The 51,811-nt window shown below is 40.6% G+C and overlaps 2 protein-coding genes and 2 long non-coding RNA genes across 4 annotated transcripts; all 4 read right to left on the minus strand.

The window, feature by feature from the left end:
- Window positions 1-4,744: 4,744 nt before the first annotated feature.
- Window positions 4,745-5,837, minus strand: LOC140997877 (uncharacterized). Its single transcript, XR_012179401.1, has 2 exons — window positions 5,776-5,837; window positions 4,745-5,594 (listed from the first exon to the last, which is right to left on the minus strand). It is a non-coding gene; the product is annotated as an uncharacterized lncRNA (long non-coding RNA).
- Window positions 5,838-10,851: 5,014 nt separating this feature from the next.
- LOC140997573 (CD276 antigen homolog) lies at window positions 10,852-18,215 on the minus strand. Its single transcript, XM_073467519.1, has 5 exons — window positions 17,894-18,215; window positions 15,289-15,618; window positions 14,947-14,985; window positions 13,735-14,010; window positions 10,852-10,856 (listed from the first exon to the last, which is right to left on the minus strand). The coding sequence occupies exons 1-5, from the start codon at window positions 17,961-17,963 to the stop codon at window positions 10,852-10,854; spliced, it is 720 nt and encodes a 239-aa protein (XP_073323620.1). The 5' UTR covers window positions 17,964-18,215.
- Window positions 18,216-22,722: 4,507 nt separating this feature from the next.
- On the minus strand, window positions 22,723-24,809 carry LOC140997870 (uncharacterized). The gene is made up of 2 exons (XR_012179395.1): window positions 24,340-24,809; window positions 22,723-24,126 (listed from the first exon to the last, which is right to left on the minus strand). It is a non-coding gene; the product is annotated as an uncharacterized lncRNA (long non-coding RNA).
- Window positions 24,810-45,961: 21,152 nt separating this feature from the next.
- On the minus strand, window positions 45,962-50,118 carry LOC140997866 (V-set domain-containing T-cell activation inhibitor 1-like). The gene is made up of 3 exons (XM_073467929.1): window positions 49,927-50,118; window positions 46,828-47,154; window positions 45,962-46,524 (listed from the first exon to the last, which is right to left on the minus strand). The coding sequence occupies exons 1-3, from the start codon at window positions 49,994-49,996 to the stop codon at window positions 46,493-46,495; spliced, it is 429 nt and encodes a 142-aa protein (XP_073324030.1). The 5' UTR covers window positions 49,997-50,118; the 3' UTR covers window positions 45,962-46,492.
- Window positions 50,119-51,811: the final 1,693 nt, after the last annotated feature.

Consider the following 51,811-nt stretch of genomic DNA (forward strand, 5'->3'; position numbering starts at 1 on the left):
TGATGAGCAGCTGGATTGTAGAAATCCAGACCTTGTATAGTTTCCTCCACCAAGGACGTTATGATGTCACCTGTGTCTGTTTGTGTGTCTGTTTGTGTGTCGGCTGGTTTGTCAGCAGACTTACACAAAAACAGATCTCCATGAAACTCAGATGGAGGATGTGTCTCGGCCCAGAATAGACCCCATTAACTTTTGGTGTGGATCCATGAAGGGATGGAGTCAAGAAGTTTTTCTCACTTTCTTAAATATCGTACGTTTTTTGACATTTTTTTAATTTCTCAGGGAACAATGTGCGGATCTTGGTGAAAACAAATCAGGCGTATTTAGGCGGCTGGTATCTACGAGTGAGGACAAAACTAGAATTGAGAAGAAAGAAAGAAATTTCACTTTCCATGATTTCAGGACTACAAAGGATTTTGAGTGGATTTATATAGATTAACTTGCCTCTAAGTGTTTGGACGTGTGGGTGGATTGTAGAAATCCAGGCCTTGTTTAGTCGCCCAGTTGATTTTATTCGGATCAATAATTGATTTTCTGACTTGTTCGATGCACCTTTTGGAGATAAACAAGGTGAAAACCTTTCTCCAGCTCGTTTTGTATTATTATATCTGTCTACCAGAGTTGTTACAGTCCAACACAAATGATTGCTGTTTGTAGATTTGTGTATATATTTGTGTATTCATACAGGAATAATGCGTCGCTGCAGTTGAGACTCGGCCTTATTGTTACATTATGTTCATTTATTCAGAAGCCAAAGATCTTCAGTTGCACACAGAGCTGGTATTTGTGCTGTGACCATCGACGTCGGTGAGGTCAGAAATATTCAGGAGCACAAACGTTTGTGTGAGGATGTGATTTGGGGGAAGTGAGTCTGATTCAAACGTTGGTCCTCGCCCCCCCTCTGTTGGGTTTATGGCAGTTATCCAGATGTGCTGCCATACGCTCACCTGTCTCTATTCCTGCACTGAGGTGCAACGTGAAGATGTTCCTGAATGTAGCTGCATGTGTGTGAACAGTGAAAATCACTGGTGGTGCCTTAAAAGACATTCAGTCATTTACTGTCTGTACAGGAGGCTTCTGGATTATTTAATACAGAAGGTTTTTTTATTATTTGTGTTGGTTTTGTCGTCATTGATGGTCTGAAGGTTTGATTGTTAGCGGTTCTTAAGTCGCTTCACTGTTTCTTTATTAAATGTAAATGCTGCACTTTGTTCCTGCCTTGTATGAATTTACGGTGTCTGGATGTTATTACTGTTTTTGAAATGCTAAAGTGTTACGAAAGAGTCTTTGAAGACAAACTTGCATCTTTTCAGTTCAGCTGGTTTAAACTAAATACATAAAACAAGTTATAGAAAGTAGTTTTGTGTTCATTTTATGAGTAAAAGTTAAACAATCAACAATCATGTTGTTGGGGCATTGAGCAGCTCTTTCAGCAGCAGACTCTGACACCTACTGTCTAAGAAGAGGCGCTACCGCAGATCATTTATCCCCACAGCCATCAGACTGTTCAACTCAAGCACTACATGAACAATCACTTTCCAATCACTTGTTTGCTTTTGTAAATGTCTTGTGTTTTTCTATTCATTTTCTATTTAATATTTCTATGCATATTTTTCTGATTCTTACTGGTACTGTTGCATCTCGAGCTGTTGTAACGTGAATTTCCCCGTTGTGGGAATCACTCTGAATATGAAGCTGTGTCAGCGCTCGTCACTCGCTTTAATAAACTGAATTAAGCCAAAAGGTTGAGACTGTGGTTGATAATCATTTCCTGTTCATTCTCATTGAAACTGCATCAGTTACTTTACACTGGACTCTTTGGTCAGTGGTGCAGGAAATACTCAGATCTTACAACACAACACAAAGAAACTCCTTCATGATTAAAGTCCTGCATTCAGAGTCACTAAAGGAAAAGTACAGAAGTAGTAGTTTAGTTTCAAAAGTAAAATGTCCCTTAGGACCAGTAAATGTTATGTTATGTACACGCACGTTCACACCCACACCTACATGCATGGGCACGCATACACACATCCATGTGCGCGCACACACACACACACACAGTGCATTCCAGTCCACATATGGGACCTGTTGTACAATCTAAGGTTGAATATACAGTAACTTTTATGTTTGGGCTGGTAAATACAGTAACACAACAATCCTCAGCAAAGTCCACTAACACACTTCATAGAAGAGAATAAAGGTTTTACATAATAAGTGGTGCCAAGGTTACAGCTGTACATAAACAGTCATGTAGAATATCAACTGCCTCATTGGCACATATGTTTTATGTGCAGCCTACAATATAACCTAATAAACAAAGACAACTAAGTCCAAATCAAACAGTGCGTCTCACGCTCTGCCACAGCTGACCGACCTCCCGCTGAGTTCGGGCTGGATATCAACAGACTCTGCAGACTGTTTCACCAGCAGGCTGAATGACAGAGTACAGTGTTCACATCGACTTGGCGCCAGCTTAACTGCGATGTATACAGCTGGGACCGATGACTTTCAGTGACCATTTGAACGGAGTGTGGAATGAAGGAAATACTCGATAACAAGTGTCACAAGTTGGGATCCTCTAACCGCTCCTCCAGCACATCTGGACCCTCGCCAGTTGAAATGAACACCAGTTAAGCTGTCACACCGGTCGGGGCGCAGACTTCCTCGGGTCACAACACACGACATATGGCGAGTGGCTACAGGAGGCAACCAGCCCCCCCTCCTCACACCTGAGCTGCTGACTCCCCCTGGCTACCTGACGCCCTCCCCTCCTAACACCTGAGCTGCTGACTCCCCCTGGCTACCTGACGCCCTCCCCTCCTAACACCTGAGCTGCTGACTCCCCCTGGCTACCTGACGCCCTCCCCTCCTAACACCTGAGCTGCTGACTCCCCCTGGCTACCTGACGCCCTCCCCTCCTCACACCTGAGCTGCTGACTCCCCCTGGCTACCTGACGCCCTCCCCTCCTAACACCTGAGCTGCTGACTCCCCCTGGCTACCTGACGCCCTCCCCTCCTCACACCTGAGCTGCTGACTCCCCCTGGCTACCTGACGCCCTCCCCTCCTAACACCTGAGCTGCTGACTCCCCCTGGCTACCTGACGCCCTCCCCTCCTCACACCTGAGCTGCTGACTCCCCCTGGCCACCTGATGCCCTCCCCTCCTCACACCTGAGCTGCTGACTCCCCCTGGCTACCTGACGCCCTCCCCTCCTCACACCTGAGCTGCTGACTCCCCCTGGCTACCTGACGCCCTCCCCTCCTCACACCTGAGCTGCTGACTCCCCCTGGCTACCTGACGCCCTCCCCGCCCACAGAGCGGTGCAGCCGGACGCGCTGCTCCTCTCTCCGCCATCAGTCACAGCTGCACCCGATCAGCCATTAAGGAGCCCCGCTGCTGACGTCACACACCAGGTGTCTCCCCTCATCTCACCACACTATGACACCACATTATACTGTGATCTCAAACCAAATCTGAGATCCTAACACACTACAAGACACCATTTTACAAGATCTTACTAACCATCTTCCCCGGGTGAGTCTGTCACAACGTTTAATCGGAAAAGCACCCGTTGAAACAGTCTCCCTCTTTTTTTTATAAATCCGGGGTCCTGACTGTTTATGATGTAGCCTATATATTTAATTGCATATTATTAATTTTAATTTCTATATCCACAATTATCCCTATTGATTTAAATCAGTTTAAACTAAGTTTAAATTCAGTTAAACTGAGTTTTACCAAACTGAGATTAATTTTAAATGATGCAACGGAGCTCTGCTTAATTTTAAACCTGGATTAACTCATTTTAAACCTAGTTTTACTAATCTCTGATTAGAGCTAATCTTAGATTATTGATATATATATATGATATTTAATTAGTTTAATGACAAACTGAAACTTTATTGACTTGGAAAATTATCTTTTAAACTGAAAAACATATGTGAGATTCATGACACAATTCAAACAGGATCAATGAATTATTTGTCAAATTTATCTGTTGAAATCTTCTGAAATTAAAATCACTTTTATTTCTTTGATCACAGTTTGAACACAGAAACATCAGAAACAGTCACAACACACAGTTTTGACATTTTTCATGTTTTATTCAAACGTTTGTACAGAAATGATGAAGCGCTGCCTGAAGTGACATGAAACACTACAAGTGCATCATCAGTGAACAACAGAAACATCAGTGTGTAACTGGACCTGACAGACTGCCTGAGCACCTGGAAACATAATAAAGAACCAACACAGGCTCGTCCCAAATAATGGCAACACATATAAAAGTCACATTATATTTACTTGTAGCTACAAAGTGTTCACACTGACTGACAGTGTTAACAGCAGCTTTAGTTCAGTGAAGTCTGATGGTTTTAAAGCACATGTGGAGCTCAGTCAGGAGCTTTAAGCGCTACAAGCAGTCTGATAATATTTGGTCAATAGACGGCATTTATACAGCACTGCTGCCCTCATTCATCCATTCACTCACTCACTCACTCACTCACTCACTCACTCACTCACTCACACCGATGGCAGTGAGCTACCATACAAGGTGCTGGTCTGACCAACTAGAGACGCATCAGATAATCAGAGTATAAAAATAAAAGAATAAAAGCAACATAGAACAGAGTGAAAGAGCTCGTCTTTGTCCTCAACAACATTAATAACAGAGTCAAAGTTTGTTTGGTCATTTTTTCTCTTAAAGCTTCACAAGAGTGGAACTGAATCTCACCAAATATCAGAATTCAACACAAACTTTTCATTTAATTCTCACTGAACAGAACGATTCATTAATAATCAGCTCTGTCAGCATTAAAGGCCACCTGCTCTCTCCTGTTACAGGTACACGTCACTGTGCTGCATGAGGACCAGCTCTTATTGTGGAGGGCTGATAGTGATGTATATTAAGGTGCATGTTAAATAAAACAATAAACAAAACAAAATTAAACTACTTTAACAACTCCTGAGACAAAACCGACAGGTTTTTTAATGTGGTCAGTCAGTGGAGGTGAATCAAACGTATCAGGTAAGTGTTACTGCTGAACACTGTTCTTTACAAATATACTCAACACAATAATAACATAATAAAAATGAAATAAAAATATGTTCTGAATGTGTTAATTTTCATTCATAATTATCACAGAATTGTGGAAAGTACATTTTTACATAATTACTCTCATATGGACCCTCCCCGATGTTGTTACCATGGTTACGCCCTTGTGTCTGACTGACACGCCCAAAACTCGTTAAAAGAAATGCAAAGTAATGATCACCTCAGTCCAAATCTCTGTCTTCTGCATGAAAGTGCAAACAACCTTCATTTTCACTTTGCTGCATCTCAACCCTTTAAACTGACTTTAAAACAGGTCTTAACCCTCAAACTGCCTGAAACAACCAGTCAGAACATCCTCACCATCATCCAGCATCGTCTGAAACTCAAACTGGTTCTTATAATGTTTAACTGTTACAACTCACACATACAGCAGCAGCAAACTTCACAGCACATGCAAAGAGAGTTACATTTCTGGATCAGCTGGATTCTTTCAACGAGGTCGATGAGTTGGGTTCAGATTGAGGCTCTCGCTTCTCCTCGTCTGCAGGAAGGAAAACAAAGTTACATTCAAGAAAATCCCAAATGTCTTGAGTGTAAATATCAACAGAACGATTCATGTCAGAGATAAAACAACTGTCAAGACTCTGAACATGAGATACAGATAAAGAATGAGTTGTGTTGTCTGTTTATAATTAACATGTCGATTCAATGTTTAATCTTACCTTCTGCACGATTTAGCTTGTTGCGAATCTTGCGGTAAAGCACAACAGCAACTACAGCAACAACACCAACAACAACTAAAAGGAGGCTGACAGCTACAAGAGCAATAACCAATCCAGCAGACGACCCTGAAACAGATAGAAAGTGAGTGCATCAGTCAGAACGTCAGTGCAGATGATAAACAGCAGACTGGACCTCACAGCTCACACAGAACAACTAAAGGTGAGTCTGCTCCTGAAATCTGAACTTGTTTCACATGAAAACTCCACTGGGATGAATGTGAGCAGGAACAGTGATGTGAGCTCTGATCTCAGGTCCAGTTTCCTCCTGCTGGGCTCCACAGCTCAGAGGCTGCTTCTGGTTCTGGTCCCAGCAGTGAAGAAATAAATGGACTTAGTTACAGTCCATCACTTTGATCTGACAGTAAAAACACAGGATCATCTGATAAAATATAAAACTTCTTCACAATACTTTTACTGATACTTTTACACTTTTACTCAAGTGGACTTTTACTTGTAACAGAGTATTTTTACTTTGTGTTTCTGCTACTTTCACTGCAGTAAAGTATCCGAGTACTTCTTCCACCACTGACTACTGTCCAGAAACATGAAGGTTAAAATCACTGTGAGCTTCTTGGTGCTGGTCGGCTCCACAGTTATTGGGCCTGATGGGAGCAGATCAACACACAGTCTGTAGATTATTGAAGTTGAGTCTCAGTAGAAGACTGAAGTTTTCACTCAGTTTGAAACATTTTTAACATTTTTAAAATCTGATGAGGATCCTTTAGATCTGATTAATAAAAAGTGTGACTATATGTAATGAGAGGGACTTTTTACAGTGTAAAATGAGCCTGGTGCTGCCCTCTAGTGGACAAACTGTGTCATGAAGACTCTGATTCTCAGTCACAGTCAAACATCAGTAAATGTTGGAGGTGCTGAACATTTCTTCACTCCTGGTTTCAGGCTCAGACAGAAGAGGAAGACTCCTGCTCAGATGTATAAACCACAGTGTTACAGTTCATCTCATGTTTTCATCTTATTTTCACTTTAAGTCAAAACTTAATGCTGGATTTTAAGTTAATTCATCTTGTAATTAACCAACTCTGCTGCAGTTAATGAATAAAGTACCAGGAAGCTGTTTGTCATGTTGGACCTTCACTGCAGCACAACGGTTATAATTACAAGTTTACATCGTCCAGTAAAAACTGCAGCTCCACAGCCTTTATGTTCAGTGTCATGAAGAAGTATCTGACTCCTTCCTGATTTATTCCATGTTTGTATATTTGTCACATTTAATTGTTTCAGATGTTCAAACAGAATCAAATATGAGGCAGAGACAACCTGAGTTAACACAAAATACAGTTTCTAAATGATCAATTTAATTATTGAAGGTAAAAACCAGGACGACAAAGTCTTTTTTAAATCATTGAACACTAAGAATGATGTCACCATTAAGAGGCACATGGGTTTCAGCATGAATGAAGGTGTTCAGGCCCTAAATCACACCCTGCTTCTTCATCTATTTTACTGTCACTGGGACCATAACTGACTAAATGAACATCATGTTGAGTTGAAGAAGACTTGAAACTAGAGACTGAGGCCATGAACTCATCAGGAGACTGTTTACTGAGGGAATAAATCAGGTGAGAAGCAGCTTCCACACAATCACACCTCTTTCTGAGCCCAGTGGAGTCGCCCCCTGCTGGTCGGTAGAAAGACTGCAGGTTTAAGGCACTTTCACACCTGAAGGCTTCGACTATATTTTATACAGTCGATGATCGGGACTGTTTTAAGTTTAAAAAGCTTTAAGTTGATAAAAAAAAGATCACAACTCACTAAAAAATTATCTTGAATTGACATCACATGAGATTTGTTGTCTGATATATTTTTTATTTCACTAAAGTCAGAGAAAAAATGTGTTTTAAAATATGAAACATTAAGTGTTTAAAAGCTTTTGTTTGAGTCTCTGACAACAACTCAGATTAACAAACATTCAGAGACAGACGGGTACAAGTACTCAAGTACTGAGCTTATAATTGTACTCTAATTTATGCAACTTTATACTTCTACTTCACTATATTTCAGAGGTAATATTGTACTTTTTACTCCACTACATTAATCAGACAGATAAAGTTACTAGTTACTTTGATCTAAACTCATAAAATATAATTTATGTAGAGTTAAAGTTTGCTCCTAGTTTTCAGTCTGAGTTCAGTTTGTAGTTGAGAAATAAAATAATAAAGTCATCAGTGAGTAAACTCTTCTCTTCCTGTCTGAGTGTCTTCATGGTGTTTGTTGTGTGATTCATGTGTAACTCGGCTGCTGTAACGCTGCAGTTTGTCATTGGGATTAATAAAGTCTCTCTCTAATCTCTCTAATCTGAACAGAGCTCACAGTGACGCCTCTCTGACGGCTTCACTCTGCTGTTGCTGTGCTTTCTGTCTCCAGGGCTGCAGACCTGTTGGGAGCTTCATCAGCAGCAGGGGACACACCTGGGCCTGATGTGCTCCATGTATAGAAATCCTTCAGAACATCTGCTCACACATCTTTGTGTCGGGGCTTTTGGTTTCCTTTGGTTTGTTTTTACAGCTCAACATCCACACAGCACATCTTCACTCATCCACTGCTGCACTACTGACTGCACTCACTCCTCCAGCTGTTTGTGTCTTTGTTGTAAATAAGTCACTGTGTTGTTTAGTTCACTGTGTGTCTCCTGGTTTGTCCCAGTCTGAGAGCTGCACTGTTGTAACGTGGAACTATCATTTTTTCAATTACATGATTATTTTTCTTTTCACACTTTCACTTAATTTTTGAAAACTAATATTATATGAAAGATTAAAATGCCACTGACCACTCATGTGCACATAAATGTAAGCATCAGTTCGATGGTTGATTGCCTCCTGAGTGACGACACAGCTGAAGTTGTCGGTCTTGGTCACAGTAGTTTGGAGGACGATGTCGTAGCTGTCTCCTCTTTCCCTGACTTTTGGTTTCACAGCAGGAAGGATGTTTCCAGAACTGTCCCTCCACTCAACTTTAGGATTTGGAGAAGCACCAACAACTTCACACTGCAGCAGAGACCAGTCCTTTGTTTGGTCAAGTATTGTGACAGACGGCTTTGATGCTGCACCTGTGAACATGATAGAAAGAAAAGATGACATTAGATTTAATTTCAGCATCAGAAATGTAATATTGGGATGTGTTTTGTTCATCACATCTCTGCTTGTTGATTAGAGCTTAAGAGAGTTTAAGATTAAAGAAAAACACAAGAAACCAAAAAGTAATAAAAAGCATGATGAGGCTCAGTTACAGCTCCCAGCATTATTCAACAGAGGATCATATTTCAGACACGTTTAACTTCTACAAAGAGTTTGTAACTATTTACAACTAAAACACTTTTTCTGACTCACATCATGACAGAAACACATCAACAGTGAAGACTTTACAGCAGCTCCTGAACTTTTACACATTTGTTGGGCTTAAAAAAAACATTAAAGGACATCATGTGAACTTTGTTGTCTATTTACATTAAAGTAATAAAGAAAATGTGCTTTGAAATGTGAAACACAGGGTCATTAAAAGCTTGTCCCCTTCTGTTAACAGGGCTCGGGTGTGGCCACTTTAATAGGAACACCTGTACAATCTAAAGCAGGGCTGAGCAACATATACAATATATACTGTTGTCATGATGTGAGACTATATATTGTCTTAGATATTTGATATTCTCACATGGTGATATATCATAACTGTTGTCTGTTCCAACACAACTGTTCTGACTTTAACTTCACTTTTATGATGAATTAATGTTCAGTTTGTGTCGACACTGTCATCGAGGTGTTAATGAAATAAAATCTTTATCACTGAGCTCGTAGTTAGTGACGTGTTGAACTGGACTGTATTATATTCAGACGTGTTTCTAATATTCTGACCCATCATGTTTGTAAACAGGGAGGACAAAAAAACAGAAACACCTCTCAGTGTGATGTAGTTCAGTACAACACCACCTTTAATAATCCGTTTAACCAACGTTCTTTCGTTTTTTCGTTTCAAAACCAAATTTAAAAAACGGAAAAACAAGTTTGTGTCACAGTTCAGCTCTGCCTCACCACTCTGCACCTGCCTGCTTCAATCTGCCAATCAGACACACCCCTCTCATCAAGCCAACTCCACTCACCTGTGCTCCCTGCTCTGCTCTGGCTGCATTTAAGCTCCAGCTCCACTCTCACTCATTGCCAGATTGTTCTAGATGCCTGCACCAGACTCTCCAGCGATTTTCTGCCTGATCTCCCGGTTCCGACCCTGCTTGCCTCTGACTATCCTGCCTGCCCGATCTCCTGGATATTACCTCAGCCTTCTGTCTTCGACCACGAGTTTCGCCTATCCCCTCCTGGTTACACACCTGCTCGGCTCTGCGGCTACACAGCCCACCACTGGACCTGTCTGCCTGCTAGGTAATCCACCTGTTGCCAGCTTTGCTTTCAGTCAGCGACGCCAGACTCACTCCTTCACTGATCTCGCAGATCACTGTGAGCCAAGACTTTTCTCCCCATCACTGTATAAACTGTTTAAGACTCCGGTGATAAATAAAAGTTATTACCGACTGATATCCTGTCTGCCTGTGCTGCTTTTGGGTCCTCACCATACCCGTGACAGTTTGTTTTTCTCTTTTAAACCCAGAACGAAAAAACAGGACAAACAGAACAACACAAAACCACATTTTGTGCCTGTTATTCTGTTTTAAAACAAAAACAGAATAACATGAAAATTAAGTTTTTGATTTTTATTGTTTTGTTATTTTGATGTTCTGATAATTCGGGGAATGTTGGGAGATGTTTGGGAGTCAGAGGCGCAGGAAGTGAAGGGAACTGGTCTGGAGATGAAGCGTCTCTGCAATGACAAACTGTGTCTTTGTCCGGGGAGTCGCGGCTCAGCCTGAAGCCTGAATGTGATCATTACTGATTAAAACACGTGATACTGAACAGCTACAAGGAGGAAAACAACAGAGGCGAAATAAAAGAGACGAGGAGGTCCGATCCGTTACCAGGCAACCAGAAGATCCTTTGTAGCACTTAACGTCCGCTACACTACCGGAAGACAACACAACACATTTCTATTTCAAAATAAAAGCATTTGTTATTGTAACCTATTACTATAATTATTAATCTGTTGTCAGAGAAAAATATTTACAACAATATGTAGGCTAATGTTTTCATACTATCACATTTATTTTTACCTGTATAGGCCTCAGGTAGCGATGAGGAAAATATATATGGCTGCACATCTGTCAGCTGCACTGTCAGCAGCTGTAGCTGCACCATGCAGACATGTCTCACACTTTATTTTGGAGGCTCAGGACGGACTAGGTCATGACTGTATTCAGGCCCGGTTCTAGACTGTCTTGATTGGGGTCAGTAAGAAATGTTGATGGTCACCAGATGCTACTGTGTTGATGCCATAGGGATTAGTGTTGTTAGTGTCTGATGTGTGTAGTCTGTCCACCAGCCTGTGGTACCGACCCAAACGTAAACATCGCCGGTCAGCTGTGATTTCATCGATAAAGCGATATTGACTAATTTTTTTTTTAGATTGACGGAAATAGCAAAGACTAATAAATGTCTGATTTCAACGTAATAAAAGGTCGTGACAAGCATAATATAAAGACGATGTCACCAAAGAGGCAGATCACCACCACACGGGTTTGTCAAACATTAGACAGGGACTTTACACATGAACATTTGATGAATGTCATTACCCGCTATATCCTGTTCGGCCATGGTGGCGCAATGTAAAACTTATATTTATGTTAATTTAACACACACATCCTTAGAACACAACAGGACACAACCACAACACTCAGAACATGTACAGAAAGTAATAAAACGACACATATCTGAACAATAACAGCCTCATGAGTGTCTGACATCACACTCCCATGAGTCATTGCGCCACCTCGCCCTCACTGACTGTAGCTGGTGCTGCTCCAGTCACTACAATGTTTTCTGTTTAAATGTGAAGCTACAATGTTATTGGCATTGTACATTTTAAATTTTAAATCACTAACGTGTGTTGTTTAAAGGGTTGAGAGTTGAAACCCGCTTCAGAGCCGGTCCGGAGCCTGCAGCTGTGAGTGTTGTATCCTTTGTTCATTATTATTTATTTAGAAATCATTATTTATTTATGGATTCTATTTCATGATTTACATTCAGATAGCTTAAATATATCAGATAGATAATATTAAAATACAGAGTAAAAGTAAAGTTATTTCCACACATGATTTCAGTTGAGTTCAGTATGAGATGTTACACATTTAGACCACAAGGGGGCGCTCGGTCTGTTTAACGTCAGCTGAGAGGAGGTTAAAGTTCGAACCGTAGAAGAAGAAACAGTCGGTTGGAAAACGTTGGAAGTCAGAGATTGTTTTACTGTTAGTCGTCGTTTTTATTGAACTGTGATCGTCTTTTTCATCAGTAAACACCCGAAAAGACATCGAGAAGTCCTGCTTCGTTTTTTTCATAGAAGCTGCAACTAGTTCCCACAGTGAGGTCCCATGCGGCGGAGCGGGACAGAGACAAACTGCAGCAGCTGCCGGTGGGACGATGCTACTACTAGCAGCTGCTAGCAGGCAGGCTAACAGCTGCTAGCAGGCAGGCTAACAGCTGCTAGCAGGCAGCTAACAGCTAACTAGCCTGTGGCTAACAGCTAACTAGCCTGTGGCTAACAGCTGCTAGCAGGCAGGCTAACAGCTGCTAGCAGGCAGCTAACAGCTAACTAGCCTGTGGCTAACAGCTAACTAGCCTGTGGCTAACAGCTAACTAGCCTGTGGCTAACAGCTAACTAGCCTGTGGCTAAAGCTGTGTGCAGGTCCCGTGGTATCTGATGTGATGCTAACAGAGAGAAGCTGCTACTGACTGTGTGCAGGGCGCAAGAGAGAGAGAGACCCCGGCTCTGATGGCAGAAGAGCCTGTGATTACTCTGAGCAGCGTTTATGGGAATAAATTACAATATAATATATTTGAATATACTTTTCTCTTTCTTCTATTCTTCTCTGCATAAGGCTGAAGTGCAGTCATTCATTCTGCCTGGAGAGTCTGCGATCTCAACTTTCCCGCTCACTTCCGGCGCCTCTGACTCCGCAAACATCTCCCAACATTCCCCGAAATTTCAGAATATCAAAATAACAAAACAATAAAAATCAAAAACTTAATTTTCATGTTATTCTGTTTTTGTTTTAAAACAGAATAACAGGCACAAAATGTGGTTTTGTGTTATTCTGTTTTTCCTGTTTTTTCGTTCTGGGTTTAAAAGAGAAAAACAGAAAAACAAACTTGTTTTTCCGTTTTTTTAATTTGGTTTTGAAACGAAAAAACGAAGGGTTCACGGATTTTTAACTGTGACCTCAGTAATAAACACACTTTCATTTACACATTTCAGACAAAGTCGACACAAACTGAACATTATAAAGTTCATAAAAACAGAGTTAGTGGCAGAGCTGCTGTATTAAATTACAATATATGTTTCAGGACTAAGAGTTTCTCTCTCAGTGGACACAGTTTCTCTGATTAATGAACTAAATGAACACATGAATCAAGTGTATGTGCTCATATTGTAGTCATGTATCATCACAGTTGTACGTCGTCATATCCAACATGAAGAAAATAATGAATGATGTAAATGATCCTTAAAGGTGAATTCAGACTGAACACAAAAGTTGATTTTATTCCAGTTAATTTAACAGCTGGAGAGTTTTTACAGTGAATGTTTCAGCAGCACAAACATGAACTCCACTTCTTCTTCTTATTTCCATCCAGAACACTTTTATCTGCTTTTTCTATTTTAAGTCTCAGAGTTTCTTCAGTTTGAAACAATTTCAACATGAACAGACTTTGACCTGATTACCTGTGTGTTCAGTCTGAACTCATTATAGGACAATTCAAATTCTTTGAAGACTAAAACGCCACTGACCTGTCAAGCGCACAGCGGTCACAGTAGCAATCTGATGGCTGATCGTCTCCTGCGTAGCTACACAGCGATAGTTGTCAGTCTTGGTCACAGTAATGTTGACAGTGATGTATGAACGACCTCCTCTTTCTGAGATTTGAGGCTTCTCAGCATTAAGATCGTTATTATCACTGTCCTTCCACTCTACTGTAGGAAGTGGATCACCATGAGCTTCACACTGCAGCAGCGCCCAGTCATTTGTTACATCAAGTGTCTTGATATTTGGCTCTGGAGCTGCACCTGTGAACATCATAGAAACAACATATTTAAAAGGATAATTGTATTATAAAAATTATTGGGATTATCTGTACAGTGTGCAGAGAAAAACAAGGAACAGAACAATAGAAAAGCACAATATCAGCCTCATTAACATAGTTCAGCACTTTTCAAATATTTTCAACTTCCTTCAGTTTGAGCTACAATTAAAAAACTGTATTATAAAAAAATTAAAGACTGAATGGTCAAAGGTAAACACACCTGATGTGTCAATGGGTCTCAATCATGTCAGTAAGAAATATTTTAATTAAGATGCCTGAATGGAAATTAGCCATAGAATTTATTGAAATTCTGCTTGAAAGCCAACAGAAGGTTGTGACACATTAAACTTGTGTGTTTTTATATATTTTCATAGTTTAATTCTGTCAAACGAGGCTGGACTAAATATTAGAAACACCTCTCAGTATCTCAACACACTACACAGACAATGCAGTTTAACAGAAACACAAACTACAGTCTCCAAACTGACAATAAGACTGAATCAACATCTCTGAACAGTTTCAACACAATCTGATCATTAAAACCTTCATGAAGATTAATTCCTGGTCTGTTTAATGAGACTGGTGAGTTTTATCTGTGTTACCTGATAAACTGGAATATTGAGTGTTTATAACTTTGAATGTGTTTTTGTCACTGAGATGATCAAAGCACAATATTTACAGTTTCTATTGACTGTCATTATAAATATAATATAAAGGCAGTTTTTAGTGTAAATCTTTAACACTGACACAAACTGAACAGATGTTGTTGTCTCCAGATGTGTAACACAGCAGAATGACACACAGAGGTTCAGCTCAACAGATGTGAGTGTGTTGAATGATACTGAGGCCTGTGGAGCTGATGACAGCCATTTTCTATCAATGAGAGCTGGAGAGTGACGTCATCAGAATCAGGACTCACCTGGGATGTTTTCACCTGTTCTGTCTCTTAAGACTTGATCTGAAAGGAAAAACAAACACATGTTAGATTGTTTTGAAACAGACAGGTAATACTGTGTAAAAGTCATGTTTCATCTACTATAGACGGCTGAAATTTCATTGTACAGAGACATAATCTGCAGCGTGTCTCTGATATCTGCATGTTTGATACAGAGGTCATCTCTCCAGATGTGGCTGCAGCTCTGTGGGCTCGAGGCCCTGCCAGATGTGTATTCTGACCACAACAAAAGTCCATCTGGGACTCTTGAACCAGTCGCAGCAGTAAATGAGCGGACATCTTTAACTGTTTAATGAAAGCACTCACCAACAACAAGCTCAATGATGAATGTTTGTCTCGGCTGAAGATTTGGAAAAATGCAGCTGTAGATCCCGCTGTCCGCCATCTTTGTTTTTATTATCTTTATGGAGGCGTCGCCGTTCTTCAGTTGATCTTGAAAATGTGAGACTCGACCTTTGAACTGCTCATCTTGACCTATGTTGCTGTTATCGGAATGAATGCCTGAATTATAAAAGAACACATCCTTCTGACTTTCATCTTTCCTCCAGTCAAAGGTCTGTCTTGTGATGTCCTCCTTGGTGCTGAGCGAACAGGGTAAAACAGCATCATCATCTTCTTTCACGACCACTTTGACACCTGGAAGATAAAAACATGTGTTACTCAGTATGTTAACATGCAGAGTCATCAGGAAACAAAGTCAGATAACAACTTTACACACCACAACAATAACTCAACACCTGTTTCCTCTAACATAATAGTTTTGGTTGTGTCGTGCTTGTACTGACATATTTTAAGTATATTTAAAGATGTGGTCTACGATTTGATAGATTGATCATTATTATTAACATTATTTAGATGGTGGTTATGGCCCAATAGTGCGACCTACACAATGTGAAGAGTAAAAGGAACCAAATAAATCCATTTTCTCTAGCGACTGCAAAACTGAAAAGAAATTGACCAATAGGAGCCATCTGGTCCAAATGGCTCCTATTGGTCAATTTTCCCATCCAATCCCCTCGCTCACTCTCCTGCTCCTGGTCACGACTCGTCCCGACCCACTTCCGCATTTGAAACTATGAGGGAAAGTAGAGCGACAGTAGCAAGTGGCCTCTGCTTGCTCCACCGGCAAAGGCTGAAAGAAAACGCAAGTCTGTCACTGAAAAGGCAGACACAAAGCGGAGATGTGACATAAAGAAGGCTCAAACCCGAGTAAACATCGGGTCATCGTTTGAACGGTGGCGAAAGCTCTGTGAAGATCTGGACCTGAAAAGCGATGCTGATACAGCGGCGTTTCTGTTGAACAGGTAATCTTTCGTCTTTATTGTGGATGTTGTGACACAGATAACGTTCATGCTGATGCTCATGACTGTGAAAGCTGCCGTTAGTTTGTTTCTGTTATTAGACGCCACCGAAACAATTTCTGTCTCTGCAGTATTGTCAACACTTGTTTACTTGTTCGACGGAGACGTTAGCTTCTATGTTAGCATTGCAAGCTAACATTGCTATCACACCAAATCAGCCTATTTATTTGCTCGTGGCAGCTAAATGAAGCAGCAAGTGAAAAGTAAATGAAACCCTCCGCTTCACGTTGGGGTTTCATTCATCCTGTCTGGATTTATTTCTCCATAAAAACCTCCTCCCGGTCACTACTCAGCTGTTCTGCTGACCCTCCTCCCGGTCTTGTCCGTTTGTTTTCAACGAAGCCTTTGCTAAATCAGGATGATGGATTATCATACAGGCATTACGATGAGTGATTACGGTTTAAGGGCACGTTTGTGTTGCGGTCATGGTGCTAATGATGCTAATGACGTTATGCTAGCTTGGCTGTGGAGCTGAGCTGTGGACATTGTAATGACTTACAAGATTTATGTTAGTTTCAACGTGCATTGTTGTAATTTTCCCTATGAATCCGACATCATTACTCTGCATTCAAAGCTGACGCTATATTTGGTTTCTGCCGGCTTGTTGCTGGAGGGTGTGTGTGTGTGGGGGGGGGATAGTTTTTCAAATATTTCTCAGACAGTAGCTTTAAGCTGTACAGTATAGTTTATTAGGTTTTTGTTATTGAGCCTTGTGTTTGAATGTTACAAAATGTATTGAGCTGGAAACTCTTCAGCTTTAAAACACCAGGAGAAGTTGTAGTTTTATTCATGTCAGATCTTGATTTATTGGACTGGATTCAAAGACACAACTAACCACCAAACTATCCTGTTCCTCAGCTGCAACACACAGGTTGTTTTTAACTTTGTAATTCAAATATGTTCACTGTACTTTCTAAAGGACATCAGATTAAAGCTTCACATGACGCACACACACACACACACGTACACGTACACAAAATACACGCACGCACGCACGCACACTGCTCCACCCACCACATCCGCCCGACCACACACTAACTGAATAAACTCGAGCTGCTACGCTTCATCGATTACTTCTATAACTATTATATTAATCATCAATTATTTTTATAATCGACTCGAGTTCAGACAGAAAGTCAGAATTCACACACACACACACACACACACACACACACACATTAGTGATGACGCAACATCACCTCAACAGAAACCTGTGAGTGTCTGCTGCAGGATGGAGACGACGCACACGCACACGCACACACACACGCGCGCACACACAGCAGTGATGACGACATCATTACAGAGCATTTCGAGATTAAAACTCAGCATCATCCAGCTGTAATTCTCCTGTAAACGATCCGATCAATACTACCAATGTGTGCTGATGATCAGGGTACATGTGACGTCACAGCGCGCTGAGCAGGTGTCTTGTACGCACTAAAGCAGGAAGCAGCTGATGAACATCCCGCATGTTTCCGCATTGTTCCGCTGCTCAGATGAAACAAAGTGAGAATTAAAGACTGTCAGTGAGTGATGATCAGTTTTCTTACCGTCTCCAGCAGCAGACGTTTCTCCAGAGCAGCTCAGCAGACAGAGACACACGAGAGGAAGAAGCTCCATAGTTGTGATGTCCTCTGAGGACTTCACCACACTGATGGTGTCTCTATATGACGGAGCTTCACACACTCCTCAACACCCTGACTGGTTCATCACAACCTGTTTCTGTTTCTCAGCCTGCAGGCAGTGAGAGCTGCAACACTTCCGGTACAATCCTTCACAATAAAACGGCAAAAGCGTCATCACCATATATTTACACTATGACTCATGCATACCAGCAAATTATGTGTGAATTTGTTGGAAATACAGTTAAAGGACCAGTTCACTTAAACAAAACAGAAACTCAGTCATCATCTCCTCCCTCATGCTGATGTAAAGTCAGGCGAAGTTTCATAGTCCACAAAACATTTCTGGAGCTTCACTGATGTATTTTATGTTGTGGAACAAAACATACAAATCTCTTGAGCTCATGTGTTAACCACAGACGATGTTTCAGGTATTTAACCAAAAGCCCACTGACTTTGAGAAGAGGGGACGAAACATGCAAAAATGCATCATTATGATTAATAACAAAACTTATTTCTGGGTTTAAAGACTCATTCCTGCAGCACTATGTGGAGGCTGTTCAACAGGGAAGACAACAACTCCCAAGTTCCCACGCTGCTTCACAACACCGTCAAACTAAGTCTTTATCTCACTGGTTAGATTGAGAGATTCCTCGCGGCAGAAGTTAATACTGTGTGTTTAAACTCAGTTCAGTTGAACATATTGACACAAAATGTTGATACATTTGCATTTACATTTACATTTAGGGCATTTAGCAGACGCGTACATTTGTCACAAGAAAGAAAACACAACATATCACCGTTGATAAAGTAGAAAAGATAGAAAGAATATTTAAGCCCTCTTCTGAGCAAAGTAGCTGCTATTTATCAAGGATACCTTTCATAAGTGCTACGATGTAAGTGCTAGAGTTAGGAACATACAAGTGCATATGATGTTTGGGTTTTTTTTGCTTTTTTTTGGGGGGGGATTGGGGGGTGGGGAGGGAGTCATGTCATGCTATGCGGTGTCGAGGTGAAGTCTGAACAAGTGAGTCTTGAGTCTTTTGCGAAAGATGGCTGTCCTGACATTGGTCGGGAGTTCGTTCCACCACTGAGGTGCCAGAACAGAGAAGAGTCGGGATTTCGCTGGGCGGTCTTTGTTTGCTCTTGGCGATGGCGGTACCAGCCAGCCAGCTGTTGTAGTAGAGTGAAGTGCTCGCGCAGGGGCGTGTGGTCTGATCAGTGTTTGGAAGTAGATGGGTGCAGTTCGGTTGACGGCCTTGAAGGCCAGCACCATGGTCTTGAATCTGATGCGGGCCACAACAGGAAGCCAGTGGAGGTCACAGCGGAGGAGGGGGGTCACATGGTAGAGTTTGGGTAGATTGAAAACAAGTCGCGCTGCAGCATTCTGGATACGTTGCAACGGTTTAGTCGCAGAGCCTGGGAGTCCAGACAAGAGCGGGTTGCAGTAGTCGAGGCGGGAGATGACCAGCCATTGAACCAGGAGTTGCGTCGCTTCCTTTGTGAGGAAAGACTGGATCCTGCAGATGTTGTAGAGGGCAAATCTGCAGGATCGGGCCACCGTGGTGATGTTGGGGGTGCAGGATAGTCCATCGTCGAGGATTACACCCAGGTTCCTCGCAGTCAATGAAGGCGATACCGTGACGTCCTCAACAGTGACTGACAGGTCCAAGTAAGGGCAGTCTTTCCCCCGGGATGAAGAGGGGTTCAGTTTTACTAAGGTTGAGCTTGAGATGATGGGCAGTTGTCCAAGCGGAGATGTCTGCCAGACATTCTGAGATGCGCGTGGCAACGTGGGTGTTGGAGGATGGGGGAAAGGAGAGGAACAGCTGGGTGTCGTCAGCATAACAGTGGTAAGAGAATCCATGTGATGCGATTGCAAAGCCGAGTGATCTAGTGTATAGTGAAAACAGAAGCGGTCCTAGTACTGAGCCTTGAGGGACACCAGTTTCCAGGGAGCAGGGTTTGGACAAGGAGCCATTCCACATGACCTGAAAGGTTCGTTCTGTCGGGTATGATGCGAGCCAGGTTGAAGCAGAGTCAGCGATGCCAAGTTTGGCCAAAGTGGAGAGGAGGATTTGGTGGTTGACTTTGTCAAACGCAGAGGATAAGTCGAGGAGGATGAGGACTGACGAGTGGGACAAGGCTCTGGCGGCCCGGAGCAACTCAGTCACTGTGAGGAGGGCCGTCTCAGTGGAGTGAGCAGTCCTGAAGCCTGACTGATTGGGGTCAAGGAGGTCGTTTTGCGAAAGGTAGGAGGACAGTAGGTTGTAGACGGCACGTTCCAGGGTTTTAGAGAGAAATGAGAGAAGAGATACAGGTCTGTAGTTTCGGATGTCAGCCGAGTCTAGAGCGGATTTCTTTAGGAGTGGCTTTACTGTAGTTGTTTTGAAAGGAGCTGGAAAGGAGAGGTGGTAAAACCAACAGTGAGACTCCAAAGGGCAAAACTGCTCTTTACCTCTGCCCACACTGCCCTCAGTTAACACACACCTTCCCACAGTGGGCAGGCATGAGCATGTTGGAACCACTGAGCAGCATTTATGAGAACCATTACAATAAAATAGATACTTTTTTATTGGTTTACTTTCAATCCTTATCTTCTTACAGTGAAACCACGAGGTAATGTTTGCAGGAGACGAGTTTCTGGGAATATAGCAGCCTTCTCAAACAGGAACTGACTCACACTCACCCACACACACACGGCCTATTGGGACGAGTGACAAGTAGAACAATGGGAGGTAAATCCAGCAAAAACCAGGAAGCTGGCGTAGGAAACCTATTCTATTTTAGCCTACTTTCCTATTTCTTAACTTGTTTTAATGTTTTGTTTTAATGTTTTTTAATTGCTTTTTAGGTTTTGAACAGCACTGTAACTTTTATTTTATTTTAGCCTACTTTCCTATCTCTTAACTTGTTTTAATGTTTTTTTAAAATGCTTTTACTGTAACTGCCTGTAAAGCACTTTGAGTTGCCTTGTGTCTGAATTGTGCTATACAAATAAACTTGCCTTGCCTTTCAGCTTTTCATTGAAAAATACAAACAAACACATTCAGACACCTCACCCACATTTTCCTCGGAAATATGAGTCACGTAATCGCTGATGTGTTGCAACAGTCAGGTCTGATTAGAAAGAAAACAGTGACTTCAGGTGCAGGTTAGAGCTGGAGCCTCTCACCATCACAACCCCTCCTCTGCAGCCTGAATGCAGCCAAATCTTACCACCTCCAGGTAAACGAGCCAAATCTTATCACCTCCAGGTAAACAAGCCAAATCTTAACACCTCCAGGTAAATGAGCCAAATCTTATCACCTCCAGGTACACGAGGTGTGACAGTTCAGGTAAAGAGGGAACAGCTGACACACCGTACAAGACATAACAATTACAATTATGTACACACATGGAAGCATAAAGGTAAAACTCAAAACAGTCAAATAAATGAAATCATTTTCAAAATGTAGAACCACAACAATAAACTTTTGTTAACTCTGGTTAACATAACAATGTCATACAGAAAGTTCACCCTTTTCTACCAACAGACACAGTTTTGTCACTGGTCTCTCAATAATATTCGTCTTTATTTGAATTTGAACAGATCTGATGATGCCTGTTTTGTCAGGGAAAGTTTTGATTACTTTCCCAATCATCCAGGAATTTCTGGTGGCATCTGAGATCAAAATAATGTTCCCTGTTGCAAGATTACATTTTGGTTCGCTCCACTTTTTTTTCCACTTTTGTTTTCTTGTTTTGTTTTTCTCCACTTCTTGGTTTCTGAATGGCAGCTACAAACCGTAATGTCCATCTTGCAACTTCACAGATTGCTCCATAATTTCAATGAATTTTGCCTCCTCTCTTCATATTTCTTCTTGGTCCTCATCAACTCTCTCATTGAAATCATGTTCCTACTGCTTCTTCAACAGCTGCTCAAGTGACTTGACAGTTGTTCTGTTTAAAGTGGCAAAATGACAGCAGTCATCATCAAGGTCGCCTTTCCAGTCCTCACATGTGCCACTAACAACCCACCCCAACAGGGTTTTAACAGCAAAGGGTCCCTCGCCTTGGCTGTTGACTTCCCACAGTTCCAGCCACTTTGAAGCATTCGTACCAATTATGCTCTCGTAAATCTCTATATGACGGAGCTTCACACACTCCTCAACACCCTGACTGGTTCATCACAACCTGTTTCTGCTCCTCAGCCTGAAGCTGTGGCACTTCCGGTACTAATATTTCAGAATAAAAGCGCCATCACCAGGCCTGCAGCTGCCATCGCATTTTGTCTGGGTGTTGGCCACTGAGAGGAGGGAAGTAACGAAGTACAAATACTTTGTTACTGTACTTGAGTAGATTTTTCAGGTGTCTGTACTTCACTAGAGTTTTTATTGTTCTGACAACTTCTGACTTTGACTCCATTAATAACAAATATCTGCAGGTGAATTTTGTTAATCTGGGACATTATTTGAGCTTCAGCCGTCAGCAGGTCTGGATCATGTTGTCTCCTCACAGACTCAGGCCTCATTACACAGACATGAGGATTTCTTTACATTCAGCTGTAATCTCCATTCATGAAGCTGTCAGTGAGGTAAACTGTCTCTAGAAACCTTGTTTTAAAGAGGATTTATCTGCTCTGTTGTCTCTTTGGTGTCCTGACAGCTGCTGTAAAACACAGATCATCTCAGAATCACACCCATAAATTAAAATCACTTTTATTCCTTTGATCACAGTTTGAACACAGAAACATCAGAAACAGTCACAACACACAGTTTTGACATTTTTCATGTTTTATTCAAACGTTTGTATAGAAATGATGAAGCGCTGCCTGAAGTGACATGAAACACTACAAGTGCATCATCAGTGAACAACAGAAACATCAGTGTGTAACTGGACCTGACAGACTGCCTGAGCACCTGGAAACATAATAAAGAACCAATACAGGCTCGTCCCAAATAATGGCAACAAATATAAAAGTCACATTATATTTACTTGCAGCTACAAAGTGTTCACACTGACTGACAGTGTTAACAGCAGCTTTAGTTCAGTGAAGTCTGATGGTTTTAAAGCACATGTGGAGCTCAGTCAGGAGCTTTAAGCGCTACAAGCAGTCTGATAATATTTGGTCAATAGACGCCATTTATACAGCACTGCTGCCCTCATTCATCCATTCACTCACTCACTCACTCACACACTCACTCACTCACTCGCTCACTCACTCACTCACTCACCGATGGCAGTGAGCTACCATACAAGGTGCTGGTCTGACCATCGGGAGCAGTTTGGGCTTCAGCCTGTTGCTCGAGGACACTTGGACATGTGGACGGGAGGAGCCGGGGATCGAACCACCGACCCTGTGATTAACTGACCAGCTGCTGGAGACGCATCAGATAATCAGAATATAAAAATAAAAGAATAAAAGCAACATAGAACAGAGTGAAAGAGCTCGTCTTTGTCCTCAACAACGACCTCGTCAACGACTACGTTCATACAATCTTTCCTGGAAGTTGCTCTCTGTCGTACACGAGAAGTGAAAGAAGACTTAAAATACAGCTTGAGAGAGAAGTTCAAACCCTGCAGACTTCCTGTTTTGGCCAATCACTGCTTGAAGTGGATGTGACAGTTGGTTTGTTGGTTTCAGGAAGTGAGTCGGACTGATGCCTTTTTACTTTGACAGGATTCTGGGTCCTACACTTGACTTGGACACTTTTTGTGACTGAGTGCTGTGAGATAAAGGCGAGGACTGTATATGTGTATATTTTGTATATTAACTGTGAGTTAGCTCTGTAGATCATCGAGCAGACATGCTGTGATCTTACTGTCTATGATCTGGATGAGGTTCAGGACATGAGGACGGTTCAGGGAGAGACTGTTGCCGTGGTAATGGGACATAGTGATGAAGGCAGAACGAGCTACATGCACATCGTCACCCAAACAACCTTCCTTGTGCCATCACAACTCTCTGCTTTAACGCAACCCCGATCCTAACCTGAACCTCAGATTCATTTAAATGTTAAAACCAGGTTTTACTTCTCCAACTGAAATAAGTGACCAGACAAAATGTCCTCACTGTCATCCAGCATGGTCTCAGACTCCAAGTGGTGCTGACTATTTTTTATCAATTAGGGTTCCCAGTGCAGTGTCTCTTTGTCCGTTGGTTGTGACTGGTGCTGAACCTGGATCAGCAGGAAACAAAACAAAGTTATACTCAAGAAAATCCCAAATGTCTTGATCCTACTCTGAGTGTTAATACACACAGAATGATTAATGTCAGAGAGGATAAAACAACTGTCAAGACTCTGAACATCAGATACATATAAAGAATTAGTTCGTGTTTAGTTTGTGTTGTCTGTTCATCATTAATATGTTGATACAATAATTAATCTTACCTTCTGCACGAATTTGTTTGATGTGATTCTTGAAGTAAAGCACAACTACAACACCAGCAACAACAGAACCAATGAAAAGGAGGCTGACAACTACAAAACCAACAATCCATCCAGCAGACGACCCTGAAACAGATACAAAGTGAGTGCATCAGTCAGAAGGTCAGTGCAGATGATAAACAGCAGACTGGACCTCACAGCTCACACAGAACAACTAAAGGTGAGTCTGCTCCTGAAATCTGAACTTGTTTCACATGAAAACTCCACTGGGATGAATGTGAGCAGGAACAGTGATGTTCGCTCTGATCTCAGGTCCAGTTTCCTCCTGCTGGGCTCCACAGCTCAGAGGCTGCTTCTGGTTCTGGTCCCAGCAGTGAAGAAATAAATGGACTCAGTTACAGTCCATCACTTTGATCTGACAGTAAAAACACAGGATCATCTGATAAAATATAAAACTTCTTCACAATACTTTTACTGATACTTTTACACTTTTACTCAGTTGGACTTTTACTTGTAACAGAGTATTTTTACTTTGTGTTTTGCTTCTTTCACTTCAGTAAAGTATCCGAGTACTTCTTCCACCACTGACTACTGTCCAGAAACATGAAGGTTAAAATCACTGTGAGCTTCTTGGTGCTGGTCGGCTCCACAGTTATTGGGCCTGATGGGAGCAGATCAACACACAGTCTGTAGATTATGGAAGTTGAGTCTCAGTAGAAGACTGAAGTTTTCACTCAGTTTGAAACATTTTCAACATTTTTAAAATTCAGAGGATCCTTTAGATCTGATTAATAAAAAGTGTGACTATATGTAATGAGAAGGACTTTTTACAGTGTAAAATGAGCCTGGTGCTGCCCTCTAGTGGACAAACTGTGTCATGAAGACTCTGATTCTCAGTCACAGTCAAACATCAGTAAATGTTGGAGGCGCTGAACATTTCTTCACTCCTGGTTTCAGGCTCAGACAGAAGAGGAAGACTCCTGCTCAGATGTATAAACCACAGTGTTACAGTTCATCTCATGTTTTCATCTTATTTTCACTTTAAGTCAAAACTTAATGCTGGATTTTAAGTTAATTCATCTTGTAATTAACCAACTCTGCTGCAGTTAATGAATAAAGTACCAGGAAGCTGTTTGTCATGTTGGACCTTCACTGCAACACAACGGTTATAATTACAAGTTTACATCGTCCAGTAAAAACTGCAGCTCCACAGCCTTTATGTTCAGTGTCATGAAGAAGTATCTGACTCCTTCCTGATTTATTCCATGTTTGTATATTTGTCACATTTAATTGTTTCAGATGTTCAAACAGAATCAAATATGAGGCAGAGACAACCTGAGTTAACACAAAATACAGTTTCTAAATGAGCAATTTCATTATTGAAGGTAAAAATCAGGACGACAAAGTCTTTTTAAAATGATTGAACACTCAGAATGATGTCACCATTAAGAGGCACATGGGTTTCAGCATGAATGAAGGTTTTCAGGCCCTAAATCACACCCTGCTTCTTCATCTATTTTACTGTCACTGGGACCATAACTGACTAAATGAACATCATGTTGAGTTGAAGAAGACTTGAAACTAGAGACTGAGGCCATGAACTCATCAGGAGACTGTTTACTGAGGGAATAAATCAGGTGAGAAGCAGCTTCCACACAATCACACCTCTTTCTGAGCCCAGTGGAGTCGCCCCCTGCTGGTCGGGAGAAAGACTGCAGGTTTAAGGCACTTTCACACCTGAAGGCTTCGACTATATTTTATACAGTCGATGATCGCGACTGTTTTAAGTTTAAAAAGCTTTAAGTTGATAAAAAAAGATCACGACTCACTAAAAATTATCTTGAATTGACATCACATGAGATTTGTTGTCTGATTTTTTATTTCACTGAAGTCAGAGAAAAAATGTGTTTTAAAATATGAAACATTAAGTGTTTAAAAGCTTTTGTTTGAGTCTCTGACAACAACTCAGATTAACAAACATTCAGAGACAGACGGGTACAAGTACTCAAGTACTGAGCTTATAATTGTACTCTAATTTATGTAACTTTATACTTCTACTTCACTACATTTCAGAGGTAATATTGTACTTTTTACTCCACTACATTAATCAGACAGATAAAGTTACTAGTTACTTTGATCTAAACTCATAAAATATAATTATATGTAGAGTTAAAGTTTGCTCCTAGTTTTCAGTCTGAGTTCAGTTTGTAGTTGAGAAATAAAATAATAAAGTCATCAGTGAGTAAACTCTTCTCTTCCTGTCTGAGCGTCTTCATGGTGTTTGTTGTGTGATTCATGTGTAACTCGGCTGCTGTAACGCTGCAGTTTGTCATTGGGATTAATAAAGTCTCTCTCTAATCTCTCTAATCTAAACAGAGCTCACAGTGACGGCCTCTCTGACGGCTTCACTCTGCTGTTGCTGGGCCTGTCTGGTGACATTGTCTTCAAATTATACTTGTCACAATCTATTAGTAAACTGAAATCAAGTATTTATTGGCCACAGACTTTGTTAATTCCGTGAATCTAAAAAAAATTAGTCAATAGCGCTTTATCGATGAAATCACGGCCAATCGGCGATGCCTACGTTTGGGTCGGTACCACAGGCTGGTAGACAGACTACATACATCAAACACAAACAACAATCGTCCCTATGGCATCAACACAGTAGCATTTGGTGACCATCAACATTTCTTACTGCCCCCAATCAAGTCAGTCTAGAACCGGGCCTGCAGTGAGGACCTCTCCTGGACCACCAACACTGCATCACTGGTGAAGAAAGCGCAGCGGCGCCTCCACTTCCTCCGCAAACTCAAGCGAGCGAGAGCTCCTCCGTCCATCATGTGCACATTTTACCGGGGCACCATTGAGAGCATCCTGACGAGCTGTATCACTGTGTGGGGCGGGAGCTGCACTGACTGCAACAAAAAGCCCTGCAGCGCATAGTGAACACAGCTGGAGAGATCACTGGTGCCCCACTCACCTCCCTGCAAGACACATACACCACCCGCCTCACCCGCAAAGCGACGCCAGCCGCCCCGCACAGTCTGTTCAGCCTCCTGCCCTCTGGGAGAAGATACCGGAGCCTCCGTGCTTCATCCACCAGACTCACAACCAGCTTCATCCACCAGACTCACAACCAGCTTCATCCACCAGACTCACAAACAGCTTCATCCACCAGACTCACAACCAGCTTCATCCACCAGACTCACAACCAGCTTCATCCACCAGACTCACAACCAGCTTCATCCACCAGACTCACAAACAGCTTCATCCACCAGACTCACAAACAGCTTCATCCACCAGACTCACAACCAGCTTCATCCACCAGACTCACAACCAGCTTCATCCACCAGACTCACAACCAGCTTCATCCACCAGACTCACAACCAGCTTCATCCACCAGACTCACAACCAGCTTCATCCACCAGACTCACAACCAGCTTCATCCACCAGACTCACAACCAGCTTCATCCACCAGACTCACAACCAGCTTCATCCACCAGACCCACAAACAGCTTCATCCACCAGACTCACAAACAGCTTCATCCACCAGACTCACAACCAGCTTCATCCACCAGACTCACAACCAGCTTCATCCACCAGACCCACAAACAGCTTCATCCACCAGACTCACAACCAGCTTCATCCACCAGACTCACAAACAGCTTCATCCACCAGACTCACAACCAGCTTCATCCACCAGACTCACAACCAGCTTCATCCACCAGACTCACAAACAGCTTCATCCACCAGACCCACAAACAGCTTCATCCACCAGACTCACAACCAGCTTCATCCACCAGACTCACAAACAGCTTCATCCACCAGACTCACAACCAGCTTCATCCACCAGACTCACAAACAGCTTCATCCACCAGACTCACAACCAGCTTCATCCACCAGACTCACAAACAGCTTCATCCACCAGGCTGTCAGGAAGCTGAACTCTCTCCCACTCTCCCCAAAACCTCTGGCCTCTGAACCCTGAACCTTCAGACTGACTGTCTTTTGCATTATTACAAATACATCACACAGAAACTTTTTGCTGTTTACTGACTGCCTTCTTTTGCACTACATATCATACAGAAACTGGACATACTGTACATACAGGAACATAGTAGTTTTTTTATATATTTTATTGTCTATTTAATGTTAGTAAATGTCTTTATTTCTGTCGTGCACCTTATTCATACTTTAGTGTTAGGAAATGTCTTCATCTTGTTGTGCTTGTGCACTTTATTTCTCTCACTGTGGGACAGTGAGAAACGTCTTTTCGATTCCTCTGTATGTCTGCTACATGTGGAGAAATTGACAATAAAAACTTGAAACTTGAAACTAATAAAAACTTCAGTGTGTTTTGGTGAAATAATAATTCTTCAATTTAACAACATTTTTCTTTTGGAAGTTAAATGTGACAGAGTGTCAGGATCAGGCTGCAGCAGCCATTTATAAATCTGTTACTGAGTTTGTGGGTGAAGATCAGACTGACCTCAACATCCTGAAGACTGAAAACTTATAAACCAACAAGAATTAAAATGATTGAAGTGTTAATACACTGCTTAGAATGATCTCACCATCAAGAGGCACATAGGTCTCAGCATAAATCTTATGTCCGATTTCCTCCTGTGTGACGACACAGCGAAAGTTGTCGGTCTTGGTCAAAGCAGCTTGAAGGACGATGTCGTAGCTGTCTCCTCTTTCTGTGACCTTCACATCTTTAACAGGAAGGATGTTTCCAGAACTGTCCTGCCACTCGACTTTAGGTTTTGGAGAAGCACCAAGGACTTCACACTGCAGCACCGTCCCATCATCTGTTTTAACTGTTGTGACAGACGGTTTTGAAGCTGCACCTGTGAACATGACAGAAACAAAAGATGACATTAGATTTAATTACAGCATCAGAAATGTAATATTGGGATGTTTTTTGTTCATCACATCTGTAATAAAAAGCATGATGAGGCTCAGTTACAGCTCCCAGCATTATTCAGCAGAGGATCATATTTCAGACACATTTAACTTCTACAAAGAGTTTGTAACTATTTATGACTAAAACACTTTTTCTGACTCACATCATGACAGAAACACATCAACAGTGAAGACTTTACAGCAGCTCCTGAACTTTTTGTCGACACTGTCATCGAGGTGTTAATGAAATAAAATCTTTATCACTGAGCTCGTAGTTAGTGACGTGTTGAACTGGACTGTATTATATTCAGACGTGTTTCTAATATTCTGACCCGTCATGTTTGTAAACAGGGAGGACAAAAAAACAGAAACACCTCTCAGTGTGATGTAGTTCAGTACAACACCACCTTTAACTGTGACCTCAGTAATAAAAACACACTTTCATTTACACATTTCAGACAAAGTCGACACAAACTGAACATTATAAAGTTCATAAAAACAGAATTAGTGGCAGAGCTGCTGTATTACATTACAATATATACATAAACATATTTATGCTGCTGTACATACTGTATATATGTGATCTATAGTGTGAACACTGTATTCATATCAAACCTCCAGCTGTTTATTCTCTATATAACGTCTCACTGACGTTACTTTGCTCTGATACCTGCATTGTATATTTTGCCTTCTGTGCTGCTGCACGTGTTCACACTGTTTATATCTTAGTGTCTTCATCCCTCACAGTTTATTCCCTTTATTACACCTGAACATACTGTATGTACACAAGCTGCTCACAGCTGCTTTTTACACCTCTGGTTGGACGTTAAACTGAATTTCTTTGTCTTGTTAATTTACTCAGTGTAAATAAAGATGTATTGAATCTGATCTCATCAATAGATTGTACAGGTGAAACTAATAAAGTGTCCACTGAGTGTATTTGATCAACAGTCTCAAGCTGCCAGAACAGAAAACTGATCATCACATCTGTTATAATTCTTCTGTTGTATTCAACAGCAGCTCAAAAAGGAAGAAGAGCGTCATCATTTATTTTTATTTAAACCTGCAGGTTTGTTCATGTTTTATCATTTAGATTCATCATCAAACATCAAATCAAACAACTACAACAGCTGCAGACTGACTGACAAGAAATAAGTTATAAAGCACCAAGTGACATTAAACTGAGCTGCTGATACTGTGTAAAGGTTCAGCAGCTGTTGTTTTGTTTGTGTCTTTCTAGATGCAGGAACGTGTTTTATAATAATATATCAGAGTCACAACAACAACAGCAGAGATAACCAGCACATTAAGTGTCACATTATTATTACAATAACTTATAATTCTAGTAATATTATATAATCTTATAAAACATAACTCAATAGCACTAAAAGTGATTTATTGTCTTTAACATTTCATGAATATTTAGTCAGAGTGAGTTAAAATCTGTGCTGATGTTTAATGACTCATGTTGTTATTATCACTCATCATAACTCATCATTTCAGATCAGTGTCATGTCACATTATCTTCTGTTTCCTCTTCTACTCACTCAGCAGCTCATATTCTGTGGTTCTGTACTGAACCGGTTCTGTCAGCTGGTTCAGTCAGTGACTCAACAGTTACACCTCGTAGTTATTATGTGGTGAACAACAAGCTCAGCTGTGTGTGAGACTCAGTTTGTGTGCTGTGATTCATTTTAGTCTGGTGATGCAGAAATCTTTGTTCAATAACCACATGTATGTACATTTAACTTGTCCAGGTGTGAACTCACAAACAGTCGGTGTAAAGGATTTAAACAGTCAGCAGGCAGAAGAGGCAGCCTGTGCAGCTTCACTACAGGCCTGGTTTGTGGAAACTGTCTCTCAACTGGAAAGGAGCCACAAACTTCACAGAAAAGGAGGCTCAGAGTTCAGGACCACTTTCAGTCTGAGCTCCTCAGTGGACCTGAGCTGGTACCAACATCATTCTTTCATGTCACTGAGACAAAGATTGAGTGATGAAGATCCTGTGGCATCAGAACCAGAAGCAGCACCAGTGTGACTTGAGGAGACAGAGCTCAGATGTGTTTCAGGACTAAGAGTTTCTCTCTCAGTGGACACAGTTTCTCTGATTAATGAACTAAATGAACACATGAATCAAGTGTATGTGCTCATATTGTAGTCATGTATCATCACAGTTGTACGTAGTCATATCCAACATAAAGAAAATAATGAATGATGTAAATGATCCTTAAAGGTGAATTCAGACTGAACACAAAAGTTGATTTTATTCCAGTTAATTTAACAGCTGGAGAGTTTTTACAGTGAATGTTTCAGCAGCACAAACATGAACTCCACTTCTTCTTCTTATTTCCATCCAGAACACTTTTATCTGCTTTTTATATTTTAAGTCTCAGAGTTTCTTCAGTTTGAAACATTTTTTAACATGAACAGACTTTGAGCTGATTACCTGTGTGTTCAGTCTGAACTCATTAAAACACACGGATAATTTAAATTGATTGAATATTTAAAAACCACTGACCTGCCAAGTGCACATAAATATCAGAGCCAATCTGATGGCTGATTTTCTCCTGCGTAGCTACACAGCGATAGCGGTCAGCCTTCGTCACAGTTGTGTTGACAGTGATGTATGAACGACCTCCTCTTTCTGAGACCTTTGGAGAATCAGCAGGAAGAGTTTTATTATCACTGTCCTTCCACTCTACTGTAGGAAGTGGATCACCATGAGCTTCACACTGCAGAAGAGACCAGTCCTTTGTTTCATCAAGTGTTGTGACAAACGGCTTTGGAGCTGCACCTGAGAACATAAGAAAACACATTATAATAGTGACGCACAACATATATCGGCCTGATAAATTATCACATAACAGTGAAGATGAGAGGGCCAAATATGTTGTCTCTGATGAGGATGTTTTTTATAGTTTCGGAGGAAGACAACACGATTGAAATTTGAATACATGTTCATCAAGAGTTAAGAGAGGAGGGAAAATATAAGTTTTAACACAACAAATCTTATTAGGACTGTAGAATATTGAATCATCCATCTTTACTCACACCTAAACATTTTCTTACCCTGCATAAACTACAGGTTAAGAACTTCTTTCTAAAATACAAAAAGGTGAAATTATTGGTTATCTTATTGGTATCTGCCATGAGAAGAAGGTAAATATAACATTGACTGAAAGGACCATTTTAGCCATAAAAATATAATATTGGGATTTTTTTTCTATACATATTCTGCTGATATATACAGTTAAAAGGGAGAAGAGAAAAAACAGAAGCACACAAAAATAGAAAAGCACAATATAAACCTCCTGCATTGTTTGACAGGATGACAGTTCAGACATTTTAACTTCTTCCAGTTTAAGGCAGATTCTGACTCATATCATGGCAGATTCACATCTAAAGTGAATTTCTGCTAAATTTAATGAGCAAAAAATTTGGAAAATGAAAGACAAATTTAACACACCTGATGTTGGTTAGAAAATATTTAATTATTTGGTCTGAATGCAAATTAATCATAAAAATATTTGAAATTCTGCTTGATAGCTACGAGAAGGCTGTGATACATTTAACTGCCGTGTGTTTATATATTTTTATAGTTTAATTCTTTCAAACGAGGGTGGACAAAATATTAGAAACACCTCTCAGTATCACAACACACTACACCAACAAGACAATTTAAAGGTAACACAAACTACAGTCTCCAAACTGACAATGAGACTGAATCAACATCTCTGAACAGGTTCAACACAATCTGATCATTAAAACCTTCATGAAGATTAATTCCTGGTCTGTTTAATGAGACTGGTGAGTTTTATCTGTGTTACCTGATAAACTGGAATATTGAGTGTTTATAACTTTGAATGTGTTTTTGTCACTGAGATGATCAAAGCACAATATTTACAGTTTATATTGACTGTCATTATAAATATAATATAAAGGCAGTTTTTAGTGTAAATCTTTAACACTGACACAAACTGAACAGATGTTGTTGTCTCCAGATGTGTAACACAGCAGAATGACACACAGAGGTTCAGCTCAACAGATGTGAGTGTGTTGAATGATACTGAGGCCTGTGGAGCTGATGACAGCCATTTTCTATCAATGAGAGCTGGGGAGTGACGTCATCAGAATCAGGACTCACCTGGAATGTTTTCACCTGTTCTGTCTCTTAATGTTATAAGGTGCGGAGGATGCACGCGACCCGATATTTACGTGTAAAATTAATAAACAAACATAAAACATATTTTCATGTTGACGACAGAAGTCAACACACACATATTACACCTCATCTGAAAGCTGACATGTTCGTTTTTATCAACACATTTAGGAACCGAAAATAAAGATTTACGACATCACAACAGCAGCGTCTCACTTTACGGCAGTAAACAGTTAGCTGCTTACTAGCTAGCCTGTGTAGCCGCAGTTAAAATGTGTTTATAGGTGTAAAAACAGACATTTATAGACGAACAGCGGCTCGTTTTAAAGACAAAAGTCCACACGTTAAATCCAGCGCGTTTAAACGGAAGCGGAAGTTAAAACCACCACAATAAAAGTCGATTGCGTCCGTCGTTTATTTTTAGCGCCGCTCGTCAAACTTTCCGAACAACTTCATTTTAATCAAGTTAAAGTATCGACAACAGATTTGACCAATGATGTTCAGTATCTCTGAAATCAGTAAACGCCCCGGAACAAAACCAACCAATCAGCATCTTTCTACGACCTAAAGGGACGAACCTAACGGGCTTTTAACTGCATCAGCCAATCACAGGACAGCATCTTTACCTCAGCCCCACATGTGTGTTATTGACAGCTGCTCTCATCCAATGGTAAGTCAGCACCGTGAAAACACTCTGAGTCAGCAGCCAATTAAATTACCTGTGTGACCATATATGGAAGTGACTGTTGTCGGACTTCCTGTGGTCGCGGGACACCCACATAACAGAGAAACTTTATTGATCTGTTTTAGGAGACATGATTCAATGATAATAAATATGTAAATCTTTATTTAAACACTCACAACATCTTTTTATCGTCAACTTTAACACTGAGGGACATTTTCCAGCATCTTAAAGGGATTTATTATCATCATTTGGTAACTTTGGAGAAGTTTTAGAGAGCTCTATGGACATCTGCTGGAGATAATCTGTACTGCACTTTCTAAAATATCTCAGAGCCTCTTCTGTCTGTCAGCCTAAAATTTGGTTCAGACATTTTAGACAAGTTGAGGGAGAGATCCTGTGAATTTCAGCCTGATGGCCCAGATTATAGCTTATTAATTTCATTTAAAAAATCAAATGAAACAAACAAACAAAATAAAACTTTAACTTTTTCTCTGTTTAATCATTTACCAGTTCAACTCTCTCTGAGCTTTAAATAAGATCAACACAGCTGATAAACCTCAGAGTGTTTGCTTTACAGTGATGTAGTGGACATGTATCAGCTCCTCATGGTCTTTGTATTATACAGTTTAAAATGAGTAAATATTAAGAGGCAGAGACGCACAAAATCAAAATGAACCCCAAGAGGTTAAGACTTGACCTGAAAGGAAAAACAAACACATGTTAGATTGTTTTGAAACAGACAGGTAATACTGTGTAAAAGTCATATTTCATCTACTATAGACGGCTGAAATTTCATTGCACAGAGACATAATCTGCAGGTTGTCTCTGATATCAGACATGTTTGATACAGAGGTCATCTCTCCAGATGTGGCTGCAGCTCTGTGGGCTCGAGGCCCTGCCAGATGTGTTCTGACCACAACAAAAGTCCATTTGGGACTCTTGAACCAGTCGCAGCAGTAAATGAGCGAACATCTTTAACTGTTTAATGAAAGCACTCACCAACAACAAGCTCAATGATGAATGTTTGTCTCGGCTGAAGACGTGGAAAATCGCAGCTGTAGTTCCCGCTGTCGGCCATCTTTGTTTTTGTGATCTTTATGGAGGCGTCGCCGTTCTTCAGTTGATCTTGAAAATGTGAGACTCGATCTATGAACTGCTGATGTTGACCTGAGAGGCCGTTATTGTAATGAATGCCTGAATCATACATGAACACCTCCTTCTGACTGTCTTTCTTCCAGTCAAACAGCTTTGCTGTGATGTCCTCCTTGGTGCTGAGGGAACAGGGTAAAACAGCATCATCATCTTCTTTCACGACCACTTTGACACCTGGAAGATAAAAACATGTGTTACTCAGTATGTTAACATGCAGAGTCACCAGGAAACAAAGTCTTATTTTAAGTATATTTAAGCTGTACAGTATAGTTTATTAGGTTTGTTATTGAGCCTTGTGTTTGAATTTTACAAAATGTTTTCAGCTGGAAACTCTTCAGCTTTATAACACCAGGAGAAGTTGTAGTTTTATTCATGTCAGATCTTGATTTATTGGACTGGATTCAAAGACACAACTAACCACCAAACTATCCTGTTCCTCAGCTGCAACACACAGGTTGTTTTTAACTTTGTAATTCAAATATGTTCACTGTACTTTCTAAGGACATCAGATTAAAGCTTCACATGACACACACACACACGCACGCACAAAATACACACACGTACACAAAATACACACACACGCACACAAAGTACACAGGTAACCAATCAATACTATTAATAATCAATGAGTCCACCAGGTAACTACTTGTTATTATATTTCACTAAAGAGTAAACAAAGATAAAAATAAAGGACAGCACTCAGATTAAACTGTTTATTCTCTCCTCGCTCACTAAAGAGTAACTAATGATTAACTAATGATTAACTAATGATCTGACTTGGTAACTATTCAGTATCATGTTTCACACTGATTCATATATAACTCATGAATAAAGTGACTCTAACCCACAGATATTTATTTATGTATTAATGTATTTAATGTTTAATTGTTGAGGGACCAGTTTGTGTTAAACCTGCTGCACACTACAGCTTTTATAGCCGAAGCTAATCAGTAATGAACGTCACCATGAACTCATCATCAGCTGATGATTGATCGATAACGTGTCTCCCAGTCTGTCCTGTGGTAACTCATTATCTACTATATAGTTTATATGTAACTCATTAACGATCCAATAACTATCAAGTCCTTCCTGATGAAGATCTGCGCCACGTCTCTGTTTTATTGAGGGAACTACTTTAGTTCAAAGTGAACTGAACTTTAAGAGTCAAAGTCCAACAATCACAACATCCTGAAGGTTTCATGTCTGCACGAGCGTTTCTGTGAAACCTGCGAGTGTCTGCAGCAGGATGGAGACGACGCACACGCACACGCACTGACGCACGCACGCACACACACAGCAGTGATGACGACATCATTACAGAGCATTTCGATATTAAAACTCAGCATCATCCAGCTGTAATTCTTCTGTAATCGATCCAATCAATACTATCGATGTGTGCTGATGATCAGGGTGCGTGTGTGACGTCACAGTGAGAATTAAAGACTGTCAGTGAGTGATGATCAGTTTTCTTACCGTCTCCAGCAGCAGACGTTTCTCCAGAGCAGCTCAGCAGACAGAGACACACGAGAGGAAGAAGCTCCATAGTTGTGATGTCCTCTGAGGACTTCACCACACTGATGGTGTCTCTATATGACGGAGCTTCACACACTCCTCAACACCCTGACTGGTTCATCACAACCTGTTTCTGCTCCTCAGCCTGAAGCTAAGGCACTTCCGGTACTAATATTTCAGAATAAAAGCGCCATCACCAGGCCTGCAGCTGCCATCGCATTTTGTCTGGGTGTTGGCCACTGAGAGGAGGGAAGTAACGAAGTACAAATACTTTGTTACTGTGCTTGAGTAGATTTTTCAGGTGTCTGTACTTCACTGAGGTATTTATTGTTCTGACAATTTTTGACTTTGACTCCATTAATAACAAATATCTGCAGGTGAATTTTGGTAATCTGGGACATTATTTGAGCTTCAGCCGTCAGCAGGTCTGGATCATGTTGTCTCCTCACAGACTCAGGCCTCGTTACACAGACATGAGGATTTCTTTACATTCAGCTGTAATCTCCATTCATGAAGCTGTCAGTGAGGTAAACTGTCTCTAGAAACCTTGTTTTAAAGAGGATTTATCTGCTCTGTTGTCTCTTTGGTATCCTGACAGCTGCTGTAAAACACAGATCATCTCAGAATCACACCCATAAATTAAAATCACTTTTATTTCTTTGATCACAGTTTGAACACAGAAACATCAGAAACAGTCACAACACACAGTTTTGACATTTTTCATGTTTTATTCAAACGTTTGTACAGAAATGATGAAGCGCTGCCTGAAGTGACATGAAACACTACAAGTGCATCATCAGTGAACAACAGAAACATCAGTGTGTAACTGGACCTGACAGACTGCCTGAGCACCTGGAAACATAATAAAGAACCAATACAGGCTCGTCCCAAATAATGGCAACAAATATAAAAGTCACATTATATTTATTTGTAGCTACAAAGTGTTCACACTGACTGACAGTGTTAACAGCAGCTTTAGTTCAGTGAAGTCTGATGGTTTTAAAGCACATGTGGAGCTCAGTCAGGAGCTTTAAGCGCTACAAGCAGTCTGATAATATTTGGTCAATAGACGCCATTTATACAGCACTGCTGCCCTCATTCATCCATTCACTCACTCACTCACTCACTCACTCACTCACTCACTCACTCACTCACTCACTCACTCACTCACTCACTCATTCACTCACTCACTCACTCACTCACTCACTCACCGATGGCAGTGAGCTACCATACAAGGTGCTGGTCTGACCATCGGGAGCAGTTTGGGCTTCAGCCTGTTGCTCGAGGACACTTGGACATGTGGACGGGAGGAGCCGGGGATCGAACCACCGACCCTGTGATTAACTGACCAGCTGCTGGAGACGCATCAGATAATCAGAGTATAAAAATAAAAGAATAAAAGCAACATAGAACAGAGTGAAAGAGCTCGTCTTTGTCCTCAACAACATTAATAACAGAGTCAAAGTTTGTTTGGTCATTTTTTCTCTTAAAGCTTCACAAGAGTGGAACTGAATCTCACCAAATATCAGAATTCAACACAAACTTTTCATTTAATTCTCACTGAGCAGAATGATTCATTAATAATCAGCTCTGTCAGCATTAAAGGCCACCTGCTCTCTGCTGTTGTCACCTCGTTAACTCCAATCTGTCTGATAACATTAAACTACTTTAACAACTCCTGACACACAACGACCTCGTCAACGACCACGTTCATACAATCTTTCCTGGAAGTTGCACTCTGTTGTACACGAGAAGTGAAAGAAGATTAAAAATACAGTTTGAGAGAGAAGTTCAAACCCTGCAGACTTCCTGTTTTGGCCAATCACTGCTTGAAGTGGATGTGAATGTTGGTTTGTTGGTTTCAGGAATTGAGTCGGACTGATGCCTTTTTACTTTGACAGGATTCTGGGTCCTACACTTGACCTGGACACTATTTGTGACTGAGTGCTGTGAGATAAAGACGAGGACTGTATATGTGTATATTTTGTATATTAACTGTACATTAGCTCTGTAGTTGAGGGAGCAGACATGCTGTGATCTTACTGTCTATGATCTGGATGAGGTTCAGGACATGAGGACGGTTCAGGGAGAGACTGTTGCCGTGGTAATGGGACATAGTGATGAAAGCAGAACGAGCTACATGCACATCGTCACCCAAACAACCTTCCTTGCTGCCATCACAACTATCTGCTTTAACACAACCCCGATCCTAACCTGAACCTCAGATTCATTTAAATGTTAAAACCAGGTTTTACTTCTCCAACTGAAATAAGTGACCAGACAAAATGTCCTCACCGTCATCCAGCATGGTCTCAGACTCCAAGTGGTTCTGACTGGTTTTTATCAATTAGGGTTCCCAGTGCAGTGTCAAGTTCATTGTCTCTTTGTCCGTTGGTTGTGACTGGTGCTGAACCTGGATCAGCAGGAAACAGAACAAAGTTATACTCAAGAAAATCCCAAATGTCTTGATCCTACTGTGAGTGTGAATACACACAGAATGATTAATGTCAGAGAGGATAAAACAACTGTCAAGACTCTGAACATGAGATACATATAAAGAATGAGTTGTGTTGTCTGTTTATCATTAATATGTTGATACAATAATTAATCTTACCTTCCGCACGAATTTGTTTGATGCGATTCTTGAAGTAAAGCACAGCAACAACAGCAGCAACTAAAAGGAGGCTGACAACTCCAGCAACAACACAAACAACAACAAATCCAGCAGACGACCCTGAAACAGATACAAAGTGAGTGCATCAGTCAGAACGTCAGTGCAGATGATAAACAGCAGACTGGACCTCACAGCTCACACAGAACAACTAAAGGTGAGTCTGCTCCTGAAATCTGAACTTGTTTCACATGAAAACTCCACTGGGATGAATGTGAGCAGGAACAGTGATGTGAGCTCTGATCTCAGGTCCAGTTTCCTCCTGCTGGGCTCCACAGCTCAGAGGCTGCTTCTGGTTCTGGTCCCAGCAGTGAAGAAATAAATGGACTTAGTTACAGTCCATCACTTCGATCTGACAGTAAAAACACAGGATCATCTGATAAAATATAAAACTTCTTCACAATACTTTTACTGATACTTTCACACTTTTACTCAGGTGGACTTTTACTTGTAACAGAGTATTTTTACTTTGTGTTTCTGCTTCTTTCACTTCAGTAAAGTATCCGAGTACTTCTTCCACCACTGACTACTGTCCAGAAACATGAAGGTTAAAATCACTGTGAGCTTCTTGGTGCTGGTCGGCTCCACAGTTATTGGGCTTGATGGGAGCAGATCAACACACAGTCTGTAGATTATTGAAGTTGAGTCTCAGTAGAAGACTGAAGTTTTCACTCAGTTTGAAACATTTTAAACATTTTTAAAATCTGATGAGGATCCTTTAGATCTGATTAATAAAAAGTGTGACTATATGTAATGAGAAGGACTTTTTACAGTGTAAAATGAGCCTGGTGCTGCCCTCTAGTGGACAAACTGTGTCATGAAGACTCTGATTCTCAGTCACAGTCAAACATCAGTAAATGTTGGAGGCGCTGAACATTTCTTCACTCCTGGTTTCAGGCTCAGACAGAAGAGGAAGACTCCTGCTCAGATGTATAAACCACAGTGTTACAGTTCATCTCATGTTTTCATCTTATTTTCACTTTAAGTCAAAACTTAATGCTGGATTTTAAGTTAATTCATCTTGTAATTAACCAACTCTGCTGCAGTTAATGAATAAAGTACCAGGAAGCTGTTTGTCATGTTGGACCTTCACTGCAACACAACGGTTATAATTACAAGTTTACATCGTCCAGTAAAAACTGCAGCTCCACAGCCTTTATGTTCAGTGTCATGAAGAAGTATCTGACTCCTTCCTGATTTATTCCATGTTTGTATATTTGTCACATTTAATTGTTTCAGATGTTCAAACAGAATCAAATATGAGGCAGAGACAACCTGAGTTAACACAAAATACAGTTTCTAAATGAGCAATTTCATTATTGAAGGTAAAAATCAGGACGACAAAGTCTTTTTAAAATGATTGAACACTCAGAACGATGTCACCATTAAGAGGCACATGGGTTTCAGCATGAATGAAGGTTTTCAGGCCCTAAATCACACCCTGCTTCTTCATCTATTTTACTGTCACTGGGACCATAACTGACTAAATGAACATCATGTTGAGTTGAAGAAGACTTGAAACTAGAGACTGAGGCCATGAACTCATCAGGAGACTGTTTACTGAGGGAATAAATCAGGTGAGAAGCAGCTTCCACACAATCACACCTCTTTCTGAGCCCAGTGGAGTCGCCCCCTGCTGGTCGGGAGAAAGACTGCAGGTTTAAGGCACTTTCACACCTGAAGGCTTCGACTATATTTTATACAGTCGATGATCGGGACTGTTTTAAGTTTAAAAAGCTTTAAGTTGATAAAAAAAGATCACGACTCACTAAAAATTATCTTGAATTGACATCACATGAGATTTGTTGTCTGATTTTTTATTTCACTGAAGTCAGAGAAAAAATGTGTTTTAAAATATGAAACATTAAGTGTTTAAAAGCTTTTGTTTGAGTCTCTGACAACAACTCAGATTAACAAACATTCAGAGACAGACGGGTACAAGTACTCAAGTACTGAGCTTATAATTGTACTCTAATTTATGCAACTTTAAACTCCTACTTCACTATATTTCAGAGGTAATATTGTACTTTTTACTCCACTACATTAATCAGACAGATATAGTTACTAGTTACTTTGATCTAGACTCATAAAATATAATTATATGCAGAGTTAAAGTTTGCTCCTAGTTTTCAGTCTGAGTTCAGTTTGTAGTTGAGAAATAAAATAATAAAGTCATCAGTGAGTAAACTCTTCTCTTCCTGTCTGAGTGTCTTCATGGTGTTTGTTGTGTGATTCATGTGTAACTCGGCTGCTGTAACGCTGCAGTTTGTCATTGGGATTAATAAAGTCTCTCTCTAATCTCTCTAATCTAAACAGAGCTCACAGTGACGGCCTCTCTGACGGCTTCACTCTGCTGTTGCTGTGCTTTCTGTCTCCAGGGCTGCAGACCTGTTGGGAGCTTCATCAGCAGCAGGGGACACACCTGGGCCTGATGTGCTCCATGTATAGAAATCCTTCAGAACATCTGCTCACACATCTTTGTGTCGGGGCTTTTGGTTTCCTTTGGTTTGTTTTTACAGCTCAACATCCACACAGCACATCTTCACTCATCCACTGCTACACTACTGACTGCACTCACTCCTCCAGCTGTTTGTGAAACAACACGACTAGAACAGAATCTCACCTGGTTCTGGAGCTTCCCTGCTTGCTAATGTGGCTCCCTGGTCATTTTAGTGAGATATTGTTTGCATTGTTAACTGGGTCAGCCCCCTTCATTTTCTGATTAAATTTACCTGTGTAGACACACCTGGTCCCGGCCGGGCTGAAACAGTTACTACCTGACGCCAGTAGATGGCGGTAGCAACTGAAAGCGTGGTGGTTGCTGCTGGCAACCGTTGTCGTGGTAACCGTTGTATCAAGTGCAGAGGAAGTCCAGCCGCAGCAGATACAGTGCAGCTGGTTTACATCCGATTCTGGACACTAATAAGTGTGTGTTTATCTGTTTATGTCTTTTCAGACATCTGTTGTACATAATAAATTCCCCTTAACACCTGAAGTGGACGTCTAAAATTCAGTGTGTTACACCTGGTTTGTGGAAACTGTCTCTCAACTGGAAAGGAGCCACAAACTTCACAGAAAAGGAGGCTCAGAGTTCAGGACCACTTTCAGTCTGAGCTCCTCAGTGGACCTGAGCTGGTACCAACATCATTCTTTCATGTCACTGAGACAAAGATTTAGTGATGAAGATCCTGTGGCATCAGAACCAGAAGCAGCACCAGTGTGACTTGAGGAGACAGAGCTCAAATGTGTTTCAGGACTGAGAGTTTCTCTCTCAGTGAACAGTTTCTCTGATGAATTAACTAAATGAACACATGAATCAAGTGTATGTGCTCATATTGTAGTCATGTATCATCACACACAGACTAACAAACACACTGTGGCCACTTTATTAGGCACACATTAATGATCTGACGCAATCCAACACAACTGTCCTGACTCAAACTTCACTTTTATGATGAAATATAAAGTAAAATAAAGATGTGTGTGTTGCAGTTTGATACTATGAGATTCATGATGCACAAAACTTCTCAATGAGCTTCATAACTGTCCTCAGATGTTTCCTCTGAAACATATTTACTGTAAAGAGAGTGAGTGTAACACTGGGAATCTAACTGCGTCACATACAGCACATATAGTGTTAATAATTAATAAACGTTGTTCATCGTCACAAAGACAATAATTAATGATGTTCATGCTCCTAAAAGGTGAATTCAGACTGAACACAAAGTTATTTTCTGTCTCTATTTAATCCTGAAAACTTGTTTATTCAACACAAACACCAAGTGAACCAACCATCAACACCTGTGTGTGTGTGTGTGTGTGTGTGTGTGTGTGTGTGTGTGTGTGTGTGTGTGTGTGTGTGTGTGTGTGTGTGTGTGTGTGTCAGTTTTAAAATTAACCATCAAGTTTGTTCTGTTATTAATCAGCAGACTCGTCTAATTCTCTCTCTAATCCCTGGTGATTGATGAACTAATGTCATCATTTCTATAAAGAAATTTTTAAAATTTTAAGTTTAAAAGATTTTAAATTATTTACATATTAAATCACAATTAGGAAGAATCTCACCTTGGATATGCACAGGGATCACAGCAGCAATCTGATGGCTGATATTCTTCTGCGTAGCTACACAGCGGTAGGTGTCGGTCTTGGTCACAGTAATGTTGACAGTGATGTATGAATATCTTCCTTGTTTTGACTCCTTTCGCTCATCAGCATCAAGAGTGTGACCAGCACTGTCCTTCCACTCTACTGTAAGAGGTGGATCACCATGAGCTTCACACTGCAGCAGCGCCCACTCCGTCGTATGATCAAGTGTATCAATATTTGGCTTTGGAGCTGCACCTGTAAACACATTATAAACAATAGATCATAAAGAGACAGTTTCAGCATTATTAATGTAATATTGGGATTTTGTTCATCCACACTCTGCTTGTATCCAGTTTACAGTGTGAAGAGAAAAACAAAAAAAAGCCTCCAGCATCATTTTATGGGACGATATTTCAAACATTTTAAACTGTTTCCAGTTTGAGGCAGAAGCACAAATACAGTGAACTTGTTAAACTGAACTATAAAGATTGTAATAAAGTATAAAACATAGTGTTCAAAGATAAACACACCTGATGTGTCACATGTTAGTGAGAACTACTTTAATTATGCTGCCTGAAAGAAAAATTAACCATAAAGTTGGTTGAACTTCTGCCAAGAGAAGGTTGTGAAAGATTTAACTGGGTTGTTTCATTTATTTTTACAATTATATTTACTTAAACATGAGAGTGTTTAATGTCAACGAGGGCAGACTGAATATGAGAAACTCTTCTCAGCATCTACACAAACAACACAGTTCAGAAGCACCAAGAGATGAGCAGATGATACTGAAGCTCCAAAGCTTGTTTGACTCTGTGACGTGAACTTTTCCAACAGAAACAACTGTTTCTAACAGAATCCAGCTGCACTTACATTTGACTCTACGTACGTATGATTGGTGCATCGCTTCAATGTTTTTAAATTAAATGATCTTTTCCTTCCCTAAAGGTTGGTCCAGTGAAGGGACGGGAGGATGAAGACTTTGATTGTGGTTTGCTATAAAAACACTAGTTAATAAGTTGATGATGGTGAATTACCATTATTGGGATAAATGTGAGTTTCCACACCAGTGACATAAAAAGCTGTCTAGCTCAATAACGTACAGTCATATTGATTTCCTGATTTATTTTGAATTGTCACAAGATGAGCCTGCATCTTTCCTGTGATACTAAAATATCTGTGATGCAGTACATAAATATAAATATTGTTACATAAACATTAAACATAAAGTTAAAATTCATGAACCCAGAATGAACCTGGGACTAAAATACATTAATAAAGTAGATGACATTATTCTGTCACGACTTTATATGGAGACTTTTTGGGAAATGCAGTAATTAATTATTTTACTGCAGCATATTGCACAATTACTTCTTCATGTAATTAGACAATCTGAATAAAAGTATTAGATTTAATAACACGCAGGCTTCTTGGATTAAAAGATGTTGTTGTATAACTATAATATAATAAACGTGTCCACCTTTAAGTGACGAGTGATCCCAGTCAGTTCAACACAGAGAGGTTCAGGCCCACAGATGTTAGTGTTTAGACTGACAGGCCTGAGAAGACATTTACAGAAACACCTGCAGAGGTGGAGAGTGACGTCATCAGAATCAGGACTCACCTGGGATGTTTTCACCTGTTCTGTCTCTTAATGTTATAAGGTGCGGAGGATGCACGCGACCCGATATTTGCGTGTAAAACTAATAAACAAACATAAAACATATTTTCATGTTGACGACAGAAGTCAACACACACATATTACACCTCATCTGAAAGCTGACATGTTCGTTTTTATCAACACATTTAGGAACCTAAAATAAAGATTTACGACATCACAACAGCAGCGTCTCACTTTACGGCAGTAAACAGTTAGCTGCTTACTAGCTAGCCTGTGTAGCCGCAGTTAAAATGTGTTTATAGGTGTAAAAACAGACATTTATAGACGAACAGCGGCTCGTTTTAAAGACAAAAGTCCACCCGTTAAATCCAGCGCGTTTAAACGGAAGCGGAAGTTAAAACCACCACAATAAAAGTCGATTGCGTCCCTCGTTTATTTTTAGCGCCGCTCGTCAAACTTTCCGAACAACTTCATTTTAATCAATTTAAAGTATCGACAACAGATTTGACCAATGATGTTCAGTATCTCTGAAATCAGTAAACGCCCCGGAACAAAACCAACCAATCAGCATCTTTCTACGACCTAAAGGGACGAACCTAACGGGCTTTTAACTGCATCAGCCAATCACAGGACAGCATCTTTACCTCAGCGCCACATGTGTGTTATTGACAGCTGCTCTCATCCAATGGGAAGTCAGCACCGTGAAAACACTCTGAGTCAGCAGCCAATTAAATTACCTGTGTGACCATATATGGAAGTGACTGTTGTCGGACTTCCTGTGGTCGCGGGACACCCACATAACAGAGAAACTTTATTGATCTGCTTAAGGAGACACGATTCAATGATAATAAATATGTAAATCTTTATTTAAACACTCACAACATCTTTTTATCGTCAACTTTAACGCTGAGGGACATTTTCCAGCATCTTAAAGGGATTTATTATCATCATTTGGTAACTTTGGAGAAGTTTTAGAGAGCTCTGTGGACATCTGCTGGAGATAATCTGTACTGCACTTTCTAAAATATCTCAGAGCCTCTTCTGTCTGTCAGCCTAAAATTTGGTTCAGACATTTTAGACAAGTTGAGGGAGAGATCCTGTGAATTTCAGCCTGATGGCCCAGATTATATCTTATTAATTTAATTTAAAAAATGAAATGAAACAAACAAACAAAAAAAAACTTTAACTTTTTCTCTGTTTAATCATTTACCAGTTCAACTCTCTCTGAGCTTTAAATAAGATCAGCACAGCTGATAAACCTCAGAGTGTTTGCTTTACAGTGATGTAGTGGACATGTATCAGCTCCTCGTGGTCTTTGTATTATACAGTTTAAAATGAGTAAATATTAAGAGGCAGAGATGCACAAAATCAAAATGAACCCCAAGAGGTTAAGACTTGACCTGAAAGGCAAAACAAACACATGTTAGATTGTTTTGAAACAGACAGGTAATACTGTGTAAAAGTCATATTTCATCTACTATAGACGGCTGAAATTTCATTGCACAGAGACTTAATCTGCAGCGTGACTCTGATATCTGCATGTTTGATACAGAGGTCATCTCTCCAGATGTGGCTGCAGCTCTGTGGGCTCGAGGCCCTGCCAGATGTGTATTCTGACCACAACAAAAGTCCATTTGGGACTCTTGAACCAGTCGCAGCAGTAAATGAGCGGACATCTTTAACTGTTTAATGAAAGCACTCACCAACAACAAGCTCAATGTTGAATGTTTGTCTCGGCTCAGGACGTGGAAAAATGCAGCTGTAGTTCCCGCTGTCGGCCATCTTTGTTTTTGTGATCTTTATGGAGGCGTCGCCGTTCTTCAGTTGATCTTGAAAATGTGAGACTCGACCTTTGAACTGCTCATCTTGACCTGAGAGGCCGTTATTGTAATGAATGCCTGAATCATACATGAACACCTCCTTCTGACCATCTTTCTTCCAGTCAAACAGCTTTCCTGTGATGTCCTCCTTGGTGCTGAGCGAACAGGGTAAAACAGCATCATCATCTTCTTTCACGACCACTTTGACACCTGGAAGATAAAAACATGTGTTACTCAGTATGTTAACATGCAGAGTCATCAGGAAACAAAGTCAGATAACAACTTTACACACCACAACAATAACTCACACACCTGTTTCCTCTAACATAATAGTTTTGGTTGTGTCGTGCTTGTACTGACATATTTTAAGTATATTTAAAGCTCTGGTCTACGATTTGATAGATTGATCATTATTATTAACATTATTTAGATGGTGGTTATGGCCCAATAGTGCGACCTAAACAATGTGAAGAGTAAAAGGAACCAAATAAATCCATTTTCTCTAGCGCCTGCAAAACTGAAAAGAAATTGACCAATAGGAGCCATCTGGTCCAAATAACAATGGCTCCTATTTGTCAATTTTCCCATCCAATCCCCTCGCTCACTCTCCTGCTCCTGCTCACGACTCGTCCCGACCCACTTCCGCATTTGAAACTATGAGGGAAAGCAGAGCGACAGTAGCAAGCGGCCTCTGCTTGCTCCACCGGCAAAGGCTGAAAGAAAACGCAAGTCTGTCACTGAAAAGGCAGAGACAAAGCGGAGATGTGACATAAAGAAGGCTCAAACCCGAGTAAACATCGGGTCATCGTCTGAACGGTGGCGAAAGCTCTGTGAAGATCTGGACCTGAAAAGCGATGCTGATACAGCGGAGTTTCTGTTGAACGGGTAATCTTTCGTCTTTATTGTGGATGTTGTGACACAGATAACTTTCATGCTGATGCTCATGACTGTGAAAGCTGCCGTTAGTTTGTTTCTGTGTCATTAGACGCTGTCAAAACAATTTCTGTCTCTGCAGTATTGTCAACACTTGTTTGCTTGTTCGACGGAGACGTTAGCCTCTATGTTAGTATTGTAAGCTAAAATTGCTACCATGTTTACACCAAATCAGCCTATTTATTTGCTCGTGGCAGCTAAATGAAGCAGCTAAATGAAGCAGCAAGTGAAAAGTAAATGAAACCCTCCGCTTCACGTTGGGGTTTCAATCATCCTGTCTGGATTTATTTCTCCATAACAACCTCTCGCCCGGTCACTACTCAGCTGTTTTGCTGACCCTCCTCCTGGTCTTGTCCATTTGTTTTCAACAAAGCCTTTGCTAAATCAATATGATGGATTATCATATAAGTGTTACGATGTGTGTATTTGTGTGTCTTATCTGTCATAAACAAGAGATTACGGTTTACGGGCACGTTTGTGTTGCGGTCATGGTGCTAATGATGCTAATGACATTACGCTAGCTTGGCTGTGGAGCTTAGCTGTGGACATTGTAATGACTTACAAGATTTATGTTAGTTTCAACGTGCATTGTTGTAATTTTCCCTATGAATCCGACATCATTACTATAGCTGGCGCTATATTTGGTTTCTGCCGGCCAGCTTGTTGCTGGAGGGGGTGTGTGTGGGGGGGATACTTTTTCAAATATTTCTCCGATCGTAGACCAGAGCTTTAAGCTGTACAGTATAGTTTATTAGGTTTTTGTTATTGGGCCTTGTGTTTGAATTTTACAAAATGTATTCAGCTGGAAACTCTTCAGCTTCATAACACCAGGAGAAGTTGTAGTTTTATTCATGTCAGATCTTGATTTATTGGACTGGATTCAAAGACACAACTAACCACCAAACTATCCTGTTCCTCAGCTGCAACACACAGGTTGTTTTTAACTTTGTAATTCAAATATGTTCACTGTACTTTCTAAAGGACATCAGATTAAAGCTTCCCAACACACACACACACACACACACACACACACACACACACACACACACACACACACACACACACACATTAATCAGTAATCATGAAGGAAACAAAAACCAGGAAACATTTTAAGAACCTGTTCGTCTGACTTCTCTTATCATTTATCAGACGATGTCTCCTCACCAAGATTAAGTAAAACCACACAAACAGGTGTTACTACATCGTCAAAAAAATGAGTGTGAGTGTCAGAGAGAGGAGGACTACAACCAAATAATAAAAATAGTTTATTAGGTTTTTGTTATTGAGCCTTGTGTTTGAATTTTACAAAATGTATTGAGCTGGAAACTCTTCAGCTTTAAAACACCAGGAGAAGTTGTAGTTTTATTCATTCATCTTGATTTATTGGACTGGATTCAAAGACACAACTAACCACCAAACTATCCTGTTCCTCAGCTGCAACACACAGGTTGTTTTTAACTTTGTAATTCAAATATGTTCACTGTACTTTCTAAGGACATCAGATTAAAGCTTCACATGACGCACACACACACACACACACACACACACACACACACACACATACACACACATACACACTACACGTACACAAAATACACGCACGCACGCACGCACGCACACTGCTCCACCCACCACATCCGCCCGACCACACACTAACTGAAGAAACTCGAGCTGCTACGCTTCATCGATTACTTCTATAACTATTATATTAATCATCAATTATTTTTATAATCGACTCGAGTTCAGACAGAAAGTCAGAATTCACACACACACACACACACACATTAGTGACGACGCAACATCACCTCAACAGAAACCACCAATAGTGAAGACGCCACATCATTATAGAGCATCAATCCGATCAATACTGTCGATGTGTGCTGATGATCAGGGTGCGTGTGTGACGTCACAGCGCTGAGCAGGTGTCTTGTACGCACTAAAGCAGGAAGCAGCTGATGAACATCCAGCATGTTTCCGCATTGTTCCGCTGCTCAGATGAAACAAAGTGAGAATTAAAGACTGTCAGTGAGTGATGATCAGTTTTCTTACCGTCTCCAGCAGCAGACGTTTCTCCAGAGCAGCTCAGCAGACAGAGACACACGAGAGGAAGAAGCTCCATAGTTGTGATGTCCTCTGAGGACTTCACCACACTGATGGTGTCTCTATATGACGGAGCTTCACACACTCCTCAACACCCTGACTGGTTCATCACAACCTGTTTCTGTTTCTCAGCCTGCAGGCAGTGAGAGCTGCAACACGTCCGGTACAAACCTTCACAATAAAACAGTAAAAGTGTCATCACCATATATTTACACTATGACTCATGCATACCAGCAAATTATGTGTGAATTTGTTGGAAATACAGTTAAAGGACCAGTTCACTTAAACAAAACAGAAACTCAGTCATCATCTCCTCCCTCATGCTGATGTAAAGTCAGGTGAAGTTTCATAGTCCATAAAACATTTCTGGAGCTTCACAGTAAAACTCTCCTCAACAACTGAAGTAGCTGGAGACTTGTTTTAAAACGGAAAAGCAACAGAAATAAAACTCCATTAAAACTTTGCCGAATTAGCTGTTAGTAGTTCCTGTTTGCAGTGAACCTGTTGATGAACAGACAACTATCAGTGGATTACTTTGATACTGAAGGAAACTTTAAAACAGGAGATTTCTCAGGCAAGTTCTGCACATGTAAGAAGCGTCTGTTTTCAGGATTTGTCAGCAAATTTATGGAGTCATTATCTCCCCCAGTTCAGCTGTAAAAAATTGCTGCAGTTTTCAAACTGATATTTTCTATATTTAGCTAATTTTCTTCACATCTGAGACAAATTGTTAAAAAATTAAAAGTGTTAAATCTAAATATTAATTGTAAATGTTAAATCTAAATATTACAGGTGACCCATTAAGATGCAACATTTAACTAACAAATCCAACAATTATGCCTCAGATTTGAGGAAAATGAGCTAAATGTGAAGAAAATGAGCTAAATATTGAAAATATATGAGTGAGAAAACTGCAATCAAGTTTTTTACATTTGGTTTTATGTCCCAGAAAACCTCTGTTTAGTGTTCACTCCTTTTTAATACACATAAGTGGGTTTTTAATCCAAATGAGTTATTTACTGATGTATTTTATGTTGTGGAACAAAACATACAAATCTCTTGAGCTCATGTGTTAACCACAGACGATGTTTCAGGTATTTAACCAAAAGCCCACTGACTTTGAGAAGAGGGGACAAAATGTATCATTATGATTAATAACGAAACTTATGTCTTGGTTTAAAGACTCATTCCTGCAGCACTATGTGGAGGCTGTTTAACAGGGAAGACAACAACTCCCAAGTTCCCACGCTGCTTCACAACACCGTCAAACTAAGTCTTTATCTCAAACTCAGTTCAGTTGAACACATTGACACAAAATGTTGATACATTTACATTTACATTTAGGGCATTTAGCAGACGCGTACATTTGTCACAAGAAAGAAAACACAACATATCACCGTTGATAAAGTAGAAAAGATAGAAAGAATATTTAAGCCCTCTTCTGAGCAAAGTAGCTGCCATTTATCAAGGATACCTTTCATAAGTGCTACGATCTAAGTGCTAGAGTTAGGAACATACAAGTGCATATGATGATTTTTATTTATTCATTTATTTATTTATTTATTTATTTATTTGGGGGGGGGAGTCATGTCATGCTATGCGGGGTCGAGGTGAAGTCTGAACAAGTGAGTCTTGAGTCTTTTGCGAAAGATGGCGAGTGACTCTGCTGTCCTGACAGTGGTCGGGAGTTCGTTCCACCACTGAGGTGCCAGAACAGAGAAGAGTCGGGATTTCACTGGGTGGTCTTTGTTTGCTCTTAGCGATGGCGGTACCAGCCGGCCAGCTGATGTAGTAGAGTGAAGTGCTCGCGCAGGGGCGTGTGGTCTGATCAGTG

The sequence above is a fragment of the Pagrus major genome, chromosome 6, assembly GCF_040436345.1.
Source record: "Pagrus major chromosome 6, Pma_NU_1.0".
Lineage (NCBI taxonomy): Eukaryota > Metazoa > Chordata > Actinopteri > Spariformes > Sparidae > Pagrus > Pagrus major.

Bases quoted from the DNA above. Each gene is read 5' to 3' on its own strand.
- LOC140997866 (XM_073467929.1), bottom strand. From the start codon at position 49,996: ATGGAGCTTCTTCCTCTCGTGTGTCTCTGTCTGCTGAGCTGCTCTGGA. The intron at 47,155-49,926 runs GTAAGAAAACTG...TTTATCTTCCAG, and splicing joins AACGTCTGCTGCTGGAGACG to GTGTCAAAGTGGTCGTGAAA. The intron at 46,525-46,827 runs GTGAGTGCTTTC...TTTGCCTTTCAG, and splicing joins CAACATTGAGCTTGTTGTTG to GTCAAGTCTTAACCTCTTGG.
- LOC140997573 (XM_073467519.1), bottom strand. From the start codon at position 17,963: ATGGAGCTTCTTCCTCTCGTGTGTCTCTGTCTGCTGAGCTGCTCTGGA. The intron at 14,986-15,288 runs GTGAGTGCTTTC...TTTTCCTTTCAG, and splicing joins CATCATTGAGCTTGTTGTTG to ATCAAGTCTTAAGAGACAGA. The intron at 14,011-14,946 runs GTGAGTCCTGAT...TGATGTTCACAG, and splicing joins AACAGGTGAAAACATCCCAG to GTGCAGCTCCAGAGCCAAAT.